Source organism: Anguilla anguilla, chromosome 16 (genome assembly GCF_013347855.1).
Source record: "Anguilla anguilla isolate fAngAng1 chromosome 16, fAngAng1.pri, whole genome shotgun sequence".
Classification (NCBI taxonomy): Eukaryota; Metazoa; Chordata; class Actinopteri; order Anguilliformes; family Anguillidae; genus Anguilla; species Anguilla anguilla.
This window is the reverse complement of record NC_049216.1, coordinates 114,113-186,201: the sequence shown is the minus strand read 5'-3', so window position 1 is coordinate 186,201 and position 72,089 is coordinate 114,113. Positions and strand designations below refer to the sequence as shown.

The 72,089-nt window shown below is 43.4% G+C and overlaps 1 protein-coding gene across 5 annotated transcripts; it reads right to left on the bottom strand.

Annotated features, from left to right (window-relative positions):
* Positions 1–11,833: 11,833 nt before the first annotated feature.
* LOC118215032 (protein kinase C and casein kinase II substrate protein 3-like) lies at positions 11,834–69,678 on the bottom strand. Of its 5 annotated transcripts, none has more exons than XM_035395405.1 (12): positions 69,662–69,678; positions 69,255–69,313; positions 68,154–68,242; positions 65,432–65,588; positions 64,430–64,725; positions 57,748–57,903; positions 44,972–45,100; positions 41,377–41,423; positions 30,091–30,211; positions 13,800–13,915; positions 12,680–12,837; positions 11,834–12,461 (listed from the first exon to the last, which is right to left on the bottom strand). In XM_035395405.1, the coding sequence occupies exons 3-12, from the start codon at positions 68,205–68,207 to the stop codon at positions 12,346–12,348; spliced, it is 1,350 nt and encodes a 449-aa protein (XP_035251296.1). In that variant the 5' UTR covers positions 68,208–68,242; positions 69,255–69,313; positions 69,662–69,678; the 3' UTR covers positions 11,834–12,345. The 5 variants fall into 5 exon arrangements, with proteins under 5 accessions (XP_035251296.1, XP_035251300.1, XP_035251297.1 ...); XM_035395409.1 differs by having other exon boundaries at positions 64,430–64,665; positions 69,662–69,676; XM_035395406.1 differs by lacking the exon at positions 69,662–69,678 and adding an exon at positions 69,474–69,594.
* Between the last annotated feature and the right edge of the window lie 2,411 nt (positions 69,679–72,089).

The following is a 72,089-nucleotide window of genomic DNA, read 5'->3' as shown; positions in this document are numbered from 1 at the left end:
AAATTTACGTCTAATTCACTATAAATTAATGACAAGAATATACTACAGTAGAGACAAAATGAATAAGTTCGATACCAGCTCCTCTGATAGATGTTTAAAATGTAGCACGCAGAGTGACTCCCTCCTACATGCCTTTTGGTATTGTGAGAAAATTAGAAAGACGTGGGAGAACACTGAAAGATGTAAAGGTAATTGGTAACTGGTAATTTTAAAGTTGCATTTTCACCAATGATCTATCTCTTTCAAAATGTTGAAAAAATAAGGTACCCAGCTGGATGGCAAATTCTCTTTTTGTCATTAGTTTATAAGAGTTTAATATTGCAAAACTGGAAAAATAAAGAAGCACCTACACTGCAATGGAAAACATTAATGAAATATTACTTGAGTAATGAAAGGACAATGTCGGAGGACAGTAACAAAGAGAAACAATTTCACAAGATATGGAGCTCAATTTACGAAGCTCTGTAGATTGAATGGAGCCGTAAAATCACCCAGCATCTATAGATTTTAAGGAACCCTGTGTTTCGTCTTTATTGTGTTTCATTTTGTTCTGTTTTGTTGTGTGTGTGTGTGGGAGTAATAAGGGTGTATATGTTTGTGTGGGTGGGGATACCTGTGATGACAACCGTATTTGATTGTATGGTACTTCTGGAGGAGCAATTCAAACAGGGTCAAACCATGTAACTTGATTTCTTCAAGAAATTATGATTATGTAACGTGAATTATTGTTTGTATTTGTAGACACCTCACAGCTAGACCAATGGGGGTTTGTAGGTGGAGGGGAAGGCACAGCGTGTTTCCCTTGGCTGGTGTGAGTCAAAATCAGAGATGTTATTTATTTTTCCTCTGTTCGTAAGAGCAGGGCACAATTATACTGCACTGGATCCATATCCCACTTAAGACTGGCCTGAAACGGACCAGTAACATTCTTGTTACTCTCCGATTGCACACAGGGATATGTTGTCAGCAGAGATATATCTGATCTGTCGCCGGACTGTTAATATTCCAATGGGAGCATCAGAATACTCACAAATGAGCAGAACAACACATCGTAAGCCGCGTTTCCACCAAAATTACCCGGAACTTTCAGTCCCAGGAACTACTTTACCAGGAACTAAAAGGTTCCTTCAGCCAATGGTTGTCTGCGTTTCCACCGGGGTCTAAAGTACCGCGAAGATTAGGCAAATTAGCCCACTGACGTTGTCGTCGGTCCATCTGTCATATGATTTCTTCTGTAACCCCATACTACCACCGAAGTAGCCTACATTATTTTCTAATAACCGGGACAGCCCGGAGGGGTTTATTCCACTTATATACAATGGGTTACCAACAATGACTATATATGGTTACTTTTGTATTTATTGATTTTCATATATCCTCTCAAACACATTTATTAACAGCAGAAAACATGCACACGTTGTAAACAATTTGCTGTTTTATTACTTTCTCGTCGTCAATTCCATATAGGCTAATCGCAAAATGACAAGAATAGAACGAAAACTCGGACTTGCGTGAAAATGTAAATTAGTAGTGGTACAGCCACCGTTTGCTTTCCTTCGAAGTTACTGCTAGCCGAGCAGCGAAGTGTGCCCTCCAGATGCGAACCATGCACCATAAATGAGTCCATAGTCTTCCTGGTCTTTTCGTGGAATTGAAAAATGGCAGTAAAATTGAGTAAAATTACGGCAGTCTGAAAAAGCTAAAGCGAAGATTACTAGAATTAACCTGTTATTTTACCCGGATAAAAAGTGCGGAAGGTGATTTCCAGTTTGCTTGTACTGTATCACCAATGTTAATTATGCAGAACTACCGCATACCTCACATAACTGTATCAAACGTTTTGAGTCAATTACAACGGGCTAACAAAGAAAATCCGGAAGAAAATATTCAGCAACCGAATTAATCCGTTTGAATGGTTTGGTAGCCTACGTAATATGCTGTCCCAGCACGAATGCTTAGCATTTTATAAAACGAATACTAAAGCAAGAAAAGAACAGAAGAGCACACGTTATAATTCCAAGACGTTGACAAGTTATAACCAAAAGTAGGCTACTGCGCCGCATAACATACAAGTTTGTTTTGAAGTTATTATGAAAATAAATTGGTTTGCCGCTGCATATTTTCAAACATGGCGGGTAATGGCGGGTAATGGCGGAAAATAAATACAACACAAATGCTACGAGTACTCGACCAATCAGAAATGTTCAACGCTGCAAGCTCCACCCAAAAGGTTCCTGTACTTTCGGAAAGTACTACCCCCCGAGCAGGAACGTTTTGGGGGGTAAAACAAAGCCCCCAGAACTAAATTTAGACCCTAGTTCCTGCGGTGGAAACGCACTGAGTTCCTCAAAAGGTTCCTAGTTCCGGGGTATAGTTCCTGCGGTGGAAACGCGGCTTATGTTAAAGATTTTCCCAGGTGTCCAGTCTTTCAGTCTGCCTTACAATTGCAAGCACAAGTCATTGCTTACAAGTACAAAATACTTTGTTTCAGTTTCAACTTGCAATGTACAAACCATAAGTTGCAAGCACAAGTCATTGCTTACAAATACAAAATACATTTGGCATTAATTTGAGCCCATAAAATTTGCCAATAATCAACCAAAACCGCTGTGACTAATAAAAGCGGTATTCATTCTATGAACTTGGAGGGTCTCGCAGGTGTATTTTGGACACGCAGCTTTGTAAATGCCCGGGGCGAATAACAGGGATGATTACGCTCCACGGTGACCTGCAATCGGCTGCAGGTGGGTGCGTCATCCGTTTTAAAAACAGTTCGTTACGTGTTTAGCTATGGCGTATTTCAGAATTCCTGACACAGAAATAATTAACCAGTCCTTCTAAAACGAACTTTGTGGAATTGGAAACAATTTACACGTGGGACACGTCCTCCGATTAGATCGCGTGGGCACCGGCCTGTGGCAGACGGCAGGGAGAGGTGAGGGGAGTGGTAATTGAGGGCAGATATGTTGCAGCCCGCTGGCTCCACCCCCGAGCCTTATATGGACTTCCTGCCCCAATGAGGCAAGCCTGGGCTTCATTAAGTCATTAAGTACATGGGGATAAAAGGGGACGCGGTTTGCACAAACAGCACAAAGTACCGAGAGGGAAATGCGTGTTGCGGAGAGTGAGAGAGAGCTGAGAAATATCTGTGTGATTACCTGTTGTGACCTGGACTGTTTGACTAACCCCGCTGTGTACCGAACTGTTTTGACTGAGGACCTGGTTTTTTGGATTACCCCTGGAATACGGAGAAAGGACAACGAGAACGGATTGTGGACTGTGAATTGGTTGCTGAATTTCCCCCTTTCCCTCCGTTTGTAAATTTCCCTAATAAATCCCCCAATTGCACTCTAGTTGTGTTTCGTGTGCGTGTTTAGTTATTGAATTGGTGACGTGGAAACCCCACACCGGTGAGCCTGCCACAGTATTAATAAGGTAGTGGTGCGTGGTTCAACACAGCCCTGTTCGGGACATGCAGTCGGCTTGCATGTCGCCAGTAAAGATGTTTAATACGCCAAATTTGTCAATAATCAATCATAACCGCTGTGACTAATAAAAATGACATTCATTCTATGAACTACGGTGCCGTCTTTAAAAACACTTCATTTTGTTACCAATCGCTAGCCTAATCATTGCATTAGAAGTCAGTATCCAAGACAGCAGCGCAGGTGGTCCCTGCAGCATACTATCACCTGTGCGATTAAAGGGATAGGTTTTTTAGATCCAGGTCCACTGAGTTTCTCACCACAATTACGTCATCATTTGGGGTACATAAAGGGCTCAAGCCTCTGAACTCGAGTACGCCTAGCTCACATTCTATTAGCCATTAGCTTTGTCAGCCAAATAATATTGATTTAAATGGGAGCTGAGAATCACCACCAGACAGCTATTTAACAAAGATACTACCAATAAAACAAAATTAAACACTTCATGTTTATTCGCTTGCATAAATACATATCTTGTAATTAAAACGTGCCAATATATTTTTCGACTGCCGTCTTATCATGAATAATCAGTTGCCCCCGACTGCTGATTCAGGATCAGTTTTGCTTTTTTATTGGACAATGGTTACAATTGGTGTAGGGAAATAAGATCCTCGATCTGCACCCAATGGCAGCTTGGCGTTGTTCATGAAGGCGCACCCAAATTCTCCCATGTTACTCCTCTGCTGAGGTCACTCCACTCGCTACTGGTCGCTGCCAGGATCAGGTTCAAAGTCCTGATCCTCGCCTGCACAGCAGCCGACAGGACAGCCCCTGTCCACTTACAGGACACGATTCGATTCTATACGCCTGCTCGACCACTCCGCTCTGCAGCAGCAGGGTGCCTTACGCCCCCTCCCACCCATCTAAAGGGATCACAGAGCTTCTCCACCCTAGCTCCCCAGTGGTGGAACGAACTCCCTGTCCCTCTTCGAACCTCTCCCTCACTACCCATCTTCCGCTGCGGTCTGAAGACGCATTTCTTCAGACTATACCTGGACTAACTGCCACCACTCTGTAAATCCCCCCTTTCATGGCACTCATCTTACATGTACCCCCAATTATGTCGAACATTGAAAATTTTCAATAGGCAACATCTTTTGTGTTAGGCTTGTATTATCAATGATGTAAGTACATTGAGCACATTCAACATTAGTGTAAGCCATAAAGTTACCTGATTCTAGCTGTATATGGTGTGCAAAATGTTTTCTTTCCCTGTGTGTGCTCCTAATATTCGTTCGCTGAGGAAGTAGGCATATATACATATATAGCACACAAAACTAGGTAAACTCCGATTTCGAAGACATGGGACCTTTAATATTACCCACATGGCAATGCTGGAATTACAGTGTTCTGACTATAGTGCATGTGGCCTGACAGTGCATACATTCTCTCAGTACATCCTGCAGCCAGAGCTTTGAACGCGTTAGGCACCAAAAAAATGTTTTTAAACAAATTATATTCTATTTAAAGTCACTCAGTTTCAAAAATAACATATATAACCAAAATATTTTGAACAGTAATATTTACATATCGACAAAAAAATCTTACCTGTGTTCAGTAGATATTGACAGAGAGAGAATCAATGCTGTTGTCCTCCTCTTCTGACTTGGTCCAGAAAACAGTATTAGCTGAGTCTATCAGCAAACATATGCCTTAGCCATGCTCAGAAGTTCTCAAGAATAAGAATATTTTCCAAGAAGTTACAAAAATCATCAATAACTTAGCCAGAAGCAGTGTCTTTTACTGCTGCCTCAGAATGAATGCGTGAGGGGAGCAATGATGGCGACAACTTTCGGGTATGCTGGACTATAAAACGCTATTCCAAAAGTAAAATTAGACATATATTGTTAGAAAGCTTATATGGTCACCTACTGGATAAATTAATTCTCAATCAAGCCAGGTTGTACTAAAAAGGGCGAGAATACCGTAAACAAAATGTATGGTATCTATTTGTGAGTGGGGGGAGTAGTTGCAGAAGATGCAGAAGTCCCATACTGGCAGTTATGTTTGTGATAAACGCTTGCAGAAGGGCTTTACACAAAACTCTGCATGACTTTCCCAGCCAGCAATGCAGCTCTCAGAACAGAGGAGTCTTTTTCGTTGGGCGGCGGTGTAGTATGTTGGGTGGCAGTGTAGTATAATGGCTAAGGAGTTGGTCTTTTGTAAAAGTTGCAGGTTCTATTCCCCGGTAGGACACTGCCGTTGTATCCTTGAGCAAGGAACTTAACCTGCATTGCTCCAGTATATATCCAGCTGTATAACTGGATACAATGTAAGTCGCTCTGGATAAGAGCATCTGCTAAATGCCTGTAATGTAATGTAATGTTTTAGACCAGCAACAGATGAGGAGCAGCAGCTCACTCTGTCCACTGTCAGATGTTGGTCCAATCAAGAAATCATCAAAAAGCAGATGTACCCTTGTGAAAGTGGTTTACGATTTAAGGGGTGCCCATGAACATACTAAAATTTTTCCTCAATATATGTTTCCAGTTTCTACCCTTCAGCAGTTGCTGGGGCTGGAGAGACAACTCCAGCAGGATTATGATCTTAAGAAAGTCCTGGTAAGGATTATATTATATTGAGATGAACACATCATTCTATGCAAAGTAGTCTGGAAAACTAAGGGGCGATTATGTGGATGCATGTGAAAGTGTCCACCTTCTTTTCTTTATTTAGGTGGATACACAACTCTCTCCAAGGTGAAGCAACAGTCAAGAAAAGTATTTGGAGGATCATGAGAAGCCTTCTTAGTAATGGCCTTGCTAAACAGATTAATTGGAGAGACATCAATGAAAAAGCAGCATTCAAAGATCATACACTCAATGATATTGTCAATAGTGAGTGGCAAATGTTAAAATAAATAAATAAAATAAAAATGAAGATATATTTTTTTCATACTTATAGTGTGGATGAATCCGTCCTTTCTTTTGTGGAAAATGACAAAGACGACTTGTTTTGAGTGTGTATATTTATGTCTAGTTTTCTTAGTTTACAAGCTGCCCAACATATAGCTTGGGTATGTTGTCAAATATGTAACCTCCCATTTTTCCTTAGTTCCCTTAGAGTAAGATGTATTGTTGTTCCTTATCTTTGGAAGAACTATACGTCTCTCTAGACAGTTGAATAAACTGTATTCTTCAAAGAACTACACAGATCCACAGACAGTGTATTTCTCTCCATGATATGTATTAAATATGTATTAAACATGTATTAAAGCACTGGTTCCCAAATTTACCCTCTTTGGGTAACCAAAGATGGTAAGTAATCCCTCTAAACATAAAGAGCACCCAATTAAGAAAAATTTACAACTTGTTATAATTCTGGAATTGCACTTGTGGCTGGAACGAAAACCAGCATGTACAGGGGTACTCCAAGACCGAGTTTGGGAACCACTGTATTAAAGCTTCTCAACCTTGATTGAAGTCTCCACGTAGAGCTGAGTTATTCCTCGACATATAGTAATTGCTTACAAGTTTATGTATATTTCTGCCTTAAGGTGTTCTCCATGGAAAGCAGCTCACCTCCAGCACTGGGAACAGTGGGTAAAGCGATGCACCGCAGCAGCTTGCTGGTGACAGGGAGGGGGGCGTAGAGCAGGCATCACAGACCAGTGTAGAGCACGACATCACAGACCAGTGCAGAGCAGGCATCACAGACCAGTGCAGAGCAGGCATCACAGACCAGTGTAGAGCACGCCATCACAGACCAGTGTAGAGCACGGCATCACAGACCAGTGCAGAGCAGGCATCACAGACCAGTGTAGAGCACGACATCACAGACCAGTGCAGAGCAGGCATCACAGACCAGTGTAGAGCACGGCATCACAGACCAGTGGAGAGCAGGCATCACAGACCAGTGTATAGCACGACATCACAGACCAGTGCAGAGCAGGCATCACAGACCAGTGTAGAGCACGACATCACAGACCAGTGCAGAGCATCCATCACAGACCAGTGTAGAGCACGCCATCACAGACCAGTGTAGAGCACGGCATCGCAGACCAGTGCAGAGCAGGCATCACAGACCAGTGCAGAGTAGGCTTCACAGACCAGTGCAGAGTAGGCATCGCAGACCAGTGCAGAGTAGGCATCGCAGACCAGTGCAGAGTAGGCATCGCAGACCAGTGCAAAGCAGGCATCGCAGACCAGTGCAGAGTAGGCTTCACAGACCAGTGCAGAGTAGGCATCGCAGACCAGTGCAGAGTAGGCATCGCAGACCAGTGCAGAGTAGGCATCGCAGACCAGTGCAAAGCAGGCATCACAGACCAGTGCAGAGTAGGCTGTACAGACCAGTGCAGAGTAGGCATCGCAGACCAGTGCAGAGTAGGCATCGCAGACCAGTGCAGAGTAGGCATCGCAGACCAGTGCAGAGCAGGCATCGCAGACCAGTGCAGAGTAGGCATCGCAGACCAGTGCAGAGTAGGCATCGCAGACCAGTGCAGAGTAGGCATCGCAGACCAGTGCAAAGCAGGCATCGCAGACCAGTGCAGAGTAGGGTTCACAGACCAGTGCAGAGTAGGCATCGCAGACCAGTGCAGAGTAGGCATCGCAGACCAGTGCAGAGTAGGCATCGCAGACCAGTGCAAAGCAGGCATCGCAGACTAGTGCAGAGTAGGCTGTACAGACCAGTGCAGAGTAGGCATCGCAGACCAGTGCAGAGTAGGCATCACAGACCAGTGCAGAGTAGGAATCACAGACCAGTGCAGAGCAGGCATCACAGACCAGTGTAGAGCACGGCATCACAGACCAGTGCAGAGTAGGCTTCACAGACCAGTGCAGAGCAGGCATCGCAGACCAGTGCAGAGCAGGCATCGCAGACCAGTGCAGAGTAGGCATCGCAGACCAGTGCAGAGCAGGCATCACAGACCAGTGTAGAGCAGGCATCACAGACCAGTGTAGAGCACGGCATCGCAGACCAGTGTAGAGCACGGCATCGCAGACCAGTGTAGAGCACGGCATCGCAGACCAGTGCAGAGTAGGCATCGCAGACCAGTGCAGAGCAGGCATCGCAGACCAGTGTAGAGCACGACATCACAGACCAGTGCAGAGCAGGCATCACAGACCAGTGTAGAGCACGGCATCACAGACCAGTGCAGAGTAGGCATCACAGACCAGTGCAGAGCACGGCATCACAGACCAGTGCAGAGCACGGCATCGCAGACCAGTGCAGAGTAGGCATCACAGACCAGTGCAGAGCAGGCATCACAGACCAGTGCAGAGCCATGCAGAGTAGGCATCACAGACCAGTGCAGAGCCATGCAGAGTAGGCATCACAGACCAGTGCAGAGCAGGCATCACAGACCAGTGCAGAGCAGGCATCACAGACCAGTGCAGAGTAGGCATCACAGACCAGTGCAGAGCAGGCATCACAGACTGACTAGTGCAGAGCAGGAATCACAGACCAGTGCAGAGTAGGCATCACAGACTAGTGCAGAGCAGGAATCACAGACCAGTGCAGAGTAGGCATCATAGACTAGTGCAGAGGGATATTTCACCCACTTAATTCTGTTGTTTCTAGTCTCTATCACAGGTGAAACTGATCCTTCCAGGTTTGTTTGATTGTTCTTTTAGATATGGTTGTAATGATCTTTTAGATGTGGCTGTAATTTTTAGTTTGGGTGTGTGTTCATTTAGATATGGCTTTTTGTAAAGAATTTTGCTTTTACTTGATTTTTGACACTGCCCAAGCAGCTGTATTATTTACAAGACTATTACAAAATTGCAGAGGCTGCACCACATTTTGTTCTAAATCCAAGTTCTGTGCAGAAGTCTCATCTCTAAACTAACACAATGGCGCTTTCTTTTCAGCATTGAATATTTATATTCATGCCATATTTTCAGGATGCATTCAGTATTTTCACCCATTTCTGGGATACCACCTCCACATCCTTTGTATTCTCCGTTCATACAATGTCAAATCATCCATCCATCCATTATCTATACCTGCTTATCCTGAGCAGGGTCGCGGGGGGTGCTGGAGCCTATCCCAGCGTGCATTGGACGAGAGGTAGAAATACACCCTGGACAGGCCACCAATCTATCGCAGGACACACACACCATTCACTCAGACACTCATTCCTATGGGCAATTTAGAGTCTCCAATTAGCCTACCTGCATGTCTTTGGACTGTGGGAGGACACCGGAGTACTCAGAGGAAACCCACGCGGACACAGGGAGAACTTGCAAACTGCACACAGAAAGGCCCCAAGCCGAGATTCAAACCCACAATCTTCTTGTGATGCAACAGTGTTACCCACCACCACGCCGCCCCAATGTCGGACTGGTCTTTGAGAAATAAAATGGTGATTATCATGTTCTAATATTTGGAATAGCGCTTTGTTGCCGTTCTTGGGTAGGCTGTTTTTTTAATGAGAATGTTAATGTGGATAAAGATATAAAGGGGATAAAGGGGAATATTTCATGATGTTTTTTTTTCTTTTCATGCCTGTAAAAAAAAAGGCAAGTTGTGGTGCTTTGTTGCTCAATTTTAACCTGAGTTATGAGCTGTTTGGCTATCCTATTTCATGCCTGAGATATGAAAATAAGTATTGAGTTGTGGCCCAAATAATGCTTGAGACATGGTCTCATTAATGGTAAATGGTAAATGGACTGCATTTATATAGCGCTCTTATCCAAACAACTTTAAAATGGATGCCTCTGATTCAGATATTCATGCACACTCACACACCAACGATGAAAGGCTGCCATGCAAGGTATCAATCAGCTCATTGGGAGCAATTAGGGGTTAGGTGTCTTGCTCAGGGACACTTCAACACGCCCAGGGCGGGGGATCGAACCGACAACCCTCCGACTCCCAGACAACTACGCTTACCTCCTGGCTGGCTTCCTTTTACATTACACACTGTACATTACCAAACTATTCTGCCATTCCTCTACCCCAAGGTCACTGAGGTCCTCCAACCAGTGGCTTATGGCTGCTCCATGGTACCAGTTAAAAGCTCAAGGGTGACCATGCTTCCGCGGGCTTTGCTCCAAGACTGTGGAACAGCTTAACACTCAACACGAGGGCTACCCCTTCAATCTCTCTTTTTAAATCAAGACTTAAGACACAAATCTATGCCCCAGCATTTTCAAATGTTTAAGGCTTTTCATTTTTCGTCCTGTGTATTTGTGTTTGCATATATTTATATATTTCACATGCACATATTTTTTACAGCACTAAAGCTTCAAAAGCACTTCGTATCTTGCACTTTTTCTATCTTGATATGCCCCATAGATCCCATTGTGCAGCTAGTGACATGGATTAAAAAAAACCTCTACATAAACTAAAACTATTTAAACTAAACCATTAATAAGACCATGTCTCAAGCATAAGTTAGTCCAGACCACAGCCACAACTAAAAAACTTTTCAGTGAAGCAGGCATGTAAAATACTGTCAGAAGCGACAGGAATGATGGAAAATACGATGAAAATGAGACCCAGGTTGAAAAAAACTGAATTATCCTTTAAGATTTTAAAAGTCCTATGCCCGAACGACCTTTGCTAGTTTAAAATGGAAACAAGCAAGTCAAACATACGTATTCAGTTTTAGATTGAGTGAAAGAGCTCAGTTGTGAAAATGTTCATGAAGATGTTGGAATTACTCTTTTGCACCAACTGTAACCTCTGTCTGGAGGACACACAGAAGGGAGTGTATTAAAACCTCACTTTGGTGAGAGGAAATGGACAAAGTGTGTGCAATAGGGAGAAGCTAGTTCCTGGTCTTTTTAGAAGGCGTCAGAAAGCAAGAACAGCTGCAATTTGGCTACTATGGGGTTAGTCAGGTCAATCTCATGTTCCAACAAACCCCTGAATAAACCAAACCCGCCAAAGTAGAGAAACTGCAGTGTGCTGACCTGGATTTGAAAGCAGGAACACAGCTGCAATCACACTTGACACTAAAAGTACCTTGAACATGGGAAACTGGCATTTTAATAACTTGGCAAGATTCCCTTTACACAGGTATTACACCCCCCCCCCCCCCCCCCCCCCAATGTTCACCACAAAATTTAATATACAGATTGAGTTTTACTCTTTGTAATAGATGGGGACTGGATGGGTTCTGGGTGACACCCTCCCCCTAAACACACATATACCACACACACACACACATACACTTGACAACCAATTTGAACAGATACACAAATCAAAACAATTCAAAGTTTTCTCTCATAGCATGTCTGCAGTTCAAATTAATATTCCACCGCAACAAAATCACCTCTCCTCTAGGATATCAAACTATTTTATCCACTCTAACTCTTGAGTTCCATTTCTGATGACAGTTGTTTTTTGTAAAAACACAAATTAAAAGATGACAGTTCTATGTTATCTTGAACGAAAAAGGAATGTAAGAGAATATTTCTGTTTATTCCAAGACATTTCAGAAAAAGGTTGAATATCCTTGTTGTCATTGGAGGGACTGTATGGGCATGGCAGGTAACTTATACACAGAATAATACAAAAACCATTTTTTTTTACCAGTATGATTTGTAAATAATTATTATTAAAGACAATGAGCGTTGAAGTTTAAGCTTCCAAGAAGGGCAAAGAGACAGGGCGAGCATGTAGACATCAGCCGTATCCAGGCTGTATCATATTGTGTCTGTTGATCTGTGCAGGTTGTGGCCAACATGATGTCACAGGGTCTATCTTCTGCCACCTAATGGTGGGTGGAGGAAGGGCATGTCATACTGTTAGGCTGGCAGTTTATCCGGTAATGACTCAGGATTAAAGCCTGGCTCGGGTTCCCATTACCCTCACACATCTGAACCATGCACTCACATCAGGGGCACAGCAGAACAACAATCTGATTGATGAGCCACTCCAGTGTTATTGGCTAAACTGCTCAGGAGCCAGCCCATCAGGATCCAACGACCTCCACGTAATTAGCAGGGTAGAGTCCGATCTGCCCATCGTCCAGCTGACCCTTGCACCAGCCCTGCTCGTCCTCCTCCCCGAGCTTCATCAGCAGGTCACCTGCGGAGTGGGTGGGTGGGTGGGGGGGCATGGGGTTAAAAAGGCTCACTGATCTGTGCATAAAGAAGTGTGCCATTAATGTGCAGGTGAGTAAATGAGTGGCATTAATGTGCAGGTGAGTAAATGTGTGGCATTAACGTGCAGGTGAGTAAATGAGTGGCATTAACGTGCAGGTGAGTAAATTAATGGCATTAATCTGCATTAGGAGAATCTCACACCTGCTTTGAAACTCAGCTCATCCTCCTCCTCTCCCTCGTAATCATACAACGCCTTAACAGGGACTCCTGTTATCTTTTCGTCCTCTTCAATCCCATTTGCTGTGATGTAATTCTTGCCACTCTCATCTGACCAGTCAGAGGCATTATCCTTGCCATCTCTATTTGTGAAGGGAGAGTGAGACAGCAAGCAAGAATAGTCCATTACATTGTGTTATTAAAAAAATTGAGCAGACAAATCAATTTCCTTGTTATTAACACACAATATGTCAAAAACATGTATACACTCACTTGTCACTGATGTGCTTTCTGTAGAAATAAAATTAAAAAATAAAAAGTTTTGTACAAAGAGGATTCTAAGAACTCATTGGCTAAGAACTACTACTGATTGCTGCTGGCCACTTCAGCTGTTTCAAACATGAATACTTAACATTTGTATGGATGTTCAGTATTCATGTGTGTGTGGGATAGCTGAGGATTTAGGCAGTTTAAAGATGGCACAAATGAAACTTCATGAGTTCTAGGTTATCTGGTATCTGTTAAGGCATTGTTCCAGTGTGCAGATGGACCCCATGGTCTGGTATCTGTTAAGGCTCTCTTCCAGTCTGTGGATGGGTCCCATGGTCTGGTATCTGTTAAGGCTCTGTTCCAGTCCGTGGATGGGTCCCGTGGTCTGATATCTGTTAAGACTCTGTTCCATTGTGTAGATTGGCCCCATGGTCTGGTATCTGTTAAGGCTCTGTTCCAGTCTGTGGATGGGTCCCATGGTCTGATATCTGTTAAGACTCTGTTCCAGTGTGTAGATGGGCCCCCTGGTCTGATATCTGAGCATCTTGAATCTTGCAGATTCAAGGTTAGAACTTCAAAACTTAATTGTCTTTCAAAGGATGCATTTGCACAAAGAAACACTCCCACAATTCTGACGGCTGCTATTATAAAGCATCTTCTTACGGATAGCCGAAATCCACCCATGTTAAGCAACTTAAGACTAATCTTTAAATTTTCCTTTTTGCACAACATTATGGAAAACGTAGTTTTCAGACAATTGAATGAATATGTCGGCAGAAACAGTCTGGTCAGGTTTTTAATGAGGGGGTTTGGGTGGATGCATGATCACTGTTACCTTGGAGACTCCGGGGGCATTTCAGGGGCCTCATCTCCTGCGGAGAAAGAGACATCCTCCACCTGACTGTCCGTCTCCTTGGGGCTGATAGAGCAAGTGTCCTCTGGAGACCACGCCTAGTGCACACACGCACAAGTACACACACGCACGCGCACACACACGCACACATGCAAGCACACGGACGTGCACACATACACAAACACGCACGCGCACGCACACGCACACATGCAAGCACACAGACGTGCACACATACACAAACACACACATGCACGCGCACGCACACGCACACATGCAAGCACACGGACGTGCACACATACACAAACACACACATGCAAGCACGCACCCGCACGCACACATGCACACACACGTACGCACACACAGACGCACACACATACACACGCACACACGCAAACACACACACGCACACACACACACATGTACACACACATGCAGATGCACACACACACACACGCACACACACAGACACAAAAGAAACACACAAATGCATGAAGAACATCATCACTAAAAGAAATGAAACCCTGAATCAACTGAAACATAAGTTTAGTTCATAATTTTATTGAATCCTCACAAACATATTTGATTTTCATGTTCTCTTTGCAAGCATAAGATATTCCCACAGAATCAGATAATTTCTTGGCTGACACACCAGGGTCAATTACACATCTAAAGGATTAAAGGTACTGATGTTTGCATTACAACATTATTCTGATGATTGGCAATGGCTTGCACATGTTTCAGATTGAAAATCATTTCCCTAATCAGCATATCATCATTGCCATGCGTGCGTTGGGTCCAAGTGGTATTAACCAGGTACCTGGTGTATCTTGACTGTTGAATTATTACAGTCAGTCAAAAGTCACCAGTATTAATTATAGCAATTCATGTGTGGATTATGTTGTCTTTTGCTATAATTATCAAATTCATTTAATGGATGACACCGAAGTTGGCTTTCGATTCGCAGTTCTTGATTCAAAATTTCCGGTCCACCTGAAGCTGGGGATGATTTTCAAGCCTGATTTGCCAGTGATTTTAGATCAGGTAGAGTATAAGTCATTCATTCAAATCTAGACCTGCCATTAAAAGTATTGATATCAAAATTGCTCCAAGTTACATGAAACAATATTGGCTATCTTGGCTTACACAAATTAAACAAGCTGTATTCCAAAGCAGTGCTATCCAGTGTTTCCTAAATTGTTTCCAGTAACATGGCCTTATATGTTTTCATAGGACCTACAATGAGGTTTACTTTGAGCTAATGTTCCTTATTACATATTGATTAGTGTCAGGCTCATGTTTGTACAGGTTGTAGCCTACTTGAACCTTAAAGCTATTTTGCAGCTTTAAATGGGTTGGCCATGTGTAAGATCTGTGATTGGCTATGGGACTATTCGACAGAGTGCTGCAAAATACAGCAGTTATGACAGGGCCATTTCTTCAATAGTCAACGTCGACATTAATGATGGAGAAGCAGATAAGCGGTCCCAATTGTCTTCACGCCTCCTTGTTTTCTCCTTTCCTTCACTCGTCTCCTCCTTTCTTTTCCTCCACATACTTTCAGGTAGGAGACGAGTGGTAGCGGGGGAGTGGAGGAGAAAAATGTTAACAGTATGCACCCCTTATAATTTTAGACCCTTGCAAAAGTCCTTATTGTTGCCAGCTTCATACTGCCAGTAAGATTGTAAAATAAAATGTCTTCTTAATTATAAGGTAGAGTGCTGCCAAAGTGATTGACTATAAACTCCAGATAACGCAAAACAAGGTGCTCTTCAAGGGGAAGTAGCCAAAAAAAAATTCAGCTTACTTGAAACTTCAGGCACTCTTGCTGTCACGGTTTCTGTGCAGGTAGATCATTTTTCTGTGCCTGCACCGGCTCAGTGGTTAGCATTCCGATTAGCCACTCGGCTAATCGTTATTTTGGGGTGTGGGGACGACTAGTTCGAGCTTGCAGATTAGCCACTCGGCTAATCGTTATTTTTGGTTCCTGTGGGAGGATTGTTCCTGCTTGAACATTCCATGCATTCCTGCAGGGTTACCTCTGATCGGTTTCACCTGTGGGTTGCTCACATCTTCCGCTGATTACCAGCCACACCTGTGGCTGGGTATTTAAAGCGTCAGTAGGCAGTGGAACGGTGCTTGAGTGTAACGTGTTTTGCTCTAGCCAGTTCCCTGTCGTATTCCTGAGAAAGGTATAAGGAATTTAAGAACAAAGAGATTTAAAAAAGAATTCTGACGTCAGTTTGTTTGTTTTTTGGAAAGAGGTATTAGGACGGTATAGGTCCCGATTCTGAGGCCGGCGGTTTTAAGGGGTTATTGTGTCACCGTTGGGGCACAAACCTTTCTACCCTTTACTAACCAGTTTTTCCCCCTGGTTTTAGTTGGCCTCAGAACTTCTTCTGTTTGTTTTTGAAAAGACATTTTCTTTTTCTCAGCTTCGGTTCGAAGTTGTTTATTTTTCATTTCTCTTTTCCCTATTCCTTTATTTTCCTTATATACTCCTTCTTCCTCAGTTACCTGTTTAGGGGTTTATTATTCATTATTTGGGATACGTCCCCTAGGAGTATAGCACCCCCTTATTTCGTCTCTCACGAGACTCAGTGGTTACTGGAGTGCCCTTTGGTAACTTATAGATCCCCTGTTTGGTCGCGTCTGGTCTTCACCCTTCCCCGCCCTCACACTTGCGCGGAGGAATTGGTATTTTTTAAAGAAGCCTTTATTGTTGCGGCATATCCAGGAACGGGAGAAATACCACCGACCAGTTTCGACCACGCAGGGCCTACATCAGGGCACCCTGAAGTTTCAAGTAAGCTGAATTTTTTTTTATTTTGGCTACTTTCCCTGCAAATCTAAAATTTCTTCTTACCATGAAGAATGCCCAACTTGTTTACAGATGTGACTGTTAAGAAAATCTATCTCTGTTTCCATCGCAGCACTTTCGACACAAGCAATATCGAAAGCAAAGTCCTAAAATGTCTCCTTACAATGAAGTGTCTGACCAGCAAGTGTAGAAATGTGTTACCATGGCAACACAATATATTTTGAGAAATACCATCTCTGGAGAAAAGAATATATGATGTCACTGCATTTAGATCCAACCTACCAAGCATAAATACACCTAAATACATTAAATACACCAAAAAAAAAAAAAAAACTGGAGGCTTCACGTGTACTTTAAATATAAACCCACTTGTTTGACTTTGACAACTTTGAGATGAAACTGGCTCACTTTTAGTAAATAAAACTCAAAAGTAACTTAAACATTCAGAGGGAACTTGGGGCTTCCTACTAGTTCAGTATTTTAGCATGGTTGCGGCCTACTTGAGTATACTTGCACTAAAAGTTGCAAAGAAGTTCAAGTATAAACTTAAGTATTTTTCCTACATTGCCAATGTGTACTAATTATCAGCTTGTAATTTACCTAAATTTATTTGGCAGGCACAGACACAGGTTAGTATATTCTCATTAAACAATAGAGATTAGCTGAGAGAGTTGATTGAGTCCTAGTTTCTCGGAACAGGCGACGTCATTGCCTGGGCCATCCAGACCAAGCATCGAGATGCCTGTGCTATCATTTACTGCGGACATGGCGATTCAGGGTCTGGATTTAGGTTAACAATGTCCACAGTTGTCGCAATATTGTTTAGTTGCTAACGCAACGTCATATCAGTGTCTCGTCTCAGCTCCCACTCCTGCTAATTTTTAGCTCAGGTCAAATCATATAACTATTATGTTATTATAGCTGAAATATTATTTAAGCGTTATTTTTGGTGTGGCTGATAATCTTACTGGTGGGCCACCACAGGAAAATACACATGGTAGCTGGGCTATGGGAAACACTGGCCGCTGATCATCTTCTGGTATAAGAAAAAAAATATTAGCATTTTATTTATGTCTATTCTTGATATCGAGAATTGAATTTTAACTAGTTAAAACCAGAATTCTTGATATCAACAACTGAATTTTAACTATTTAAAATTAAAATATTCAATTTTAACTAGTCAAAATACAATTATTGATATCAAGAATTCAGATTTTAACGTTAAAATTCAATTCCTGATATCAAAAATGAAAGGTCCCTTTGAAATAAATGGGGAAAACGCTTGAATTATAACTAGTTAAAATTAAATTACTGATATCAAGAATTCCAATTATAACTAGTTCAAATGTAATTCCTGATATCAGAAATGATTATTTTAACTAGCTAAAATAGAATCAAATTAAGAATCTGAATCATAACTAGTTAAAAAATTTTTTTTTGCCATTTTCTCCCCCATTTTAGTCGTTATACCAATTCCCCGTGTGTATCACACAGTCCTGGTCGATGTGCAAGGATACTCTGTCAGTCTGGGGAGGATGTAGAATACCACATGCCTCCTCCAATACATGTGGAGTTGCCAGATGCTTCTTTTCACCTGACAGCGAGGAGTTTCACTGGGAAACTCCAAGTCGGAAGTACCACTGCCGGGCAATGAACCCGGGTCGCTGCGGTGGTAGGTGAGTGTTTATACCTCTACACTACCCAGACGGCCCTGAATGCATTTTCAATGGTTTCTCAATCTGTGAAATTACGCTACAAAGAGCGTACACTCAGCTCATTAACTAACCATAACCCTATAGGGATGGTCATTATTTTTGTATAAAATATTAAAACAAATATATAAAATCTTCATCTAAACCCCTATTTGTAATAAAGACATTCCAGATAAAAGACAGAAACAAAAATGATATATTTTCATAGTGTATTTCACAAAAGTGGTTTGTTGAAATAACAAAAATACGTGAACCCCTTCAGTCAATAGCTTATGGCACCTCCATTATCTGTGATAACTTGGAGTAATCGTCTCCTACTAATCAGTCTCTGACATCTGTTTTGAGGGATTTTTTTGTGCCCGGCTTTAGCTCCTTGACTGATGGCATGATGTTCTGTTCAAGAATCTCCTGGTCTGCCTCAGAACTCATGATTCCCTTAATGATGTGGAGTCATCCAGGTCCAGAGGAGAAAAAGCAACCCCAGAGTTTTGACGTTCTCACCACCATGCTTGACTTGGGATAAGGTAGGAGGTGCCAAAAACCTCAATTTTGGACCCATCTGTCCAGAGAATGGACTTCCAGAAACCTTCAGGTTTGTCCAGGTGGTCTCTGGTAAAGTTAAGATTTTGTTCTTTTTTTGACAGCTGAGGCTTCTTCCTAGCAACTCTCACACGAATGCCATTCTGATTCAGTGTTCTTTTTGTTGAAGCATGTCAGTTACCTGATGCTGCAAGGGAGGTCTGCAAATCTCTAGATGTTATGTTTCGGTTGGCTTTGACCTGATCAATATTTTTCAAGGATGTCCAAGTTGCTCTCATGGTAAATGTTCTACATTTGTAAATTATTTGCCTCACAGTGGACTGATGGAGCTCAAATCTTTTAGAGATGATTTTATGGCCTTCCCCAGACTGATGTGCTCTCTCTACCCTCTTCCTGATCCTGACCTTCCTCTCGGAATGGTGTGTTTTGCATCCAGCCGAATGGGTAAGACCAAACTGACCAGGTTTATTATCTCTGTTTATCCCAGTCCCACCAAAACTCTGTCCTAAAGATCTCTCCTTTGACTGGATAATTTGGCACCCAGGTTTACCCTGATTCTACATATCTACTTGATTTAACCAGTGCAACTTGGGGTTCACTTAGTTGTACACTTGCAAGTTGCACCAATTCCTTTTTAATTTTGTTTTTCTTCTAAATGCATGATTTAATCTAAACCAACATATGGGATTGGTAAATATAAACCTATTATGCCAGAAAAAAGACTCTGATTGCGTACTGTACATTTAGGCAATGTTCTAATTCTGATGGAAGAAAATGTGAACAAATTCCAACAAATTTCTCTTATCTATGAGATTTGTTTTAATTGTTTCTGAAACAAAAGAGATAGCCCAACTCTGCACCTCCTACAGAAGAATGTTTTGTGAGAAACATCTGATTAGTATATCCTTATCCTGGTCTTCCATTGCAGCCATAGACTGTGGAAAAATTTGCAGCAAACTCAAACTCAATTTTTCACAACTCCACACATTTCATGTTACCATACATTTCCTGTGTCTCACCTCCTCAGAACAGACAAACCAGATGAAACAAGACACCATATCGGGGGTCGGAGACCCGGCATGCATTTCCCATTACTTTAAGTTTGAATGCAATCTTTAGGTAGGACAGTCCTTGTCATAAATTAGTTTTACCCCCCTTCCCTTCTCTCTTTAACCTTAACCCAGCATCACCCAATCAGGCCAAACATTCTGAAACCATGCTGGGTAAGGTATTTAAGATGGCCACAGGAAAAAGTAGTGTGTTGCGTTTGGTTTCGGAGCCTGGAAGAAGAATTTTCCTCTTTTTATTTTGGTGGTGGTCCCTTGGTTGCATGTGTATTTAGCTGGTTTCCATTCATCCTGTGGCACTTATACTGGAACTGGGTGATACTCTGGTAAGGCCTGGCTTATCCGTCTCTCTCTCTTTTCTGGTATTTCTAGATGAATTGTTTAATGTTTTGTATTATGTCTTCTGTTGTGTAATTTAGAAGTAGTGTGCCTGCATTCGATAAAGAATGTATGTTTTCAATTCATTAATATAATTGACTGCTTCTTACTGAATTCAGTTATTAATCTTAAAACCTGGTATAGAGCTTGTTTTGACTTGTTGGTTGATTTGACCAGTGCACTGTAGACTAAATTAAATCACATAAAATATATTTTACTGTCATGGGTCTGGGGTGCAGTGGCCTTCTGCTGCGTCTGGGAATTTCTTAATTTGTTTCAGTTGTTTGATTCCCTATTATTTTCACCTGGGGAGGTGCCTTTATAAGCGCTGACAGAACAGCAATCAGCGCTTCTGTGTTAAACCCCTTTTTCACTATCAGGTAAGGTATAGGTGCTCGGTGGACTCTGTACAGAATTGTGTTTGTGGGTGATTTTGTGTCCTCTTTTAAAGGCGTTCAGTCTCTTAGCGCAGTGTGCGCATTCTGACGCCGTAGGGTATTTATACTTTTATTTTGAACTTGTGTGAGCTGTTTGGTATTGGGACGTTGTCCCTGGTATTGTATTTTGTTTGTCTCTTTCTGAGCTGCGTCTCAGGTATTTTTTCTACTCAGTTGTCCTTTTCTTTTTTAAGACCAGTTTTGGGTTTGGTACCAGAGCATCGCCTCTGTACCACTGTACCCTTGCTTTTTGGCCCTGGTGTGTACACACGGCTGGACAAGGTTGTCCTTCGGAGTCGTTTTTTACTCAGTGTTTTCTTTTGGTTCATGATCCTGTGTGTGCGGGAGTTGCTCTCCCAAGGATCTTATTTTGTGTTTTAGTTTCTGGTGTTCCCTTTCCTTTGTCCTTCGGGACTTTGTGGTTAACGCTTCCTGTAGCGTTAGCTTTTCGTTCCCCTGTATTAGTCGCTTCTGGTTCTCCGACACCCCCCTCCATTATATTTACAGGTAGGTTAAGTGAGGGGTTCTAGCCCGCAGTATCACTTGAGTTCAGTATTCAGAGTGCTGAACATCTTAACAAGTAGGGGTGTGCAGAGACATCATTATCTGTATCTGTTCAACCAACAAAATTATGTGTATCTGTTACATTACATTACAGGCATTTGGCAGACGCTCTTATCCAGAGCGACGTACAACAAAGTATCTGTATCTGTATTCGGATAGAACACCAGAAGTGGGTGTGGTTTATACCGGGCAAATAAATTTATAAATCGGGCAAATGTTGTATTTTCTAACCAAATATTTATTGGCAATGCAATTGTTGTGCCTTCAAAGCATCAAATTGATTTAATATTGGCATATAATTAATTATGAAATATATTTCCACATCCTCATACTGTAGGCCTACTTTTCATCTCTCTTTTCTCTCAGTTTTATGAACTGTCTGAACCCCACCACCACCCCCCCTTTAACTGGGGGACATTGAACAATCAGAAACTGAAAGAAAGTTTTATAAATCAAAAGATTCTGCTTTGCATTGGAAATAGAAACTATTTACAGTAAAGATATATAGAAAAATATCTTCAATAAAATTTTTTTGCCTGTTTTATTTTAATTTTATTTTTCCCTACTGAACTAAATTTGGATAGACTGCAAACCACCTGAACCCCACCACCACCCCCGCCCCTAAACTAGCTGGGGGACACTGACCAGTCAGTTTGAACTAGGAAAATGAAGCTTTATAAATCAAAACAGTCTTTTAAACATTTTCTAACTGAGCTCTTTTTGTAAGGCTATACCTCCCTAACATGGGTCAATGAATAATCAGTTAGCCAAGACCTATGGCTGATACATACAGCATACATCTTAAACGGATGAATATCAACTGAAATACAAGGTAAAACATTTTTTTCTTCAATATTTCGGCTGGGTTTTTTTTTAATGGAGAAAATCACTTTTCAATAAGGTGTAGTAAATGAAATGACGAGATAGTGAAATCAAAGTCCTATGTTGCAAACAGAATGGGCATTATCTTTTAATTAGCGGTCATCTAAATGAATCCGATCTCTTTAGCTAGCTAACTTTGTGCACATAGCTGCTGCAGTAGGCTAATAATGGTAGGCCTATAATATAGCCTACTGCAGCTGCTATGTGCCGGAGTTCAAGATTCCAGATACTGCTAGCAGCCGTGCGCAACTGGTGCCCGTGTAACGTTAGATAGAGGCTATGAGAACTTGACATGGAGCTGACTTTTTTTTTCCCCAAATCCGAATAATAACGAGCAAGAAGAAATATCCGTTTCCATCGCATTATTTGTGCTTTCCCATATACCGTATTCGGATTCGGATACATCCCTGTTTTACAAGGGCGCTGACTGTTGGAACAGCTGGATTCAGAAAATAAACATTCTTAATTAATCCTTGCTTGTCCGACACAGCGCACACCGAATGCTAGGCCAACTAATCACGACGAGCTCCAGGAAGAAGACACTTTCCGACGACCGACCGGGGGGGGGGGAGAACAACATTGCGATCACCGGAGGACAGACAAGGTACGGACAGTAAGACTGGTTCCTTCTTAGGAGCAATTTCAATAAAACTGAAGGTACCATGAGCAAAATCTTGGGACCACACAGACACTGCATCGTTCAGGAAGGAGGCACAAATTAACTCCCAGGGCGGAGTGTAGCACAGTGGGTAAGGAACTGGGCTGGTAACCGAAAGGTCGCAGGTTCGATTCCCGGGTAGGACACTGCCGTTGTGCCCTTGAGCAAGGTACTTAACCGAAATTGCTTCAGTATATATCCAGCTGTATAAATGGATACAATGTAAAAATGCTATGTAAAAGTTGTGTAAGTCGCTCTGGATAAGAGCGTCTGCTAAATGCCTGTAATGTAATGTAATGGGCTGAATGAATTTTGAACCAAAAGGTTAAACTGAACCCCAAGACAACAACAAGGGAACTGGTGAAGGAGTTGGAGGCACCAGGCACCAAAGTATCCAGTGTTCGAATTACGGGCGGAATTGAGGGGGTCAGACCCCCCTAATTAAGACTTGGACCCCCCAAGAGAGGTAAAAACAACAGGTTGGGGGTGTTGAAAGATTTATATATTTTTCTTACCTGTAATCGTAAATATTACAATATATTTCCCATCAGTGGTGTCACCAGGGTTGGTGTCTAATGACGCCAGGAGGAATGGGCAGAAATTCCGGCAAAGTGTTGTGAGAAGCTTGTGGAAGGCTACCCCAAGTGATTTATTCAAGTTGAGCAATTTAAAGGCAATGCCACCAAACACTAAGTGTATGTAAGCTTTTGACCCACCGAAAATCTGATATAGTACATAAAAGCTGAAATAAATCTGTCTCTTAGTTATTTTGAAATGACCTCTTATGGAAATATAGTAGATACCCTAATTGACTTAACACAGGAAATGTATGGTAACTTGTATTGTGTGGAGTTGTGAAAAATTGAGTTTGAATGTCTTTAGCCTAGGCGTATGTAAACTTTTGGCCTCAACCGTAACTGATAGTCTGGGAAGAGTGTCTTGTTCACCAATTTACATGTGTAAAAAATATTTCACTAACGTTAGCTATCACAAACTATTAAGTAGATGGCCAACTTCAGACTAGCTAGTGAGCTTAGCAAAGCCATCCCTTCATTAGCTTTCTAACAAACTGAATGGAAAGTGCTTTATTTTGCGTTATTGGTAACCTCTGCAACAATGAAAAAGATTCTGTTGTACTTGAATTCTTGGAGCTGACATTTTTAATGTAGCTGTGCAAGTCTGTAATCTGGTAACAATACAAAATCTTTTCAAAACCTGTTGCCTTCTGCTTCCGGTTGAACCTTTATTGGATAAAATGCATGATTGTTTTGCGCATATGTACGTACAAATCACTGGTACATTAGTTCACTTACAGTGCCTTCGGAAAGTATTCAGACCCCTCCACTTTTTCCACATTTTGTTACGTTACAGTCTTATTCTAAAATTGATTAAATTCATTTTTATTCTCATCGATCTACACACAATACCCCATAATGACAAAGTGAAAACAGGTTTTTAGAAATTCTTGCTAATTTATTAAAAATAAAAAAAATAAAATATCACATTTACATAAGTAATCAGGCCTTTTGCTATGACACTCAAAATTAAGCTCAGGTGCATCCTGTTTCCAATGATCATACTTGAGATGCTTCTACCACTTGATTTGAGTCTACCTGTGGCCACCCTGACAGAGCTCCAGAGTTCCTCTGGAAATGGGAGAAGGTTCCAAAGGCCAACCATCTCTGCAGCACTCCGCCAATCAGGCCTTTATGGTAGAGTTGCCAGACAGAAGCCACTCCTCAGTAAAAGGCACATGACAGCCTGCTTGGAGTTTGACAAAAGGCACCTAAAGGAATCTCAGACCATGAGAAACAAGATTCTCTGGTCTGATGAAATCAAGATTCAACCCTTTGGCCATAGTGCCAAGCATCACGCCTGGAGGAAACCAGGCACCACTATCATCTGGCCAATACCAGCCCTATGGTGAAGCATGGTGGTGGCAGCATCATGCTGTGGGGATGTTTTTCAGTAGCAGGAACTGGGAGACTAGTCAGGATTGAGGGAAAGATGAATGGAGCAAAGTACAGAGAGATCCTTGATGAAAACCTGTGCCAGAGCACTCAGGACCTCAGACTGGGGCGAAGGTTCACCTTCTAACAGGACAACGACCCTAAGCACACAGCCAAGACAACGCAGGAGTGGCTTTGGGAAAAGTCTGTGAATGTCCTTGAGTGGCCCAGCTAGAGCCCGGACTTGAACCTGATTGAACATCTCTGGAGAGACCTGAAAATAGCTGTGCAGCAACACTCCCCATCAAACCTGACAGAGCTTGATAGGATCTGCAGAAGGGAATGGGAGAAATATCCCAAATACAGGTGTGTCAAGCTTGTAGCGTCATACCCAAGAAGACTTGAGGCTGTAATCACTGACAAGGGTGCCTTAACAAAGTATTGAGTAAAGGGTCTGAATACTTATGTAAATGTGATATTACAGTTTTAAATTTTTAATAAATTAGCAAAAATTTCTAACATGTTTTCACTTTGTTATTATGGGGTATTGTGAGTAGATTGAGAATAAAAATGAATTTAATCCATTTTATAATAAGGCTCTAACATAACAAAATGTGTAAAAAGTGAAGGGGTCTGAATACTTTCCAAAGTCACTGTAGTAGCCTGTGTGTAGCTGTATTAGCTATGAAGGTATAATATCTAGTGCCAGATAGTGAAGCGTGATTCATCACTCCAGAGAAAGCATTTCCACTGCTACAGAGTCCAATGGTGGTGTGCTTTACAGCATGCCAGCCAACAGATAGCATTATGCATTGGAATCTTAGGCTTTTGTTAAACCCATTTCATGAAGCTCCTGACAAGCAGTTGCTAACGTTGCTTCCAGAAGCAGTCTGGAACTCAGCAATGACTATTGCAACTGAAGACAGGCGATTTTTGCGTGCTTTCAGCCCTCTGCGGTCCCATTCTGTGAGCTTGTGTGGCCTACCGTTTCACAGCTGAGCTGTTGCTCCTAGACGTTTCCACTAGACAATAACAGCACTTACAGTTGACCAGGCGAGGTCTAACAGGGCAGAAATTTGACAAGCTGAATTGCTGGATAGTGGCATCCTAAGACAGCGCTGTGTTGAAAGTCACAGAGCTCTTCAGTATGACCCATTCCACTGCAATGTTTGTCTATGGAGATTGCATGGCTGTATGCTTGCTTTCATGCACCTGTTAGCAATGGGTTTGGCTGAAGAAGCCAAACTAATTAGAAGGGGCGGTCACATACTTTTGGACATGTAGTATAGCTAACAAGATTGTGTTGCTGGCTAGCTAGCTGCTAACCTGTGAGTCCTAATCCCATCCTACCCAGACCCCACTGGGACACCAAAGGTGGTAAGTAGCACCCGTTACCCGCGAATCCAGTTCATTATAACCCTAAATATAAAGAATACATTATTTTCAGAAAAAAATATCTCTACAATTTCCATACGCAAGAAAAAGTCAGTAGAGCAATTTGCATGTCGATACAATGTGCATACACAATTATTTCAGTGTTACCCTTACCTGAAGCTATAATTCATTGCAAAGTCATGGCCTATGATGTCTATGAGATGCTAGATACAGCCCATAGTGTGGGCAACTCTGAAGCCATACAAGTCCTCCTAGCTGGGTGGGAGTTTGATCCCCACTATGGCACCACTTCAGCTATGATTTGCTCTCTTTGCTTTATACCCGTCTGAATAAAGCAAAAACACCAGAAATGCCAAAGCAGCGAACCAGTTTTTCCACACATGACAAACTTATTTTAAAAGGTACATTTTACAAAACATTTGGATAATAATTATGCAATAGTAGTTTGATTATTACCAGGGGTTAAATTGGGATTTGGGAGGTGGGTGGACCCTGAGATCCGGTGGGAGGTGGGTGAAAAAAGGTACAAACCAATGATTGTCTCAGCCCAAAATAGTTGTATCTTTAATGTATTGTGCACATAATTGTAATTAAGGAAAACAATGTTTTAAAAAGAATGTATACTATTGATGCAAGCTTTTACATAAAATATTTCAAGTTTATTGAGCGTCATTAATGCTGAGAATTTTTTTTACCCACAAAAATAATCGGTCATCCTCCTCTTTTGCCCTCCCTTTCTTCCTCCTTTATCCATCTTTCTGGTGAGGTGCAAAACCTTCCACAAAATAAGCTATACTCACTACTATCATATATAGCCAGCTCTCCCAAAATAGGCAGTTTTAGCGAGCCTAGACCTTATAGCCTACATTTATTTTCATTTGCAGTATGACGGAGTGTAGCACAGTGGGTAAGGAACTGGGCTTGTAACCGAAAGGTCGCAGGTTCGATTCCCGGGTAAGGACACTGCCGTTGTACCCTTGAGCAAGGTACTTAATCTGCATTGCTTCAGTATACATACAGCTGTACAAATGGATGCTGAATAAATGCTATGTAAAAGTTGTGTAAGTCGCTCTGGATAAGAGCGTCTGCTAAATGCCTGTAATGTAATGTAATGAAATTGTGCACATTTTTAATCAATATTATTTGCAGATACATACAGTTCTTTCTCACTCCTATTCATGGCAAATATCTGCAATGCGTAGATTGCAAACAAAATTTAAGTGCAGGTTTTGTTTTTGCTGGTTATTCTGAAAGTTAACACAGTAGATAAAAAACGTGTATCTTTTTTATTAAGTGTAGACTACTTTGTGATTTAAAACAAATTTTTAACCGACAAATTGAATTTATAATTTAATCCCCCTAACACGGTATGAAGACGCTGTGTGTTAGGCTACTTGCTATTTGATTAGCCCGATCATTGGCCCACTTGACAATGAAAACAGGTTGAGATCAATGATTAGTTTAAAGGAAAGTTTTGCACCCCACAATTTTCAGCTCACCAGTCGCAGCTGAATAAAACGTTATGTATGTAGGAAATATTCAGTCCTAGCTCTGCTGACCAGCAATCAGCTGATTTGGCTCAGACAATCAAAGTTGCCATTAATAATAGCCGACGTTCGTGGGGGCTGTTTATTCAACTCTCTTTAAAGTAATAATCTCAAAGATTTTAATTAAAATAAATGTCTGTTAAGTCACTATCTATCGCTGAATTAGGTAACACAATGGTGATTCAGCCTATTATTATACTAATTTATATTATTATAATAATAATAATTTATGATTAAAGAACTGTGTGTCTGTGGCAACATTCCCGGGGGAAAAAATCACAAGCGGCACACAGTTAGTGACGTGCTTTCCATCACCCATCAGTGGTTGGTCCGCCAGAGAGGGTAGGCGGAGCTTAACGCAACAGGCTTGCTCTTCAACTCACTTGTGTTTTGAGCGGCGTACTGTTTTTTTCCGGTGTCTGTTAGCGTTACAATAACAGAGAAAGTTATGAAACCCTAAAAAGTTTTTCTGTAACATGAGAGGTCATATTATTTGTTAATGTAGATTTCTTATTTGTAACGTTACTAAATTACATAGCTGTTTGCACAGCTAACGCTACCTACTGGACGTGTCAAGAAAGGCAACATTAGACAACGTTGTGCACAGTAGCCATCTCTCATATCAGGTAACGTTGTGTTAGCTAGCTAGCTAATGTAATTACCATAATCTAATGTCAGCTAACAATTTGAAAAAATGCTAGCTAACGCTGCCAACCGGTACCGACCTTGCAAACAGTTTCTCAAATGCAACGCTACTTTGTTGCAACTTTGCAATGTAGATAAATAAAGGTCAGTTCTGATCAATGATTCGCAACGAGACTGGATGAAACTTGCAAAATTCCAAGACGTCTGATTGTAAACTTTCTAAAACTGCACTTGGCGATTTGACAAGGTGGATCTTTTGAGACCCCAGGGCAGACAATGGCTTCAGACCATAGACCGTATAAAAGCTTCAGACGCTCTGCAACTAACCAGTTCACACCGCTGCAATTTTCTCTGCAACATCTTAAAACCGTTTCGTCTCGTTGCGAATCATTGACCTGAACTGGCCTTAACGTTACCGTTATTTACATTGCCATTAATATATTTATATAATTTATAATGATCGGAATAAAGCCGTCTTTAGATGGAGCATTAACCTCGGGGTATAGGTGGAGCAGAGCCGGGTCTGATTTCTGTGTAAAGATGTCAAGCCGCAGAAAACTAAATAAAAATATATGGCAGTGTGGATTAGCGTTGTTATTATCTTATTACGCTTCCTTATATGTTCCTTCAGCCTTGATGTCCTTTTTTTGATGAAATCTGTTTTGTTTTTGTTTTATTCTTCTTGTTCTGATTGATAATTTAACACCCAGCTCCGCTTTATTCTCGAACAGTTTAGCTAGCAAAACCAGAAACACCGGGGGTAACATTTTGCAAGGCAGTTGATATATCACACAACAATCATTCGCAAGAAAGACAATGTTTATTGTGCACGAGATACACAATTGCACAAGCCACAGTGAATCCTGTGGATTCTCCTCTGCAGTGTAAAGATACCAGTTATTTCAGTGTTACCCTTGCCTTCATACCAAGCAAAAGGTGGATAAAGAACGTCAGTGGAAATTGATCATCACTAATTCTACCCCAGGTCTGCTACAGCATTTTAACCCGGCTTGGCAGTGTAAATACAGCTTAAGTTAGCCTAATGTTAGACAATGAATAAGTATGTATATAACGTTACTTTTAACAACCATTTTTTATTCAGTCGATAGTAAGTTTTACAGTTACCGTGGCCAACGTGCCAAAAACACACCTGCAATTACCGCTTCTCGCCATTGGTACCGCCAAAGAGAACGAAACTGAGATATTCTTGTAACTTTAAAATGTTGCATAGATATAATTACATGTTAATGAAATTACCTACCGCGTCCGCTTCAAAACAATCAAGACAATCAACGATATTTTACTTCCTGTGCCTGTCTATATAAACTACTGTTCCTCATGAGTTTTTTTTTTTTCATCGGATTTTTGATTGGTTGAGGGAGTAACTGGCTAGACGGAACACATGGACTGTAGCACACGAAAAATGGACTGGATTGTCATAGTTATTGGTAAAACTGCCGGTCAAAATTATTTATTTATTTACCAAAGGTGGGTGGACACCGTCCACCCACGTCCACCCCCCATTTAACCCGATTATTACCACAGTAAACATAAGTAATTAAAGTAAAATTTGACTAATATAATGTTGATGTTTTTGCAATAAACCCTGAAGGCCCTCATCTTAATAATTTGTACATTTTTCTACAGAAGTACTTGAGTATGATTTGCACTTTGGTATTACCTCAAACTGCGGCCAGTTCATATGCATGCCGGGCCCGTGAGTGTTCCTCCACCACCTCAGGTCCTCTACATCGCTGGCTGCTGCGATGGCCTGGCTCAACTCACGGAAAATGGACGTGACACTGTAAGAAGGCGGAGCTCTTGGTTACCAATCAATCATGATCAGGCTGGCCATGTTCACTGTACTGCAGTATTGAATACTCTCCAGGGATTCCGTTTCCCACCCATCTAATAAAGGGGTCCCCAAGTTTTTTTGTCTCTGTGCCCCAAAAATGACCATACTATGGGTAAGGATACAGCTCAATATAGGGGTCAGTATGTGACACATTTATTTACAACTTTCTACAGCTGACCAGGGCCTCTAAAAGACAAGTAGTAGGACGGAGTGTGGCACAGTGGGTAAGGAACTGGGCTTGTAACCGAAAGGTCGCAGGTTCGATTCCAGGGTAAGGACACTGTCGTTGTACCCTTGAGCAAGGTACTTAACCTGCATTGCTTCAGCATATATATCCAGCTGTATAAATGGATACAATGTAAAATGCTATGTAAAAAGTTGTGTAAGTCGCTCTGGATAAGAGCGTCTGCTAAATGCCTGTAATGTAATGTAATGTAATGTAACAACCAAATTGAACTGTGTCTGCATCATGATGTGATTATACCCTGCTATAGCCCTCTGGCATACTAGCACACTGAACTGTGTCTAAACCATGATGTGATTATACCCTGCTATAGCCCTCTAACACACAAGCAAATTGAACTGTCTGCATCATGATGTGATTATACCCTGCTATAGCCCTCTGGCATACTAGCACATTGAACTGTGTCTAAACCATGATGTGATTATACCCTGCTATAGCCCTCTAACACACAAGCACATTGAACTGTGTCTAAATCATGATGTGCTTATACTCTGCTATAGCCCTCTAACACACAAGCACATTGAACTGTGTCTAAATCATGATGTGATTACATTACGTTACATTACAGGCATTTAGCAGACGCTCTTATCCAGAGCGACTTACACAACTTTTTTTTTTTTCTTTGTTGGGTTGGGAATTGAGTGGGAATTAGGTAGGTGTTTTTTCTTATTACTGTCACTGTTAATAGTTTCACTTGTGTATATATATATATAGATAAGGGCCTGTACCACCCTTGTATGTTTTTGTTCAGTTTATCGTAGTGTAGTTAGTTAGGTTCAGAAGATTTTCAGGTTTCAGTCAGTTAGTTTCTTTCATTTCTAGAATTGTTAGTATATTTTTGTTTTTGGTTATTTTCTTTTGCTTGGTACCGCCCAGTGTTTCCCCTCCTGTTTGTGTTCTCTGTATATAAAAATAATTGTGTAAATAAATTAAGGACTAAAATGCAGACATTGTGTTTTCCCTGTTAATTAAATTTAATCAATAATAGTCAATCCCTTTGTTACACCCCTGTACCCCTAGACCATCTTGGGGACGTAACATGTTTCTAAACTAATACCAATACCATTTCACAGGTGGACTAAACTCACTAAGGGCTCACCAAATACTGATTTTGGTATAGCTATATTAAGCCATTACTGTGTTGTGTATACTCCCTAAAATAATTACATTAAAAATAATTTTTTTTTTTTTGCACCAACATAACTCAATTTAAATCCAACAGATCCTGAAGCAGCACCACTCTTTATGTAGATCATCTTGAGACATGCATGATTTTTATAATTTAATGGTTGTAGACTTAACTAAAATTTTAATGCAAAATTTTGACAATGAATTGTCCATAGACTTAACATGGGGAGACACAAAGCTAACTTATCCCGCGTTCACACAGCGAGCAACTCAGCTGACCAGTTGCCGGAAGTCCACTCATTCTCTATGTAGCTGAGCGACGTCCAGCAACTCAAGCAACTGGGAAACTGAGCAACCAAAATTGCCCGAAAAGCGTTGAACTTTTCGTGGGCATTGCCCGTCAACAGCCAATCAGATTTTCGGGCTTCCTATTTCTCCAACCCATATGATACAATTTTGTGAATTATTGTTCCACTCAGCGAGAAAAAATGTAAGAACAACTTATCAGGGTTTCCGCCAGTGTATTGCAAGCCTGGCGGCCCGCCGGGCCTAAGTTGACCCCCCGCTGGGCCTAAGCATCGGGGAATTTTATTTTATTTTATTTTAATTTTTAATGTATTTTTAATGTGTTTTTTAAAATTACAGTTACAGTGGGGCGGCTCGGTTGGAAAGCTCCCCAGCGACATCTGTTGGTTAAAACGTGAACGCACTATAGGAAAACAGCAGGCCTGAGACATAGACGTATGTCTGTGGTCTGAGATCAGTGTTTTTTACCCTCATTGTGCGTAGAGTGACATTCAACACTTGACGCTTCCAGCTATCACAAGCTAACGTTACCTAGCAAGCCACCATTTCTTATTTAGTAGGCTAACTAACCTTGTTACAAACTGCGTTATCGCTTCATCTCGTCGGTAAGTACATTCTTTTTATATTAACTTAAGCAGTGTGTAGGTAACGTTAAACTAATAGCATGAATTTAACGTTCGATACATTGTAACATTACATTACATGACTAATCGCCATAGAAATAACGACTTCACTTGTTTATTAATAACGTTAGCTTGATGACATTTGTGCACGACAACGTGGTCATTCAGCTAACTTAGCTAGCTAGCCAAACAGTCAGTAACACAGATATAGGTATTTTGCTGTTGTTGAAATGTGCCCAGCATTCCAATGTTGTACATTCAGTAGCCAATAAGTAGGCAGTGTTGTGCATATCCCACTCTTACAGCTTGTTTCCAGCCCAAACCACTGCAAAGTGAGCAAACTTTTTTCTTTTTTGTCAGTGACATTTCCTTCTGACATCTACGACAGCAATCGCAACCACAACATTTATTTAGCCTTTTTTGTATAGCTATTTCCATGGATAAAATCGAATTTATTATTGTTATTTATTGGTAAAACATTTACTTCATATCCAGGGAGATAGCCAACTACTTGCATGTTACATGACATGTGTAGCCATTTAGTAATATGATCGCATTTCAGGCTAGAAAATAACCCGTTAATCCAGAGAAATTGCTGAGTTGTCTTAGAATCGTTATGGCAACAGAGTGTATCAAGGCTGGCTTCCCGGATCAAATTTGTTGTGACAGCTGCCGTCGAAAACAAGCACCTGGGAGCGGCTGCCTGCGTGCGTGCCTCCCCCAAGGCGTTACGTCATTGTTTTGCAATGGGCAGCTGTTGTAAAAACATGCTGGCTTCAATAAGCGATATCAATAAACTCTTTTGTAGAGTGCAAAAACTTTCATATTATTTATTTTAATTTATTTTGTTGTCGTTGAAATGTGCCCAGCATTCCAAGGCTGTAAGTATCAGTAGCCAATCAGGACTTTTTTCAAGTTTTTTGTAGAGTGCAAAAACTTTGATATTATTTATTTTATTTTATTTTATTTTATTTTATTTTAATTTAATTTAATTTAATTTAATTTAATTTAATTTTGTTGTTGTTGAAAACACAGCATTCCAAGACTGTACATTGTTGTCAGATTCTTTGTAAGCTGTAAATATGCTATGCTGTAAATAGTTGTCGATTTTTTAAAAATGTGTGTTGAATAAATGACTTATTTATAACAACATTCACATTACGTAGTCATATTTTCAAATCTCCAGTCAGCTTTTAGCACTGACTTAATGTAGGGCTATCTGTGATATAGCTTTTTTAAATTCTCAATTCCGCGATTCCGTCCGTGATTCTGTTATCACAGTAACTATAGGGCCCTACCTTAATACTGCCACAGTCTGTCGCTGGTCAACGCCGGGCCCCCGTTAAAAAAGACACTCGGCCACCGGGCCGCCGGCCCCCGTCGAAAGATACTTGCCACCGGGCCTAACAACTTTTCTGGGGGAAACCCTGACTTATCATTATGGTACCATCACACCCGGTGTTATACATTTTTATAAGAGTACAGGAACAAGCGTATAAAAAATGACACTTGAGCAGCAGTTTCAACTTGGTTCCTACCTAGCTAGTGAGATGGATAGAGATGTCGCTAGCTGGGTGGCTAACTAGTGAGAGAGATAGAGCGATATATGGCTAGTGAGATAGCAGTAACAAATCATATTTATCAGTGTCCTGACATAACTATAGAAACAAAAGGAGATGATATGTGGCTATATGGCAAATATATGTCTTTGATGATGCTATTATTTCAATGATAATGTATGTGGCTGCACAAGACCACTAAGAGGATACAACAGCCTAATATACTTGAGCAACTCATCAACAGAGTTGCTTGCTGTCTGAACATAGGGTCAGGCTAGCTTCTCCAAGTTTGAATAATTCCATCTTTCTAAAGTTATAAAAGAAGGAACTGCGGGAAACCATTATGTCTAGCGCACATGCAGCAGATAGACACACCAACAGTAGCCAAGTACCCCTCGCTGCAGCCTGTGGGAAGGGCTGGGATCAGGTATTCGGAGTCAGGGGGGCAGGAAGATCAGGGGGGCAATGATGGAAGGATCTCTACCTCACTCACACTGGGTGTCTGTTAGATGCTTTCCATTCTTTGCCAGCTTTGTTTGACAAGAGGCGATCTTAAGGTTGAAGTAACATCAAATTTGTCTTTTTCATTTATTTTATAGAATTTAACACACGTGCTGGCTAGCATGCCTTCAATGTGAAATCATTAACCAATAGTTGTTACGGTTTGAAATGTGGAAGATTTTATTAGGGACACAATGTGATTGGGGACGTTTTTATTTTAAGATATTCCCAAAAATGCCTATAGAAATGACTTGTTAGACCATCCGAACCCGGATATTCGTCTAAGTATAAGCATTTCATGGCTTTTTCCACTTCATCCATACTGATGTCTGCATCACATACACTTTTGAAACTCTCATCCACTTTAGGTATCCATTAGTGTCAGCATCTATGCATGAATAAGAGGAAGAGTACAGTTTACTGTAGAATTGGAAGATTTCCTTAGAAATCAGGGTCCGTACATTCTTGATAATCGATTAGCAGTGGCTTTACAGCATTCCGCTGTAAAGTCTCTTTTTTTCCAATCTACAAAAATATGCTGAGCTCCTTTCACCCTCTTCTATCCACTTCGCCCTTGATCTTATATATGCTCCTTTGGCTTTAGTAATGTAAATGTTGTCTAGCGAGGATTGCAGGAGAATAAGTTTTTGTTTGTTATTCTCACTTAATGAAGATTTATTACAGATACAGTGTATTTCTTTAATGATTTCCATTTCTTCTTTTTTACTAGCCCTACTTAATAATTTGCTATTTGATATGGAAATCTGACGTACCGTATATTTTAAATACTCCCATTTATCTCTATAAGTTGTAAAATTTCTTAATAATTTCTTGACAAAAGGGTTCACTTTTTAGGAGGTTTGAGTTAAATTTCCAGTATCCTTTTTTCCTTAGACACGTGTTTGTAGGTTTAAGAATAAGTTTAACCATACAGTGATCTGTTAGAGGTGCTACAGAAATTGTAGAGTTTGACTCCAGTCTAGGCCTGTTTTCTGACACTAACCAAAAATCTATTCTGGATTTGACTGAACCATCAGGTTTAAACCATGTGAAAATTTGGGTACCAGGATTTTCAGTGCGCCATGCATCTTTCAATTTGAACAAACCACAAAAATCAAGCAATACAGGATTGTAATGGTGTCCCTGATATTTTGAAGGAGTTCTATAAAGCCATTCATCCATCACCATCCTTTATAGCCTTTGTAATTTCACTAATCATAGTTTTGTTTTGGTTATGCTTGTTATATCCATATATATTTCCTAGGATCAGAAAGTTATCATTTACTTCAGAGACACAAATTATCCAGTGACCAAAAGTATCCCTGTTAGTGGTTAAAATCTTCCCAGGGAAATTGTTTAAAAGTACAGCAATGCCTGCTGACCTATTTGTACCGTGACTAAAAAGTATTTTGTCTCCCCACTGGTTTGGCCAGAATTTTTCATCCACATCATTAGAATGAGTTTCTTGAAGAAAACATTGTGCTTCTTCATTTTTACAAAACAGGAAGGTTGATTTTCTTTTTATAGAATCTCTTAGACCCCTAGTATTATGTGAAATATAAAAGAACGTAGGATTAAAGGAAGACATATACAAAAAGGAGTATAAATTTAAAGTAAAAATTTAAGGATGCTAGTTTTTTGGAGCTAAACACCGTTGCAAAGCCCCTATCTAGCACTATTGAATACAATAAAATTTTACTACAAAACAAACATTATTGTCCTCATATTATAAAAAGTATCTAAAGTGAACATATATTTTTATATCTTAGTATCACCTTGTTCTACCTGTTAGATGTGTGAAAAACAGGATCTCGGGAAAGCTGACTTTTAAAGTGCAAATCTTTGTGTGAAACGAGGTAAGTAGTTGAATGATCTAATGTAAAGTTAGCGCAAATAGAAATTTTATCTGTTTCCCTCTTTGTTGAGCATCAAACTGAGATCCCTTTAAAGTACAACAAAAATTATTTTAACTACAACACAGAATAACAACCTTAGGAAATTGTTACGGTTTCAAAAGAGAACATCTAAGATGTGAGTATTAACACAGAACCTCTGAGGTAGGACTCTCAAACGTCTGAGTGCGCGAAATAAATGACACGTTGTTACCTTTAACATATCTAATCCGGAGTAACCCTGTTTCCATTGATGTAGCCCACATGTCCTCTGTAGTACACATTCTTTCCTGCCGCCCTGGCTTGCTCCATCCTCGGCCAGAGCCTCTCTGTCGGCTTTGCAGAAGTCTTGCTTGAAGTGAATCCCCAAGACTTTGCAGATCTTGGAGGTTTTGGACAGCTTCCAGATGGCATCCTGATGGTATCTCATAGTGAACTGCATGATGATCTGACGGTGTCTCCCCTCCTCTCTCCTTCCGAGGCGGTGAACAGTAGCAACCACTGTTTCCATCGATGTAGCCCACTGCGGTGCTATTTTGGACAGGATATCTATGACAATGTCTCGGATGTGTTTGTCGTCTTTTTCTTTCAGACCATGTATTTTGAGGTTCCAGCATCTCTTGTACTGCCGCAACTCCATTACTTTCAGCTGGTCACCAAAGTTGTCTATTTTTGAGGTTAGCTTTTCTATAACGAGAGTCGCATTTGGGACTACAATCGGTTCCTGTGAGGTTTTTATCTTTGAAGGTGGGGCCGTAATCTTTGTTGGAGTAACAGAAGTTTTTCTCTTCATACAGCTGTTGGTTGTAATATCAATGTGCTAGCAGTCGTGATCACTCGTGTTTGCTTGGCCTGAGGCTGCACCTAGCCTAGCTTCAGTCTTTCTGCTTGGCATGTTAGGTTAAAAGTAGCCTACTTCTAGGTTCAAATTTGTCCTTTGAGGTGGTCCAATCACTTAATCAAACGTTCACTTTACAGTTTACATTTTTTTTAAATAACTTGTAAACTGTAAAGTTTGAAGTTTTCATGTAAATTTCGGGGCATTTGAGCATAATTCACCGTTTTACGAATTATGCAGTGTCGGGAAAAATACAGCATTTTGTTTAAGTTGCGTTGAATTCCGAAAATTCTGAATCGCGAAAAACTGGAGGGACCTCTTATTTACTATTATCAGCTTTAAGACAAGCAACAAGCTCGGAATTATCTCATCGCGACCCATTAAATCCAATGGCACAGACGTTCCTTCATAATTTCAAACTGCTTTCCTAATGGCTATTTTGTGTCCTGCGACTTGGGTTACAACAGTGAATACCAGATTCCTAGACGTAGGCTACTGATAGTGACCACGTTGCAAGACAGGACACTTAAATTGTATGCTATCCTTCTCCCACTACATTTCTAAGCTGCAGTCTAAGGTCAAGGCCAAACTCCTTTCCTTTATAGAAATCATTTCGCTTTTACCTCTGCTGCCAAACTCACCCTCATACAAATGACTATTGTCCCCATATTCGATTACAGCAACATAATATACAGGTCTGCATGCAAAGGTACACTTTGCAAGCTTGATACTCTTTACCATTCTGCTATCCAGTTTGCCACAAATGCCCCCTTCAAAACACACCACTGCACCCTTTACTCTCAGGTCAACTGGCCCTCCCTTCACACCCATCGTAACATTCACTGGCTTACTCTCATTTACAAGACCCTTCTCTGTCTATCACCTCCCTACCTGTGTCACCTGCTGCACCCTAAGTTTGTCACACACAACACCCGGTCCTCACTCCATATCCAATTAAAAATACCTCCCTCAGTCTTGCATCATTTCAATCCGCTGCTGTCTGCGACTGGAATGCTCTCCAAAAAACGTAAAACTGGGTACATTTATTACCATTTCTGCCTTCAAACATGCATCTCAGACATTTTCACTGATTCCTGCAACTGTTTTTCCGCCATGTAATATCCCCATAACACTCTGTTTTTTTTTTCTTCTCCCCATGTCTCATTTGTTGACTGTTGTTTGCTTGCCTGTGTTTTCATGTGCCTATGTTTAGTTTGTTATTATTGATGTATTTTGTGCTTTTAACATGCTTTTATCTTCTAGCCCACCTCCTCTTTCCTTAAGTGGCTTTTGCCGCTTGCCAGGCCGACATTGTGCAATAAGAATTTGTTCTTAATGACTTGCCTGGTGAAATAAAGGTGAAATAAAAAAATAAAATATCAGACCCAGGGCAGACATTACAAGGGATGGGATTAACTAGTTAAACCATCATTTCTTGTGTAAAAAATGTATTGACTTTATATTTCCTCTGAGAAAATTGGTCTCTTTTCAGGCTTTCCCCATTGACTTAACATTGGGTGGGCAGGGTTTCTTTTTGCAACCAGGCGATACAGTTCACTCTCTAGCCACTGGGGAGAAAGGATTCATTAAAAGAGGCGAGTTGTTGGCGCTTGGTTTGCACTCCCTGCACTAAATAAAAACAGTAACTGGCTGATCTACTGCACTCTGGTACGGTCAGGCAAGGAATGGACTCCCCTTTGTCAGATCATTGGCCGATATTGTCATTTTTAGGGGGCGTGGCTTAGAATGCCTACTTTTTACTGCATTTCTGCCCATATGGCCTGTAATTTATTTAAAAAAGAACAGTTTTTCAAACCATCCTCTCTCTGAGCCCAGAATTGTGAATCCATTAAAAACAATTTCCCTCCCTTAAGATTCAAACCTTCCCTCAAAGAGCCTTTCATACTCTTCAGAGTAGTGATCACCATATAAATGTTTGCTCTGTGAAGAATTAACACTGATATCAAAAGTGTTAAAGATAGCATTCCCAAGATGGTCATTATTGCATTTGTACACTGTACAAGGAATAAATAAATGTTAATTTTATATTTAGTTAGTGTAGAACAAGACTTAAATATTTTATACCTAGTAATTTGCATGGTATTTAAATGGCAGCATATGAATTAAGCAGATAAAAGATATATTGGACCAGTGCAATATAATACATTCCTGTGTACACATTACATTAAAATTTGTTCCTTTAAAAAGTTCTTTGTGGGTGACTATCATTGAGTGACTGTGCACAGTACTTATTCATGGCTTAATTTTGTTCAATCGGTAAATTTTGTCAATCGTTAAATTTGTTTTAATCTGTAAATTACATTTGGGAAAATATGAATAATTATGTATATTTAGGCCCATATATCTACATACTGCATATATACTTATTAAGAGACAATTTTATCCAGAGTATATGAATACATATATTTTCCAGTAAATGTAGTCCCCTGTTCAATCCCACCAGTACCTTTGTGTTTTTAAGTGCAATGCTCTACCAACTTAGCCATAGGACTACTATTATGATGGTTATAACGTAATGATGCCATTACAATATGCTCTGGCGTGATGAGTTGAAAATTAGATTCATATCTGTAAGAGATCATAGCCATACTTACTCCAAACTCTATAATTTACACTCTAATGCAGGATCTATCAATTAATCACACTAGTTTAAAAATGACGTGCTATGTACCAGTAAAGTTTGTGGATAAGCTCAGCTGAAACACTGATACAAGACATGGGCATGTTGAAAGCATGCTTTATAAAAGTGCAACATCTGTTAGTATATTGCCTCTGGCTTTAATATCCAAAATAGCCAATACACTGTACAGAGCACTACTCTAAGAGTATGAAAGCTCTTAGGCTCTTTGAGAGAAGGTTTGAATCTGAAGCTATCTGCCCAGCGGTGAGTACATTGAAGTACAGTCGACATGAAGTGCAGATGCCAAAGGTCTGTGCTGATACACCTTGATGGAGAGCAGGCTGATGTTAGCATTAGGGTTGGTCAATTTAATATCCTGCCTTTTGAGGCTTTCAGTGAATACAAACATTTCACTTAAAATGTAGGTTTTTTGTGATTAATAAATATTATATATTTATATTTGATGCCAAGGAGTCCCAGGGTCTAAGTTATGAGAACCCATGAGTACTCGGTCTATCTAATGTTCAGAAACCTGAAAAGAATAGAAACTGATTTTATGATGATGAGATATTTTCTCCATCTAATTGAAACCACATGTATGCAAGATCATGACCAGTCAAGCAAAGTAGGTTCAGTAGCAAGATAAATTTGTGCAGATTTATCTCAGTCTCAGGCTTGTGGTACTATATGGGTAAAAGCAGCCTGGTCGGACTCACAGTGCCATAATAGGAGCTACTTGTTTTGGTTTGTAGCATCATAAGGTTGTGAGCAGCCTGGTCAGGCTCATAGTGCTGTAAGGTTATGAGCAGCCTAGTCAGGCTCATAGTGCTGTAAGGTTATGAACGGCCTGGTCAGGCTCATAATACTACATGACTATGAGCAGCCTGGTCAGGCTCATACTGCAGGAAGGCTATAAGCAGCCTGGTCAGGCTCATAGTGCTGTAAGGTTATGAGCAGCCTGGTCAGGCTCATGGTGCTGTAAGTTTATGAGCAGCCTGGTCAGGCTCATGGTGCTGTAAGTTTATGAGCAGCCTGGTCAGGCTCATAGTACTGTAAGGTTATGAACAGTCTGGTCAGGCTCAGAGTACTGTACGGTTATGAGCAGCCTGGTCAGGCTCATAATACTGTAAGGTTATGGGCAGCCTGGTCAGGCTCACAATACTCTAAGGTTATGAACAGCCTGGTTAGGCTCATGGTTTTGTAAGGTTATGAGCAGCCTGGTCAGGCTCATGGTGCTGTAAGTTTATGAGCAGCCTGATCAGGCTCATAGTGCTGGTAATGTTTCAACACTGAGAGTGAGAAGTGAGGCTAGGGGTGAAATGAAAATAAAAAGCAAGGCTCTTCCACTTCCATGTTTGGGAGGGGGGTGGGGAGGTGTACCTGTCATTGCTGGACAGGTCCATGTGTTTGTGGATGTCCTGCAACACCTAGAAGAAGAATACATAAGAACATAAGAATGCATAATAATGAAAACAGGCCATTAAGCCCATATATAACATGCAGCTAAGCCAATATAGGTTCCTCATTTACCTACAGACTACAGAGCATCTAGCACTATGTCAATGCCTGGACCTGAACACTGCAAGGGTCCCTGGCTCTATTATATGACCTAGCAAATCTGGTCTCAACACTAAGGGCAAAACCTTTCTACCTTGTGCCCCTTGTTCTGCTAAGAGAATAGCCTGAGAAAACTCTTTTCTAGACCACTTTGTCATCCCTTTTATGAATTTAAAAACCTGGATCAAAGCCCCCATAGTTTCCTTTTGCTAAGCCTGAATAGACTGCATGTATCAGGTCTTCGCCACTTTTACACTTCATAGCAGAGCTTGTGCGTGAAGAATGGAGTGTGAGTGAAGAGTGTGAGCGAGGAGAGGAGCATGAGTGAGGAGCGGAGTGTGAGCAAGGAGCGGAGTGTGGGCGAGGAGCAGAGTGTGAGCGAGGAGCAGAGTGTGAGCGAGGAGTGGAGCGTGATCGAGGAGCGGAGCGTGATCGAGGCGAGGAGTGGAGTGTGTGAGCGGAGTGTGTGAGCTGAGTGTGTGAGCTGAGCGTGATCGAGGAGCGGAGTGTGTGAGCGGAGCGAGGAGCTGAGCGTGATCGAGGAGCGGAGTGTGTGAGCGGAGCGAGGAGCAGTGTGAGCGAGGAGCGGAGTGTGTGAGCGGAGCGAGGAGCAGTGTGAGCGAGGAGCGGAGTGTGTGAGCGGAGCGAGGAGCAGTGTGAGCGAGGAGCGGAGTGTGTGAGCGGAGCGAGGAGCAGTGTGAGCGAGGAGCGGAGTGTGCGAGCACAGCGTGAGCGAGGAGCGGAGTGTGTGAGCGGAGCGAGGAGCAGTGTGTGTGAGCAGAGCGAGGAGCGGAGTGTGTGAGCGGAGTGTGTGAGCGGAGCGAGGAGCGGAGTGTGTGAGCGGAGCGAGGAGCGGAGTGTGTGAGCGGAGTGTGTGAGCGGAGCGAGGAGCGGAGTGTGTGAGCGGAGCGAGGAGCGGAGTGTGTGAGCGGAGTGTGAGCAAGGAGCGGAGTGTGTGAGCAGAGCGAGGAGCGGTGTGTGTGAGCGGAGCGAGGAGCGGAGTGTGTGAGCGGAGCGAGGAGCGGAGTGTGTGAGCGGAGCGAGGAGCGGAGTGTGTGAGCGGAGCGAGGAGCGGAGTGTGAGCGAGGAGTGGAGTGTGTGAGCAGAGCGAGGAGCAGAGCGAGGAGCAGAGTGTGAGTGAGGAGCGGAGTGTGTGAGCTGAGCGAGGAGCGGAGTGTGTGAGCAGAGCGAGGAGCGGAGTGTGTGAGCAGAGCGAGGAGCGGAGCGTGAGCGAGGAGCGGAGTGTGTGAGCAGAGCGAGGAGCAGAGTGTGAGCGAGGAGCGGAGTGTGTGAGCTGAGCGAGGAGCGGAGTGTGTGAGCAGAGCGAGGAGCGGAGTGTGTGAGCTGAGCGAGGAGCGGAGCGTGTGAGCAGAGCGAGGAGCGGAGCGTGTGAGCTGAGCGAGGAGCGGAGTGTGTGAGCAGAGCGAGGAGCGGAGCGTGTGAGCAGAGCGAGGAGCGGAGCGTGTGAGCTGAGCGAGGAGCGGAGCGGAGTGTGTGAGCAGAGCGAGGAGCGCAGCGTGAGCGAGGAGCGGAGTGTGTGAGCTGAGCGAGGAGCGGAGCGGAGTGTGTGAGCTGAGCGAGGAGCGGAGCGGAGTGTGTGAGCAGAGCGAGGAGCGCAGCGTGAGCGAGGAGCGGAGTGTGTGAGCAGAGCGAGGAGCGCAGCGTGAGCGAGGAGCGGAGTGTGTGAGCAGAGCGAGGAGTGCAGCGTGAGCGAGGAGCGGAGTGTGTGAGCAGAGCGAGGAGCGCAGCGTGAGCAAGGAGCGGAGTGTGTGAGCAGAGCGAGGAGCGCAGCGTGTGAGCAGAGCGAGGAGTGCAGCGTGAGCGAGGAGCGGAGTGTGTGAGCAGAGCGAGGAGCGCAGCGTGAGCGAGGAGCGGAGTGTGTGAGCAGAGCGAGGAGCGCAGCGTGAGCAAGGAGCGGAGTGTGTGAGCAGAGCGAGGAGCGCAGCGTGTGAGCAGAGCGAGGAGCGGAGCGTGAGCGAGGAGCGCAGCGTGAGCGAGGAGCGCAGCGTGAGCGAGGAGCGGAGTGTGTGAGCAGAGCGAGGAGCGCAGCGTGTGAGCAGAGCGAGGAGCGGAGCGTGAGCGAGGAGCGGAGTGTGTGAGCAGAGCGAGGAGCGCAGCGTGAGCGAGGAGCGCAGCGTGAGCGAGGAGCGCAGCGTGAGCGAGGAGCGGAGTGTGTGAGCAGAGCGAGGAGCGCAGCGTGAGCGAGGAGCGGAGTGTGAGTGAGGAGAGGAGAGTGATGTGATGGAGCATCTGTATTCTCTCTCTCCAGCTTCACTCGCAAGCTTTGTCCAAAAGCAGACAGAATACTCTCCCCAGTAGGCCTGTGCTGCTTCCCTCTTTACCCAACTCCTACCCCTCAGCAAGAAATTAGCCAAATTTGCTAAGCGGTTTGTTAAAAATTTTCACGAAGAGACTGACAAATAGGTATAAAAGCATGTTCAAAAGAGAAAGGAGAGAGAATATGATCCCGTACTTAGCTTACAATTTCCATGTCTAGTTCACAATTCCTCATATATTTAATGTATTAGGCAGCCTCAAATCTCATCAAAGTGAGCATTCTTCAAAGTCAATTCAAATACTCTACTGTAAATCTTACTTTAATTTTAACTGTAGCCCAACTGTAGTGTTACTGATTGTCTTTGTCAAGGCTATCTATCATTTCACACACACAGTACACTACTTCAGAATCAATATAGAAATAGTTTTTAAAAATGAAGTATCGTGTAGTTCTGGCAGGCCACGAGAGTCAAGCGCTCCGGCTGAATCAGCTGATGGCTCAGCTGAGTGATGTTCGCCTATCACAGTACATTCACTTAACAGGGCGGTCTACTTAAACAGCCTCCCTCTACTCATTCGGCTGCTCCTCCTGCATGCAAGCTGCTGCACCTTGCTTTGTAAATCCCCTCCACCACCCAAGCACCATCACTTAGAGTGTCAAGAATTTGCATTTCTCCATTCCTATGTGTTAAGAATTTGTATTGCTCCATCCCTATGTGTTAAGAACTTGCTTTGCTCCATCCCTATGTGTTAAGAACTTGCTTTGCTGCTGGATCTGTTGTGTGTACCCCTCTAAGGGGGTTTACCTGCTGGCCTCCTGGCCTTATCCACACGGGCTGCGTGGTTGGCGGGAAAGCTCCAGAACAGAGCCATACCGCCAAACATAACTGTATTGCCTCATTGTCAATAAAGATCTACTTTGATGACAGTGGTCCTGACAGAAAGAAGAAAAACAGAGTTTGAGCAATACTTTTCTTTCTCGGCGTGTTGAGCGATTTTGGTGCGGAGCTGGGAAAAGGACATGGAGCGGGGGAGCACACTTATGAGCACGGAGCGGCATTTCCTCCAACTCCGCTCACATGCTCTGTTTCATAACAGGAACCAGCGCAGCTCTTTCCTTTGTACGTTCTCCTATTTGTACCTCCTTAAAGAAGCACAGTCGCTTCTTTTCAGCATCTTGCGTAATCTCGAACACCTGCTCCATATCCTCCATATAACGCGGGTTGCAGCGGTTCAGCTCCTCCAGGGCTTTCTCATAGCGAGCCTTTGCCTGAGGGAACACGACAGCCACCACTCAACCAGACATATCACTCAGTTCACTGTGTTACATCTGTATATGTGATGTGAAGAACATAGGAATACGTAATGAGGAGAACAGGCCATTCAGGCCATCTAGAACATAAGAACATAAGAATACATAATGAAGAAAACATCATTCAGCCCATCTAGAACATAAGAATTCCTACACAATAATTAAATTCCCCACAGACTAGAGAGCATCCAGCACTGCATTGAACACTCCGATGGTCTCTGCCTCTACTACAGTTGAGGCCAAAAGTTTACATACACCAAGGCTAAGGATAGTCACACTCAGTTTATCACAACTCTGCACATTTCATGTTGCCATACTTTTCTTTTGGCAAGTCAATTAGGGCATCTACTTTGTTCTCATCAGAGGTAATTTTAAAATAATCGATTAGAGACAGATTTATTTCAGCTTTAATTCACTATATCAGAATTCCAGAGGGTCAAAAGTTTACATACACTTTGTTAGTATTTGGTGCCATTACCTTTTAATTGCTTAACTTGAATCAAACGCTTGGGGTAGCCTTCCACAAGCTTCTCACAATACTTTGCCAAAATGTTTGCCCATTCCTCCTGACAGAACCGGTGTAACTCAGTCAGGAAATTGGGGCTCCTTTCTCAGACACGCTTTTTCAGTTCAGTTCACAAATTTTCTATAGGATTCAGGTCAGGGCTTTGTGATGGACACTCCAATACTTTCACTTTGTTGTCTTAAAGCCATTTTGTTACAACTTTGGAGGTATGCTTAGGATCATTGTCCTGCTGGAAAACCCAAATGCGACCAAGTTTTAGCTTTCTAGCTGATGCCTTGAGGTGTTGCTTCAGTATTACTAGATAATCCTCCTTCCTCATGATGCCATCTATTTTCTGAAGTGCACCAGTCCCTTTTCCTGCAAATCACCCCCACAACACGATGTTGCCACACCCATGCTTCACAGTTGGGATGGTGTTCTTCGGATGAAAAGCCTCACCCTTTTTCCTTCATACATAGTACTGATCATTATAGCCAAACAGTTACATTTTTCTTTAATCTAACCAGAGAACACTGTCTCGATCTTCTTCCTGGTGATCATCTGCAAACTTCATTCTGGCTTTTTTTTTTTTAACTTTCTATTTATTTATTTTTCAACACATCAATAATAACTATACAACAATAACAAAAAACAGGAACAAAAAAATTAATAAATAAAAAGAAAAAAAAGGAAAGGTGGGGCCTGGACTCACTTTATAACCTTTGATTCATTCTTTTCAGATCAGCTCAGAAGATGATCCATCTTTTTTCCTGTATACATTCCATTTTCTCCAGCGTTGTTCATGAGACTGTGCTTTAGTCTTTAGATAGCGAGTCAGTTTTTCCATGGAGCATATTTCCTCAACAATGTCCAGCTATTGTCCTGGTTTTGGAGGGTCACATTTCAACCAGCTCCTTGTGATGGCCTTTTTACATGCAAGTATCAGGATTTTGAAGAGATAGATGTCCTTCTTTTGAATTATGTCACCGGGAATCAATCCCAGGTACAAAATGCGGGGGTCCCTGGGGATCTTGTAACATAAAATCTCCTCAAGAATTTGAATAACTCTGTCCCAGAGTGTTTGTATTTTTATACATGACCAGAAAACATGAGTGATTGGCATTCAACTGCCCACACGGTCTCCAGCATTGCTGCTGGATACCCAATTGTTTATTTTTAATGTGTGGTGTAGTAAAGAAGCAAATTAAATTCTTCCATACAAATTCCCTCCATCTTTTAGGGCTAGTGGACATGTGCTGCGTTCTACACATGTAATGCCGATCACTCTCAGACAGTGTAATGTTCAGTTCTAGTTCCCATTTCAGTTTTATGTATAGTGAATTTCTTCCATTTCGTTTTTGTAAACTACAATCTTCGAGGGGGTTTGTTTGTATGCACCTGTGAACACTTTAATCACTTCATTACCTTCTGCTGAATTTTTTTAAAATTTCTGTGTCATAGAAATGTCTGAGTTGTAGATATCTGAACAGGTCCCCATTTTCTAAATTAAATTCTCTTTTTGAGTTTTTCGAAAGTTTTAAAAGTTTTTCCCTCTATGAGTGTACATATAGCTGTTATTCCTTTTTCTCTCCACCTTACGAATGTATTATCCATCTCTCCAACTCCAAACCTGGGGGTCTGAGAAGGCCAAATCAGAAGTTTTCTGTCTCCTTCCAATTTGTATTCTTTGACAACCTCGTTCCATATTTTCAGTGATTCTTCTAGAATGGAAGTTTCACCCTTTTGGTTGGTATATTCCTTTCCACCTAGCCTGGCCTGAGGTTGAATCTGACCCAGATTTAACTCAATGTGTTTCCATCTAGCTTGATACTCTGAGGAGCACCAATAGATAATGTATCCCATTTGGGCAGGGTAATAGTATTCTCTGAGATTTGGCAGCGCTAGCCTCCTTTTCCCTTGTCCAACTGAAGAGTCTTAAATTTTACCTTTGGCCTAGCTCCTGCCCAGATAAACCAGGATATCTGTTTTTCCCATGTAGTAAACAGAGTCTGGTATTCTGACTGGTAGAGACAAAAAAAGGTATAGCAACCTTGGCAGCACGTTCATTTTCACCACCTCAATTCTTGAACTGAGGTCCAGTACAAATGTTGATCATTTTGTTAAATCTTTCTGTATTTGATTATTCATTATGTTATAGTTTATTTCATATATTTTGTTCAAATCCTGAGTGATTCGTACTCCTAGATATTTTATTGATTTTGCTTTCCACTTCAATTTATATTTCTGCCTGATTTTCTTACTTGGTGTTTAATTAAGAGAGAGTACCTGTGTTTACATGATGTTCAATCTATAGCCCGACATCAGACTGTAATCATCCAGTATTGTCATGAGTTTAGGAAGGGTAGAGATTGGGCTGTGGAGAAAGGCAATAACGTCATCAGCAAAAAGTCCTATTTTATGTTACTCTTTTGCTATGTTGATTCCTTTCATCTTTGTTTTGTCTGATAGCTTGGACCAAAGGCTCTATGAATATTGAAAATAGGGCAGGGCTAAGGCAGCAGTCTTAGCTAGTGCCTCTAAACAGCTTAAAGCTGCCTGTCAGATGGTCATTAATCTTTATTCTGGCGGTTGGGTCTCTATATAGAGATTGTATGCACCTAATGAATTGGTTATTAAAACCCAGCCCCTCTAGTACTCTATACAGAAAAGGCCAGCTCACTTGTTCAAACGCCTTTTTTCCATTGAGACTGACCAGAGCGGCACTTAGATGTTGTCTATTAGCCTGTTCTATAATGTGCAGGGTTTGTCTGATGTTATCCTGTGTTTGTCAGCCTTTTATGAACCCTGTCTGATGTTCATTTATTAAGTCGGGTAAAAAGTGTTCAATTCTTTTTGAGATTATAGATGTAAGCAATTTATAATCTACATTCAATAAGGAAATTGGACGAAAAGATTGACAGCATTCTTTATTTTTACCTTCTTTTTCACTGATATTACTGCCTCTCTCCATGATGGTGGAGCCACAGCTTTGTCGAGTGTCCAATTTAAGGATTCTAGTAATACAGGGACGAGTTCTTCTTTAAAGGTTTTATACCATCAGGGTTCATACACTTTTTCACCAATGATTTTCAATGACTTTTCCATGACTTCTCCACAACCTTTAACTGAATTTCCATGACCAAAACAAATAACTTTATCTCAGTGGGACGATTTAGAATTATTTATTGTAACAGCTCCAATTACCCTGGACCCTCCATGTAATGTAAGTTTTACATGTCACCCACATGAGGCATCCACCCGCCCTGCCGACTCTCTCCATTGACCAGAACATCCTGGAAGTCTGTGACACTGTCAAGGTCCTGGGGGTCACCATCCAGAGTAATTTGCATTGGGACAGTCAGGTGGACCACATGCTGACCTCAGCGAACAGGAAGCTTTTTGCTCTGCGTCGCCTGAAGAAATTTGGTGTCCAAGACCCAGAACTGGTTTCCATCTACACAGGCTACTTACGCCCAGTGCTGGAGTATGCAGTCCCTGTCTGGCACAGTTCCCTGACTACAGACCAGGCTAAAAGGCTGGAAAGCACGCAGAAACGGGCTTGTAAAATCATACTTGGCCAGAGGTACTCAGGGTACCCAGAGGCTCTCTGCACTCTCGGATTGTGCACTCTATCAGAGAGATGAACTCAACTGTGTCTTGGCTTTGCCAGAAAGCTGCTAAAGTCCAACTTCAGTGACTGGCTACCCCCCCTCAGGGAGGAGCTCACAGGTCGTCAGACAAGGAACTCAAACAAACTGGCCATCCCAAGATGTCGAACTGAGAGATACAGGAGATCACGAATCCCCTATATGTGCAGACTCCTAAATGACAGCGGATTTTAAATTTTAATTTTGGATACGAGATTAGATCTTAACTTAGATAATTGCAATATTTAAAATCTTTTGTCTACTTAGTATTGATGTTTTATTGTAACAGCAAAATAATTCAGTGTTTTTAATGACAACTGTCTTTATGAACCTGTAATCATGCTGAAAGGTCAATAAATAAATAAATAACATTAAGTAAAATTAGGTCTGCATCTGAAACATATGGTGCCTCTCTAAAACAAATACAGTTTTTCTCGATTGCTAACACACTAAAACTGGTTCTTTTAGCAAAAACTCCCAAATTATTACTTCAGTTCTCAGAGGACCAACACATCTCTCAAAACTATAAACACTTTTCACTTGTTTTAACACATGCTGCAAATTGTTGAACTTTTTCTGCAAATCTCTACAAACAAATGCTCTCATGAATCACTGGTTACACACTGTGCTCATGCAAAAAACACTAGTAGTCAAAACAGTTAACTCAAGTCATCACAACCTAAACTCAGGTAACACACCTTTCTCTAGGTGCAAACACTTGGCAGCAAAATTGTTTACACACCGGTCACAATCTCTGGATCAATAAATAGGGCCACAGTTTGTGTCTGTGTGCTTTTGAACAATGGATCCTCAAAATGGACAAGCTGTCCAAAGATCAGGAAGACAAAGGAGACGAAGAGGCAGGAGACAATTTGTCCCAGACGAAATACGTGCCACCTTGATTGACCATGTGCTGGTACATGGTATGATGATGAGGGAAGCTGGACAGAGAGTTCAGCCAAACTTGAATCATTTCACAGGGGCATCCATTGTCCATACTTTCAGACAAGAAAACAGGTACTATAATTTACTGTAATGTTACATATTGTATCTGCTGTACTACTGTGAGAGGATATGCTATGTAATGTTGAAGTGTATTTACAGACTATATGTTCTTTAGATTTTATTGCTATTTTTGTTTATAGTGCTGCATATACATTATTTTTTTGCATATGCATTATTTTTATGAATGCTACTCTCCTTTGAAAATACTACTTTTTTTGTTCCTTCAACTGTGTTGTGGTTACTGTACAGTACTTTTCACTCAGCATCACTTTTCAGTACTACAAATAAAATATTTGGAAATTTGCACACTCCCTCATTTGTTAGGAGTGTAGCATTACAAAGATCAAAATCTGAAAACCATAAAATAAGTAGAATAACAGGAGAAAATAACTCCTGACGCACTGCTATAAAAGGTTTTTGCATTAGTGCTTTGAATTTATCTCACTGGTGTGTTATGGGTAATCTACATTGTCTGTGTTTTCGATGGCTTGTGTGTGCCATTTGAAGGCAAAGTTTAATTTTGATGGAAGAGTATATGTTTTTGAGAAGATAATTTGAGTTTGGCATGGATGTTTGAGGTTTGTGCTGATTGATGTGTAGTTTTGGGATTGTGTTAATAGTTCTGAGAAAAAGGGGAATTGTTTCATTAAATGTGTCTTAGCAATACAAAAAAAACTAAACACCAGACTTAGATACAGGTCTCAAACAAGGATCGAAATTGCTCCCGAAATTTAATCTGTGCGACCTCAAAATATAATTGGGAGCATTTGTGCGAGTGCAAATAATTGTTCTGGTGCGACCTTTTTTTTTTCTTTTTTTTTTCCAGTCGAACATCTCTTTCTCTGTACATTCGCTAGTTAGTACACTCAGCATGTCCCTTGTGAGCTGACGGTGACCCTTCTAACCAATCGCGAGCTTGACATTCTTACCTTTAATGCTGATTTAAAATTGGTTAATATTAGCCTTCAATCACTCCCTTTCGCTGCACTCCACTGTCACGCGACACAGAGAGCTAACGCGTTAACTAATGTTACCTGAAGACAAAAGTGTATTTTCAATTTATTGGCGTTATCGAAAGCTGAAAAGTTGAAGCGGACGTTTTGTGTAGCGACCCAGCTAATTTCTCCGATGCAGTTTACTGGCGGTTGATTTAATTAGCGGTATTAATGTGACGCGCTTTGTCGTTTGAATGCATAACACGCAATTCCTTGAAGAGTCGACACATTTTATGCGTGACAGTTTAACTGTTACTTGTAAACCGTACTGTTATATTGTCGTTTTTTATCAATAAAAAATCTATTGCGTATATTGTTGGTGCTCCTTACAATTCGGTGGGTGTTCCTAAGTTTTTGAAGTTGGGAGCACCAGTGCTACCAAGTAAAAAAGTTAATTTCGAGCCCTGATATATTATTGAAGCTGCACTTCCCTGGCATATTGTCGGCACAGTAGGGACTACGTTTACTAACTGCTTCTTCAGCAGAGGCGTGCCTGTAAACAGACTGAGCCGGACCAAATTAACTTCTCACACCACCAAAATACCGCGAAGGTTACTGGTCAATTTACGTTTTATTACTATACACACTATGATGCAACTTTAGCTATATTTCCATTACTTTTCCAAAACCTTTCAAAAATATATTATTTTCCATAACTTTTCAAGGGCCTGGAAATTGCATTTTAAATTTCAATGACTTTTCCAGGTTTTTCATGACCGTACGAACCCTGTACCATTCATTCGGAAAACTGTTGCTCCCTGGGCTTTTACTTGTTTTCAGTTTACTAATCACTATGTACAGTTCTTTTTTTGTGATGGGGCAGTTAATTCATCGTTTTGTATTTTACCTATGGAAGGAAGGTCTAACGATGACAGGTATTGTGTTATCTAATCTTCATCGACAGTCTCAGGCCATGGGTTTAATAGTAATCTTTATGAATTTATGATTTTATGAATTTCTTCCGGTTCGTAGGTTATTTTATTAGTTAATAGGTCTCTAATATTGTGTATTGAATTAATAATTTGTTGTGTCCTGAGGCATCTTGTTAAAATTTTTGTTGCTTTTGGATCAGATTCATAAAAGGTTTGTTTTGTGAATCTCAATTTATTTTCTAATTCATCGTCCAGGATACTTTCTATTTGTTTTTTGAGTTTTTATCTGATTAGTCAATCCTTTGTTCTCATGTTTTTTTGTTGTTTCTCTAGTTTTCTCAATGCTTTCTCTAATTTATCATATTTTGTCCTCTTTATCTTATTTAAGTATGCCATTCTTGAAATGAGTCTCCCTCACATTATTGCTTTTACCGTGTCCCATACAATGGTTGGGTCTACTTGATCATTTTTGTTATCGTTTTTACAGTCATTCGTTTCTTTCTTAATTTCCTTTACAACAGTTTCATTGTTTAGAGTACTGATATTTAGTCTCCATAGCGTGCTCTTCGGTCTGTTATTCAAGTGGTTAAGTAAATTACACTGTGATCTGATGCATCAGCTGTTGAGCACTTGAGCACTCTTTCACCCTCTGTCTATCTGTAATGTTCATTAAGAAATCGTCTAATCTAGAGTGCACCTTATGAGTAGCTGAATAGTGAGTAAAGTCTTTTTCTAGTGCATGAAGATTCCTCCACACATCATACATAACCATATCTTTAATTAACATATTGAGGTCTTTTGACCTATGGGATTTATATATTTTTGTACTTGTCGTATTAATAGAGTAGTTTAGAATAATGTTCCAGTCTCCCGCCCAGACCAAAATTCCCTCACTTTCAGAAATGATTGTGTCAAAGAGAAATTTTAAAGATTTTCTATCACTCTCCGGGGGGGGGCGTATATATTAGCAAGAGTGGCCAGAGCCTTATCTATCCTCCCTTTGATAAATATCTTCCCTCTTTATCTCCCTTTCAACTGATTAAGGAAAAGGGAGATAAAGAGGGAAGATATATATTTTTTATGATTTTATCAACTGTGAAGCATGGGGGTGGCAGCTATTATTTTTAAATGACCTAATTGACTTAACACAGGAAATGTATGGCAACATGAAATGTGTGGAGTTGTGAAAAATTGAGTTTGAATGTCTTTAGCCTATGTGTATGTAAACTCTTGGCCTCAACTGTATATGACCTGGCAAGCCGTGCATTCACGTCAAGGTCATATGAGCAACTTTTTTAAAAAACAACTTTGACTGTGAATCATGCCTTTTTGCTTTAGAAATAGAGGCAGATCATGGGAACCTAAATGCAATAAATCCATAACATATTTAAAACATGAAATTTAAAATTGACCCAAAAAGACAAAAATTAAAACTTCGCAACATTTGTCATTTGGTTTTAGGCACTGAGCTTTTCACCTTGAACTTTGAAGGGGAGCTTCTAAACCATCCATTACGAAGCTGATAATTCTGAGTTAAATACTTTTTTTGCAAAGGTATTTGCATTAAAACAGACTGGAAATATAATCTTTCATTCACAGTTCAGACCAGATCTGTTCTGACATGAACAGCAATTGGCACTTGGGCACTCTTTAGCCTATTCTCTGTAGTCTCTCAGCTATAGCTCAATTCTGCACTCCCCAAAGGCTTCAGAAACAACTGTGGTAGGTACAGGGTGAACTGTCTGCCTCCCTCACTGACAGCACACTTGGCAGAGCCTGTCGCCAGACATCAGAAGCAAGAGAGCAGCAGCTCCACCGATGGGCAGGAATGCAGAAATCTGACAGGCTTCATCCTGCCCCAGCCCTGGGTCTGTCTGGCCCTCCCTGTCGCTGTGGCTGGAAACCCTATACCCTGCGCCATGCCGCGCCCCGCCTCCATCCCACCGAACACGCACCCATTCAGAAAAAACTATCCTACAGACTAACCGGAACACAGGGAATACTGGTGGAGTGAAACACGTCCTGTGTGAAAATAACAAAATACTCGCATGAGTGGTATTGCCATAGAGCAGGATGTACAAATTGAGACTTTTCTACATTGATTCAAGGGATTACAGCTTTTTAAATCTGAATTGATTGAAACTTTTTCAATAAAAACTTTGCAACTTCTTGTTCGGCAATAATTCTTCCTGTTTAAATACCAGGAAATCCAGTATTGCAGTTTTACCTGTTTAACAACTCCTTCCTTCTGCAGGCCTGTGCAGAAATGCACCACCTCCTCTCATGTTTCAACAGCCACACAATGAACTTCACACAAACCACACTCGAAACCAATTTTGCAGTTTATGAAAATTAAAAATGACAACCAGGCTGCCCTTCAACATGCAAGCACTGTGTATGATATTTGTTCATATTTAGTGGTATTGGATCACGCAGTGGTATTTAGTCAGGAGGGGTGCGTTTGGCCATGCAGTAGTGTTTAGTCATGGGGAGTGTGTTTTGCCATGCAGTAGTGTTTAGTCATGAGGATTGTGTTTGGCCATGCAGTAGTGTTTAGTCATGAGGATTGTGTTTGGCTGTGTAGTGGTGTTTAGTCATGAGGAGTGCGTTTGGCCATGCAGTAGTGTTTAGTCATGAGGATTGTGTTTGGCTGTGTAGTAGTGTTTAGTCATGGGGAGTGTGTTTGGCTGTGTAGCGGTGTTAAGTCATGGGGAGTGTGTTTGGCTGTGTAGTAGTGTTTAGTCAGGAGGAGTGTGTTTGGCCATGCAGTAGTGTTTAGTCATGAGGAGTGTGTTTGGCCATGTAGTGGTGTTTAGTCATTGGGAGTGTGTTTGGCCATGCAGTAGTGTTTAGTCATGAGGAGTGTGTTTGGCCATGTAGTGGTGTTTAGTCATGAGGAGTGTGTTTGGCTGTGTAGTAGTGTTTAGTCATGGGGAGTGTGTTTGGCCATGCAGTAGTGTTTAGTCATGAGGATTGTGTTTGGCCATGCAGTAGTGTTTAGTCATGAGGATTGTGTTTGGCTGTGTAGTGGTGTTTAGTCAGGAGGAGTATGTTTGGCCATGTAGTGGTGTTTAGTCATGAGGAGTGCGTTTGGCCATGCAGTAGTGTTTAGTCATGAGGATTGTGTTTGGCCGTGTAGTAGTGTTTAGTCATGGGGAGTGTGTTTGGCTGTGTAGCGGTGTTAAGTCATGGGGAGTGTGTTTGGCTGTGTAGTAGTGTTTAGTCAGGAGGAGTGTGTTTGGCCATGCAGTAGTGTTTAGTCATGAGGAGTGTGTTTGGCCATGTAGTGGTGTTTAGTCATGAGGAGTGCGTTTGGCCATGCAGTAGTGTTTAGTCATGAGGATTGTGTTTGGCTGTGTAGTAGTGTTTAGTCATGGGGAGTGTGTTTGGCTGTGTAGCGGTGTTAAGTCATGGGGAGTGTGTTTGGCTGTGTAGTAGTGTTTAGTCAGGAGGAGTGTGTTTGGCCATGCAGTAGTGTTTAGTCATGAGGAGTGTGTTTGGCCATGTAGTGGTGTTTAGTCATGGGGAGTGTGTTTGGCCATGCAGTAGTGTTTAGTCATGAGGAGTGTGTTTGGCCATGTAGTGGTGTTTAGTCATGAGGAGTGTGTTTGGCTGTGTAGCGGTGTTTAGTCATGGGGAGTGTGTTTGGCTGTGTAGTAGTGTTTAGTCATGGGGAGTGTGTTTGGCCATGCAGTAGTGTTTAGTCATGAGGATTGTGTTTGGCCATGCAGTAGTGTTTAGTCATGAGGATTGTGTTTGGCTGTGTAGTGGTGTTTAGTCAGGAGGAGTATGTTTGGCCATGTAGTGGTGTTTAGTCATGAGGAGTGCGTTTGGCCATGCAGTAGTGTTTAGTCATGAGGATTGTGTTTGGCCGTGTAGTAGTGTTTAGTCATGGGGAGTGTGTTTGGCTGTGTAGCGGTGTTAAGTCATGGGGAGTGTGTTTGGCTGTGTAGTAGTGTTTAGTCAGGAGGAGTGTGTTTGGCCGTGCAGTAGTGTTTAGTCATGAGGAGTGTGTTTGGCCATGTAGTGGTGTTTAGTCATGGGGAGTGTGTTTGGCCATGCAGTAGTGTTTAGTCATGAGGACTGTGTTTGGCCATGTAGTGGTGTTTAGTCATGAGGAGTGTGTTTGGCTGTGTAGTAGTGTTTAGTCATTGGGAGTGTGTTTGGCCATGCAGTAGTGTTTAGTCATGAGGAGTGTGTTTGGCTGTGTAGTGGTGTTTAGTCATGGGGAGTGTGTTTGGCCATGCAGTAGTGTTTAGTCAGGAGGAGTGTGTTTGGCCATGCAGTAGTGTTTAGTCATGAGGATTGTGTTCGGCCATGTAGCGGTGTTTAGTCATGGGGAGTGTGTTTGGCCATGCAGTAGTGTTTAGTCATGGGGAGTGTGTTTGGCCATGCAGTAGTGTTTAGTCAGGAGGAGTGTGTTTGGCCATGCAGTAGTGTTTAGTCATGAGGATTGTGTTTGGCCATGTAGCGGTGTTTAGTCATGGGGAGTGTGTTTGGCTGTGTAGCGGTGTTAAGTCATGGGAAGTGTGTTTGGCTGTGTAGCGGTGTTAAGTCATGGGGAGTGTGTTTGGCCATGCAGTAGTGTTTAGTCATGAGGAGTGTGTTTGGCCATGTAGTGGTGTTTAGTCATGGGGAGTGTGTTTGGCCATGTAGGGGTGTTTAGTCATGGGGAGTGTGTTTGGCCATGTAGGGGTGTTTAGTCATGGGGAGTGTGTTTGGCCATGCAGTAGTGTTTAGTCATGAGGATTGTGTTTGGCCATGTAGCGGTGTTTAGTCATGGGGAGTGTGTTTGGCTGTGTAGCGGTGTTAAGTCATGGGAAGTGTGTTTGGCTGTGTAGTAGTGTTTAGTCATGGGGAGTGTGTTTGGCCATGCAGTAGTGTTTAGTCATGAGGAGTGTGTTTGGCTGTGTAGTAGTGTTTAGTCAGGAGGAGTGTGTTTGGCCATGCAGTAGTGTTTAGTCATGAGGAGTGTGTTTGGCCGTGTAGTAGTGTTTAGTCATGAGGAGTGTGTTTGGCCGTGTAGTGGTGTTTAGTCATGGGGAGTGTGTTTGGCTGTGTAGTAGTGTTTAGTCATGGGGAGTGTGTTTGGCCATGCAGTAGTGTTTAGTCATGAGGAGTGTGTTTGGCTGTGTAGTAGTGTTTAGTCAGGAGGAGTGTGTTTGGCCATGCAGTAGTGTTTAGTCATGAGGAGTGTGTTTGGCCATGTAGTGGTGTTTAGTCATGGGGAGTGTGTTTGGTTGTGTAGTGGTGTTTAGTCATGAGGAGTGTGTTTGGCCATGTAGTGGTGTTTAGTCATGGGGAGTGTGTTTGCCCATGCAGTAGTGTTTAGTCATGAGGAGTGTGTTTGGCCATGTAGTGGTGTTTAGTCATGGGGAGTGTGTTTGGCCATGTAGGGGTGTTTAGTCATGGGGAGTGTGTTTGGCCCTGTAGTAGTGTTTAGTCATGGGGAGTGTGTTTGGCTGTGTAGTGGTGTTTCATCAGGAGGAGTGGGTTTGGCAATGCAGTGGTGTTTAGTCAGGAAGAGTGGGTTTGGCAAAGTGGTCCTGTTTTTTCATGAGGATTATTCTGTACCAGGTACCTTTTCAGCCTCGATGTTGCACTTTTCCACACGGACCTGCAGTTTGCGGACCTCATCCTGAGACTTAGTTGTGTCGGCTTTGGCGATGGTCTCACGGTCCACAGCGGCCTGCTCTGCTTTTCGTGCTTGGTGGTACCTCGTCCTAGAGGACTCCACCTTGGTCAGATGACACAGGCAGTCAGGAAACAGGAAATAGATCTTTCTATCATGTGATCTTCGGTGGGATGACAAATCAGACCACTATTATTTGCTAATGCAACTCCAGTGCTCTTCAAAATCAAATTTAATATCAACAAATATACTATAAATATTTGCTCTTTCGGAGATGAATCATTTAGTAAGAAAAATAAAATGTGTGATTTGCAGGGTCCCAGCAGGAAACCTGAGCTGAGGTAGAATTCAGTAAGGGGTAGCCATTAAAATGATGTGTATACATTGCTGGAATGGTCCCAACATAACATGACATTGCACAATAACGAGAACAGGCCATACAGCCCAACAATGCCTACCATTTTTCTAACTAAATTCTACCTAGTGCTATGATTACAAACAGACTAGATGGTATCTAACACCATATCATGCCTAGTCTTGAAAATCTCCCTGGGCGTGTCGAAGTGTCCTTGAGCAAGACACCTAACCCCTAACCCCTAACTGCTCTGGCGAATGAGAGGCATCAATTGTAAAGCGCTTTGGATAAAAGCGCTATATAAATGCAGTCCATTTACCATTTACCATGTGAAAACATTTTCAAAATCATCAACAACTGGCCTTGCTGATGCTCAGGTTGAATACAAAATGAAATGGGCATGCTGAGGCTGAGGCTGAATACAGAATGAAATGTGCATGCTGAGGCTGAGGTTGAATGCAGAACTAAATGGGCATGCTGAGGCTGAGATTGAATACAGAATGAAATGGGCATGCTGAGGCTGAGGTTGAATGCAGAACTAAATGGGCATGCTGAGGCTGAGGTTGAATACAGAACTAAATGAGCATGCTGAGGCTGAGGTTGAATACAGAACTAAATGGGCATGCTGAGGCTGAGGTTGAATACAGAACTAAATGAGCATGCTGAGGCTGAGGTTGAATACAGAATGAAATGGGCATGCTGAGGCTGAGATTGAATACAGAACTAAATGGGCATGCTGAGGCTGAGGTTGAATACAGAACTAAATGGGCATGCTGAGGCTGAGGTTGAATACAGAACTAAATGAGCATGCTGAGGCTGAGGTTGAATACAGAATGAAATGGGCATGCTGAGGCTGAGGTTGAATACAGAATTAAATGGGCATGCTGAGGCTGAAGTTGAATGCAGAATTAAATGGGCATTCTGAGGCTGAGGTTGAATGCAGAATTAAATGGCATGCTGAGGCTGAGGTTGAATACAGAATGAAATGGGCATGCTGAGGTTGAGGTTGAATACAGAACTAAATGAGCATGCTGAGGCTGAGGTTGAATACAGAATTAAATGGGCATGCTGAGGCTGAATACAGAATGAAATGGGCATGCTGAGGTTGAATACAGAACTAAATGGGCATGCTGAGGCTGAGGCTGAATACAGAACTAAATGGGCATGCTGAGGCTGAGGTTGTCATGGTCCTGCGTTCCTGTCTGCGTTTTCCCTGTTGGGCCGCCAGATGGCGGCACTCCTGTTTTGTGTCCTGCTCCCCCTGTGTTAATTGTATGATTGTTTCCAATTGTCTAATCATTGTTTTCTGGCTGTCTCGTTTTCCCTTCCCCTTCCGTGGCCTGATTGTTCATGGTGCCCTCCTGTGTCTCGTCAGTGTGGTCTATTTAAGTTGCCCTCTTCCTTGACTCAGGTGCTGGATTCTTGCGGTATGTCTGCTTGTTCTGTGCTCCCCTCCTCAAATCTGCTCCATGCGTTCCTGTCTATGTTCTGGTTTCCTTGTGTTTGTTCCCTACTTGCGTATGTTTCAGACCCTTTGTACCTGCCTGCGTTTTTTACCCGCTTGTGTGTTTCTGTGCGTTTCTGCCGTTTGTTTTCTGTACTAGTGTAGTTCTGTTGTTTATTTTTTTGTTCCTAAGAATATTTTGAGTTTGTTGTTTTGCCCTTTGTGGCCTTGCCTGTTCCCTGTTTGTGTTTGCCTTTTTGTGTTAGTAAAATCTTTGTTAATTTTCCCTTTTTGAGTTTCGTGTTTTCCTTCCCCCACTCTGCGCCTGGGTCCCAGCACCCGCTTTGTCACAGAAGAATCCAGCCAGTTTGGGACCCAGCAGAGTTTTTTTTTTTTTTTTTTTTTTTTTTTTTTATCATGCCACCGGGGTGGTGGAGTGACCCGGAGGACTCGCCACCCAGCGACTGGGAGTCCCTCGCCCTTGAGCTTCCCAGCGCCCGGGGCGGGCGGTCACGGAGGCGCCGTGGTCGGGCTGCCTCCCGGTCGGCCAGACCTCCAGCTGCCCAGCCGGCGGATCCTGACCCTTTTGAGGGGTCTCGGCTTGCGATCTTCCCAGGGTCCGGCCCGCGGGGGTCCCGCCGGTCCCGTCCGGCTGCCCAGCCGGGTTCCCTACAGCTGTGGTCTGTGTTCCTGTCCCCTGCCCAGCCCAGTCGGCAGGGCCCTCGGCCTGCTCCACCCCAAGTCCAGGAAGGGCCTTCACGGCCTGCTCTGCCCCAAGTCCCGGAGGGGCCTTCACGGCCTGCTCTGCCTCAAGTCCCGGAGGGGCCTTCACGGCCTGCTCTGCCTCAAGTCCCGGAGCGGCCTTCACGGCCTGCTCTGCCTCAAGTCCCGGAGCGGCCTTCACGGCCTGCTCTGCCTCAAGTCCCGGAGCGGCCTTCACGGCCTGCTCTGCCTCAAGTCCCGGAGCGGCCTTCACGGCCTGCTCTGCCTCAAGTCCCGGAGCGGCCTTCACGGCCTGCTCTGCCTCAAGTCCCGGAGCGGCCTTCACGGCCTGCTCTGCCTCAAGTCCCGGAGCGGCCTTCACGGCCTGCTCTGCCTCAAGTCTCGGAGGGGCCTCCGGAGCCGCCTCAAGCCCCAGGGGAGCCTCCGCAGCTGCCTCGAGTCCCGGGGGGGCCTCCGGAGCCGTCCAGAGCTCCGGAGAGGCTTCCGGAGCCGTCCAGAGCTCCGGAGAGGCTTCCGGAGCCGTCCAGAGCTCCGGAGAGGCTTCCGGAGCCGTCCAGAGCTCCGGAGAGGCTTCCGGAGCCGTCCAGAGCTCCGGAGAGGCTTCCGGAGCCGTCCAGAACCCCGGAGAGGACAACGGTCCCTTCTGTTGTCCCGCAGGGGCCGCCGCAGACTGCTCTGGCCGCCCCGCAGGCTAAGCCACCTGCCTTGCCCCCTAGCGTTCGTGCTCCCCCTGGCGTTCGTGCTCCCCCTGGCGTTCGTGCTCCCCCTGGCGTTCGTGCTCCCCCTGGCGTTCGTGCTCCCCCTGGCGTTCGTGCTCCCCCTGGCATTCGTGCTCCCCCTGGCGTTTGTGCTCCCCCTGGCGTTCGTTCTCCCCCTAGCGTTCGTGCTCCCCCTAGTGTTCTCGCGCCCCCCAGTGTCCGTTCTTCCCCTAGTGTTCTTGCTCTCCCTAGTGTCCACACCTTGCCCCCTGGCGTTCGTGCTCCCCCTGGCATTCGTGCTCCCCCTAGTGTTCTCGCGCCCCCCAGTGTCCGTTCTTTCCCTAGTGTTCTCGCTCCCCCTAGTGTCCACACCTTGCCCTCTGGCGTTCGTGCTTCCCCTGGCATTCGTGCTTCCCCTGGCGTTCGTGCTTCCCCTGGCGTTCGTGCTTCCCCTGGTTTCGTCGCTCCCCCCAGTGGTCGTCCCTCCCCTGGTGTCCGTCCTTCCCCCAGTGGTCGTCCCTCCCCCGGTCTCGTCGCTCCCCCCAGTGGTCGTCCCTCCCCCGGTCTCGTCGCTCCCCCCAGTGGTCGTCCCTCCCCCGGTCTCGTCGCTCCCCCTGGTGTCCATTCTCCCTTTGGTGTCTGTCCTCCCAACCGTGTGTCCGTGTGTTCCCCGGCCCCCCTGTCTAATTGTCTGCCCGCCTGTTTGTCTGTTAGTCTACCCGTATGTGTGTCAGCCAGTTTGTTGGCCTGTTTGTCTGCCCCCCAGGCCGTCAGCCCATCGGCCAACGTGTTTGCCCGCCTGTCTGCCTGTCTGTCTGTGTGCCAGTCCGCGTGTGTTTTGTCTTGTTTGCCTGTGTGTCAGTCCCTATGTCAGTTGTTGGGTTCCCCCCTCGCCTTCCCTGTCTGCCTGTCCCTTTGTGTGTCCATCGGTGTCGCCGTGTGCCTCCCCGCCTGCTTGTCCCTGTGTCTGTCTTTTTAGGTCTCCCTATTGTGCCAGTATCTGGCAGTCTGTTTCCCCCTCAGTCTTGTCCAACCCAGTCCAGTGTTGTCGTGCCCCGTCTCGTTGCTGTCCTGTGTCCACCTCGCCCCAGTCCTGTCCTGTATGTCTGCCTTGCCCCTGTCCTAGTCCCCCCTGGTTTCCTGAGTCCCCCCTGGTTTCCTGAGTCCCCGTGTCGCCCGAGTGCGGGCCCTGAATTTCCCCGTGTCGCCCGGAGTGCGGGCCCTGAATTTCCCCGTGTCGCCCGGAGTGCGGGCCCTGAATTTCCCCGTGTCGCCCGGAGTGCGGGCCCTGAATTTCCCCGTGTCGCCCGGAGTGCGGGCCCTGAGTTTCCCCCGTGTCGCCCGGAGTGCGGGCCCTGAGTTTCCCCCGTGTCGCCCGATGTGCGGGCCCTGAGTTTCCCCCGTGTCGCCCGATGTGCGGGCCCTGAATTTCCCCGTGTCGCCCGATGTGCGGGCCCTGAGTTTCCCCGAGTTCCTGTCCGTTCCTGGCCAGCCCCGAGTTCCTGTCCGTTCCTGGCCAGCCCCGAGTTCCTGTCCGTTCCTGGCCAGCCCCGAGTTCCTGTCCGTTCCTGGCCAGCCCCGAGTTCCTGTCCGTTCCTGGCCAGCCCCGAGTTCCTGTCCGTTCCTGGCCAGCCCTGTCTAGTCCAGCCCCGAGTTCTTGTCCTGTCCAGCCCTGTCTAGTCCAGCCCTGAGTCTTGTTCTTGTCTTGTTCCTGTCCTGCCCAGTCCAGCCCTGAATCTTGTTCTTGTCTTGTTCCTGTCCTGCCCAGTCCAGCCCTGAGTCTTGTCCTGTCCAGTCCTGAGTCCAGTTCTGTCCCTGTTCTTGTCAAGTCCAGTCCTGAGTCCTGTCTCCAGCCCCCACCCTCTGTTCACTCCCTCCCCGGGTCGGCCTCCTGGGACGTCAGGAGCCGTCCCTTGGGGGGGGGGTACTGTCATGGTCCTGCGTTCCTGTCTGCGTTTTCCCTGTTGGGCCGCCAGATGGCGGCACTCCTGTTTTGTGTCCTGCTCCCCCTGTGTTAATTGTATGATTGTTTCCAATTGTCTAATCATTGTTTTCTGGCTGTCTCGTTTTCCCTTCCCCTTCCGTGGCCTGATTGTTCATGGTGCCCTCCTGTGTCTCGTCAGTGTGGTCTATTTAAGTTGCCCTCTTCCTTGACTCAGGTGCTGGATTCTTGCGGTATGTCTGCTTGTTCTGTGCTCCCCTCCTCAAATCTGCTCCATGCGTTCCTGTCTATGTTCTGGTTTCCTTGTGTTTGTTCCCTACTTGCGTATGTTTCAGACCCTTTGTACCTGCCTGCGTTTTTTACCCGCTTGTGTGTTTCTGTGCGTTTCTGCCGTTTGTTTTCTGTACTAGTGTAGTTCTGTTGTTTATTTTTTTGTTCCTAAGAATATTTTGAGTTTGTTGTTTTGCCCTTTGTGGCCTTGCCTGTTCCCTGTTTGTGTTTGCCTTTTTGTGTTAGTAAAATCTTTGTTAATTTTCCCTTTTTGAGTTTCGTGTTTTCCTTCCCCCACTCTGCGCCTGGGTCCCAGCACCCGCTTTGTCACAGAGGTTGAATACAGAATGAAATGGGCATGCTGAGGCTGAGGTTGAATACAGAATTAAATGGGCATGCTGAGGCTGAGGTTGAATGCAGAATTAAATGGGCATGCTGAGGCTGAGGTTGAATACAGAATTAAATGGCATGCTGAGGCTGAGGTTGAATACAGAATGAAATGGGCATGCTGAGGTTGAGGTTGAATACAGAACTAAATGAGCATGCTGAGGCTGAGGTTGAATACAGAATTAAATGGGCATGCTGAGGCTGAATACAGAATGAAATGGGCATGCTGAGGCTGAGGTTGAATACAGAATTAAATGAGCATGCTGAGGCTGAGGTTGAATACAGAACTAAATGAGCATGCTGAGGCTGAGGTTGAATACAGAACTAAATGGGCATGCTGAGGCTGAGGTTGAATACAGAATTAAATGGGCATGCTGAGGCTGAATACAGAATGAAATGGGCATGCTGAGGTTGAATACAGAACTAAATGGGCATGCTGAGGCTGAGGCTGAATACAGAACTAAATGGGCATGCTGAGGCTGAGGCTGAATACAGAACTAAATGGGCATGCTGAGGCTGAGGTTGAATACAGAACTAAATGGGCATGCTGAGGCTGAATACAGAATGAAATGGGCATGCTGAGGTTGAATACAGAACTAAATGGGCATGCTGAGGCTGAGGCTGAATACAGAACTAAATGGGCATGCTGAGGCTGAGGCTGAATACAGAACTAAATGGGCATGCTGAGGCTGAGGTTGAATACAGAACTAAATGGGCATGCTGAGGCTGAATACAGAATGAAATGGGCATGCTGATGCTGAGGTTGAATACAGAAAGAAATGGACATGGGTTGAAGCAGCAGGGAGACTCACATCTTTCAGCTTCTTGGCCCAGTGTTTCTGGGCTTTGTGGAAGCCCTCCTCTGCCTGCTTGGTCTCCCTGAAGCCGCCCATGATCTGCTTGTGGAAGGCCTCTTTCTGCCAGTGCAGGATCCTCTGGCTCTCCTCCACCGCCAGCTGCTCCCTCATCTGCATGTGCACCTCACTCAACCGGTCTGCCGCGTTCATGAAGGACTGCCAGGCCTTTTCCAGCGTTCCATACTGCGCCCCTGCAAAACATATACACACACGCAGACACACAGACACATACACACATACACCCATACACACTCACCCACACACACACGCAGACACACAGACACATACACACACACGCAGACACACAGACACATACACACATACACCCACACACACTCACCCACACACACACACGCAGATACACAGACACATACACACATACACCCACACACACACACACACAGACACATACATCCACACAAACACACACACGCAGATACACAGACACATACACACACACACACACACACACAAATACACACACACACACACATACACTCCCATTAAAATATAACTCCCAAACAGATCTACTCCACTGGACATGTAAAAATATAACTCCCAAACAGGTTTACCCCACTAGTATACGAAGATGGAGAGGCACTAAGCAGGAAATATCTCAGTGGGCTGGAGCCACACCTACACGTACTGGAACCTTCCCATCACAGGTGTTGAAGTGTGACTCATTGAAACCAACCGGTCAGGTGAAAGAGATGTGTGTGTGTGTGTGTGTGTGTGTGTGCATGTGTTGCATGTGTGTGCATGCGTGTGAGTCTGTGTGTTGAGCGTGTGTGCCTGCAAGTGTGTGTGCAAGTGTGTGCGAGTGTCTGTGTGCATGCATGTTTGTACAAGCAAGAATGTGTGTGTGTTTGTGAGTGTGTGAGTGCACATGCGTGTGTGTGTGTCTGTGTGTGTGAGCATGTCCATGTGTATGTGTGTGCATCCGTGTGTGTGGCATACCTTTCTCCACAATGCCCCTCCATCTCCGAGCCCAGTCAGCCAGCTGCAGAGAGTAGCTCTTCTCAATCTTGGCTCGCTCCTGGAAACAGCCAGCCAGCTCGCTGCACAGCTTGTGCCCATCATCCACGCGCTTCACCGTCCTCTTGTAATTCCCTGGCTGAATCAAGTCAGAAGAATTTTGCTTTGAGGCACACAGGCATTCCATAGATATTTCAGAACCACGAAGACAACAGTTTAGAATACACCATCGGAAAGGAAAAACTACAGACTAGTGAGCTTAAGACCATGTAGCATCAACATCAGTTTGTTTAAACTGGTAAAGTGGATAAAATCACTATCATGCAGCAGTGTTTTGAAATACCTATGGGACAGGTAGTGGGATATCGAACGTTGTGTTGGCAGCAGACATGAATAGACAGAGTGTTTGCACCACACCCGGACGACTGATTGACAGAGCAGGATTTGATGGGGGAGTGGCTGAGCGTAGTAGGATAAAATGCCTGCTGCCCAAGCTCTGCGCAGAAATGCTCTGCCAGCAAGACAAAGTTTCAGCCAGGCTGACGCCGCCTGGATTGCACTGGCGCTGCTGCTGCCAGCCTTCTACTAAACCTGCGTTCCCACTCACAGCACTAACTCACAGTACTACCTCACAGCACTACCTTACAGCACTAACTCACAGTACTACCTCACAGCACTAACTCATAGCACTACCTCACATCACTAACTCACAGTACTACCTCATAGCACAAACTCACAGCACTACCTCACAGCACTTCCACACAACACTTCCTCACATCACTATGGCACAGCACATCCTCATAGCACTACCTCACAGGACTAATTCACAGCACTTTCTCACAGCACTACCTCACAACACTACCTAACAGTGCTACCGCACAGCACTACCCGACAGTGCTACCTCACAGAGCTAACTCACAGCACTACCTCCCATCACTAACTCACAGCACTTCCACACAACACTTCCTCACATCACTATGGCATAGCACATAACTTTCTCACAACACTACCTCACAACACAGCACAGCACTTCCTCACAGCACTTTCTCACAGCACTACCGCACAGCACAGAATTTTCTCACAGCACTACCGCACAGCATAGCACTTTCTCACAGCACTACCTCACAGCACAGCACATCCTCACAGCACTACCTCACAGTGCTACTTCACAGCACAGCATTATCTCACAGCACTACCTCACAGTGCTACCTCACAGCACAGAATGTCCTCACAGCACTACCTCACAGTGCTACCTCACAGCACTACTGCATAGCACTACCTCACAGTGCTACCTCACAGCACTACTGCATAGCACTACCTCACAGTGCTACTTCACAGGACAGAATTTCCTCACAGCACTACCTCACAGTGCTACCTCACAGCACAGAATGTCCTCACAGCACTACCTCACAGTGCTACCTCACAGCACTACTGCATAGCACTACCTCACAGTGCTACCTCACAGCACTACCTCACAGTGCTACCTCACAGCACAGAATTTCCTCACAGCACTACCTCACAGTGCTACCTCACAGCACTACTGCATAGCACTACCTCACAGTTCTACTTCACAGCACAGAATTTCCTCACAGCACTACCTCACAGTGCTACTTCACAACACAGCATTATCTCACAGCACTACCTCACAGCACAGAATGTCCTCACAGCACTACCTCATAGTGCTACCTCACAGCACTACTGCATATCACTACCTCACAGTGCTACCTCACAGCACAAAATTTCCTCACAGTGCTACCTCACAGCACTACTGCATAGCACTACCTCACAGTGCTACTTCACAGCACAGAATTTCCTCACAGCACTACCTCAGTGCTACCTCACAGCACAGAATGTCCTCACAGCACTACCTCACAGCGCTACTGCATAGCACTACCTCACAGTGCTACTTCACAGCACAGAATTTCCTCACAGCACTACCTCACAGTGCTACCTCACAGCACTACTGCATAGCACTACCTCACAGTGCTACCTCACAGCACAGAATTTCCTCACAGCACTACCTCACAGCACTACTGCATAGCACTACCTCACAGTGCTACCTCACAGCACTACTGCATAGCACTACCTCACAGCCCAGAATTTCCTCACTACACTACCTCACAGCACAGAATTTCCTCACAGCACTCTCACAACACAGCACTATCTCACAGCCCTTCCTCACAGCTCTACATCACAGCACAACCTGACAGCACTATCTTACAGTGCTACCTCACAGCATTACCTCACAGCACTACCTCACAGTGCTACCTAACAGCACAGCACTAACAGCACTACATCACAGCTCTAACTCACAGCACTACTTCACAGCATTACCTCAGAGCACAGTACTTCCTCACAGCACTACTGCACAGCACCACCTCACAGCACTACCTCACAGCACCACCTCACAGCACTACCTCACAGCACATCACTACCTCACAGCACATCCTCATAGCACTACCTCACAGCACAGCACCACCTCACAGCACTACCTCACAGCACCACCACACAGCACTACCTCACAGCACATCCTCATAGCACTACCTCACAGCACAGCACCACCTCACAGCACTACCTCACAGCACAGCACCACCTCACAGCACAGCACCACCTCACAGCACTACCTCACAGCACATCACTACCTCACAGCACTTCCTCACAGCGTTACCTCACAGCACAAAAGCCACCGGGGTCAGATCCTTACCTCCCAAAAACTTCCCCTGGGCTGTAGATCCATCAGGTCTCCGTTAGAGGACATGGTGGAGACTCCTTTTCAGCACAGAATGTTGGTGGCTGTTTGGGAAATTGAAATGGGTAAAAGTAACAGTCTTACTGACAATCAGCAGATTCACAAGAGTGTTGGACCATAACATTCACAACAAAATAAACTAATGCCACAAAAACACACTATTCCTTCTTGGTTATACTCCAGTAAGATACCAGTCATTTACAAGAGAGCACAGGCAAACCAAATACAACATTTTTACGACCACTTTGGAGTGCTAAGTACTATGCGAAACAATGCTTTAAAACATCATGCAGCTATTGAGCAAACATCATCTTTCTCAGCCTGCATAACAAACTGAACAGGTTTATAAAGGAATTCCCAATGTTTCTGCGAATGATTATTCATGCACTAATAACTCATGAGCTAAACTAGGTATAGAATCAGCAAACAGCGAAAAAGATTATGAGCTAAACTGGGTATAGAATCAGCAAACAGCGAATATGATTATGAGCTAAACTAGGTAAAGTATCAGCAAACAGCGAATATGATTATGAGCTAACCTATCAGCAGACAGTGAATATGATTGAGCTAAACTAGGTACAGTATCAGCAAACAGCAAATATGATTATGAGCTGAACTACAGTATAAGCAAACAGCGAATATGATTATGAGCTAAACGAGGTACAGTATCAGCAAATAGTGAATATGATTATGAGCTAAACTAGGTACAGAATCAGCAAACAGCGAACATGATTATGGGCTAAACTAGAATACAGAATCAGCAAACAGCGAACATGATTATGAGCTAAACTAGGTAAAGTATCAGCAAACAGCGAATATGATTATGACCTGAACTAGAGTACAGAATCAGAAAACAGCAAAAATGATTATGACCTAACCCAGGGTACAGAATCAGCAAACAGCAAAAATGATTATTAGCTAAACTAGGTACAGTATCAGCAAACAGCGAATATGATTATGAGCTAAACTAGGTACAGAATAAGTAAACAGCGAAGATCATTATGAGCTAAACAAGGTACAGTATTTAGCAAACTGCGAGTGCACAGCTGGTCTCACCTCGGGCTCTCTGCCTGTTTGACTGAATACACACAGGAGGGAGAGGCGCTTTACCCTGCCTGGGAGGGTCAATATAAACAGGGCTGTTAAGGTAATATGTTTGATCACATTGCGCATACATACAAAACGCATGCAGATTTAAAGCACGATATTAACACAAAATTTACACTTAATTTCAGCTTTCTTGTGTTGTCATGGCTTGCAATCACTCAGATTCACCTCTACATGAGTTTAGCTGTCACAACTTTCAGATTTTCCCTCATTTACACAATTCTCAGTTTGAGTAAGACATTCATTCTTTCCCTCTTGTACTGTATTCAAACTGTTTGCTGTCCTTTCCAACTGCACAAGGAAGCAATGGTTGGATAACATATAAGAGTCATTAAAATAATACATCAATCACACACTTCTCTCTGCTGAAGGAAGAGGTGCTGAACATCGATCACACACTTCTCTCTGCTGAAGGAAGAGGTACTGACCAATCACACACTTCTCTCTGCTGAAGGAAGAGGTACTGACCAATCACACACTTCTCTCTGCTGAAGGAAGAGGTGCTGAACATTGGGAACACCTACAGAACCAATGGCACTATTTTGTCCATTGTACACATGACAAAGGAAGTATGTGACAGAAAACCAATTTCCCACAGTGATGCTACAATCAGGAGAATCTACCAGAATCTTGTTGACAAAGCAAATGCCCTACTCCAGCATGGGAGGGTACAGTAATATGACCCCTGGATTGCCCCTGGCTGAACAAAAACTATCTATCACTTTAGCTGTTAAGAGGAGGTGACAATATGAATACATGTAAAGTAAGGAAGCATAAAATTCCGGGATCAGGAATGTCACAATTCCAGATCGACTAAAGGAAAAAGCAAAGACCACCTACTGAAAAACAACTTGGTGGCTCTTGGACTTCAATTTTACTTTTGTTCCTTCAATTATATGTTTATCTTTAAACATTTATCTATAAAAAACAAGATACAAAGTCATGGTTCGCAAAAGCAGTGAGAAGTCAGTGTGTTTTCTTTGAGACGTGTGAAACTGGAACCCAGCCATATTGCGCAGTAGAGCTGCTTACAGACCACGCCTTTCACACAGAATTCCAGAAGAGGGGGGCAGGGTGTGGACTCCTGATACTGAACTGCTTTGACTCAGAGGGAATCCCTGAAGAAAGTAGCAAACTGATCAACCTGGAACACAATGCAGCAAAAAATCCAAATTTCTCAAACAAACCAAGCAGCTGAACTGAGAACAAATTATCCAAGCTACTGAACAAGGAATGGTATAACAGTTCAGTCTTTCATACAGGTGGAGAATGTTATACAACATTCTGGAGTGTAAACAACATCAGCCAGAGAGCATTCAAACACACTCCACAGCACACCTAGGAGAGCAGAGAGCGTTCATATAAACACACTCCATAGCTCACCTAGGAGAGCAGAGAGCATTCATATAAACACACTCCATAGCTCACTTCGGCGAGCAGAGAGTGTTCATATAAACACACTCCATAGCACACCTAGGACAGCAGAGAGTGTTCATATAAACACCCTCCATAGCACACCTAGGAGAGCAGTAAGCGTTAATAGAAAGACACTCCATAGCACAAATAGGAGAGCAGAAAACATTCTAAGAAACACACTCCATAGCACACATAGGAGAGCAGAGAGTGTTCATATCAACACACTCCATAGCACGCCTAGGAGAGCAGAGAGTGTTCATATAAACACATACAATGCTGTGTGGGACAGATGGGAATAGTAGGCTACTATTCTTCATTAATTCCAGGTGGGCAATGCATCAAACATATGAGACTCCAACAAGATAAGATAAAGAAGATATACTTTATTAAACCCCGTGGGGTAATTTGTCCTCTGCATTTTTACATTACATTACATTACATTCATTTGGCAGACGCTTTTATCCAAAGCGACGTACAAAAAGTGCATTTTCATGATCGTAGACAACTGCTGAACACGGGTTCAGTAAGGTACAATTACTTATTTTGTACAGCTATTTCTAACCGAGAACAATGAACACTATCCTGGTCTAACATCTGCAAAGCCAAACTAGGCAGAAGAATAACCTACAGTATTAGGACAAATACAATTTACCAAGAAGTGCAGGGATGGGGCAACATGTAACAAGTGACAGGAAAAAGGGTTTTTATTTTTTTTATTTTTAATATATACAGCGTGGTGGTGGTTATTCTAGGTATAGTCTGAAGAGATGAGTCTTCAGGCCACGGCGGACGATGGATAGTGAGGGGGAGGTTCGGAGAGGGACGGGGAGTTCGTTCCACCACTGGGGAGCTAGGGTGGAGAAGCTCTGTGATCCCTTTGGGCGGGTGGGAGGGGTTACAAGACGCCCTGCTGCCGCAGAGCGGAGTGGTCGAGCAGGCACATAGAATTGAGACATGTCCTGCAAGTAGAAGGGGGCTGTCCTGTTTGACCCATCCTAGTTACTTAGGAGCATTGGGCAGCCACAGTGCAGCACCCAGGGATCAACTCCAGTTCTGAGGCCAGTGCCTTGGTCAAGGGCAACTGCAGGAGTGCACATAACATGCATGTCTTTGAGTGCTGCAAAGGCAGCAGCATCGAAAGGATCAGAATGTAAACCCTGCACCAGTATTTTCTGTACATAGAAGAGTACCCATGAGCAGGGCTGGACTGGTCCTGCCATTTTTGGCTCAGACCGGCCCACCGCAATCGATCGGACACCGCCCATCAGAACAACATCCTCAAAGACCGTTCAATATGTATATGATGCATTTCTAACCATTTGCCAAACCCCCTACAGAGCGGAGTGTTATGATAAGTCAAGTATAGTC

What these genes read in the sequence shown, in the direction of transcription:
- LOC118215032 (XM_035395405.1), bottom strand. Translation starts at nt 68,207, where the DNA reads ATGTCCTCTAACGGAGACCTGATGGATCTACAGCCCAGGGGAAGTTTT. An exon ending in GCAACATCGAGGCTGAAAAG is followed by an intron (nt 45,101 to 57,747) that starts GTACCTGGTACA and finishes GTGTTCCCTCAG; the next exon opens with GCAAAGGCTCGCTATGAGAA. An exon ending in TGAGCTGAGTTTCAAAGCAG is followed by an intron (nt 12,462 to 12,679) that starts GTGTGAGATTCT and finishes CCCACTCCGCAG; the next exon opens with GTGACCTGCTGATGAAGCTC.